The following is a 72,089-nucleotide window of genomic DNA, read 5'->3' on the forward strand; positions in this document are numbered from 1 at the left end:
AAGGTAATGTTTTCTTTTGATTGATTTTGAATTGACTTATCATCTTTGTTCTTATCAAGTAAATCATTTCTATCCTTTTTACTTATTTCTTTCTTGATACCCAGTAACATTTTCTTAGGATAGCCTCTAGAGACTAACCTATTGGTTAGTTCATTGGCCTGTGTTTCAAACATATTTTTGTCTGAGCAATTCCTAAGAGTTCTAATATATTGGCCCTTGGCAATGGCTTTAAAGACTCTGTTAGGATGATTGCTCTTGGCATGTAAGATTGTGTTTTTCGCTGTGGGTTTGCGAAAGATACTCGTGGAAATGAAACCTTTGGTTTCTGAAATAATACCTTTTAGATTAACATCCAAGTAATTGATTGTGTTAGGGTCAGTTTCAAAAGTGAAACTAAGGCCTATATTGTTACTGTTCAGGTACTGAATGAATCTGGGGATCAGATTTGTATCACCTTGCCAGATTAGAATGAGGTCGTCTATGAACCTCTTATAAAAAGTGATATGTTGTTTGTATTCATTTCTATCTCCATAGATGTGGGACTGCTCCCACCACCCCATATAGAGGTTGGCGTAAGAGGGGGCAAATTTGGCCCCCATAGCAGTCCCACATCTCTGGAGGTAGAAATTATTGTCAAAACAAAAGTAGTTATGTGTTAATAAAAAATTAGTTACCCGCAAAATAAAACTGCACTGTTCCTCCTCAAATTGTCCTGAATTTGTTAGAAAATGCCTAATAGCTTTTAGACCTTCTTTGTGGGGGATTGATGAATATAGCGCTTTTACATCTATTGTGACCCAAGTGTTTGTTGTTTTCCAACCCACATCTCTCAATAGGCCCAATAGATGTTTTGTGTCTGATAAATGGCTTGGTAAGGCCAACACATAGGGCTGCAATATTGCATCCAGCCATTGTGAAAGTTTCTCTGTCAGAGAACCAATGCCACTGATGATGGGTCTCCCATGGACTTCTGTCCCAGGTTTGTGGATTTTGGGCAAGTGGTTAAAAATTGGTCTGACTGGGAATTTAACTTGTAGATATTTGTATGTTTCTTCATCATACATTCCTATCTCCCTTCCTTCATCTAGTAAGTCTAAAAGTTCAGACTCAAAGACGTCAGTGGGGTCTTTGCTTAGCAAGATATATTGTTCAGTGTCCATTAGCTGTCGCCTTGCTTCAGTTTGGAATTGTTTTTTGCTCATAACCACTATAGAGCCGCCTTTATCCGCGGCTCTAATCACTATGTCATTGTTATTTTGGAGCCTTGTAAGGGCTTCCTTTTCTTTTAAGGAAAGATTGGATCTGCCCGAGTTAGAACTGCATTTGTTTGAGAGAGTGGTGAGATCATTCTCCACCCTCTTTTGGAAAATTTCCAAAATTTGGCCCCTGTTCTGAATAGGGTAAAAGGAGGAGTTACCTTTAAATTTGGGTAAACTTAGGGTGTCTGTAGACCCCACAGCTCCCAAAGAATGCAATTCCTCTAAGGCTATTAGGTCACAATCTTCCTCAAATGTAAGGTGTGATGTAGTGGTTGTTGTAGTGGTCCTATTTAAACCTGTGTCAGACTCATCAGTTTGTTTGTAAAATTTTCTTAGTGTCAAATTTCTAATCAACTTGTTTACATCCAAAAGAGTTGCAAACAAATTGAAATTAGAAGTAGGAACAAAACTAAGGCCTTTATTTAAGACCTTAATTTCAAGGTCAGTTAAGGTGTAGTCAGAGATGTTAATAACATTATTCATTACTGATATTTCGTGTAATGTCCCCTCTTTTGGCTCCTCTGTGGATACCTGTTGGACCTGGTCTGTTCTAGTTTGTCTTGTTCCAAAGTTGGTGTCTGGGGGTACTGGTTCTTTGTTGCCTTTTGGCCCCCCCCGTTTATACCAACTGGGCCTAGACAAAAAAACCTTCTCAAATTCATCCACATTGCCAGATTTGGGAGTTGGCACATATTTACTCGCAGTACCTGTACTCCCTATATTTTGTGTGGGTTTATGTGAAGGTTGGGGTGGTAGTTGTGGTGGGGGTGGCTGTGTAGCTGAAGTTTGGACCAAGATCGATTTAATTTTAGGTTTAACTACAGCTTCTGGTGTGTCATATATGGGTTCTAGGGAAGGTGGTGCAGACTGAGTTTTCTCTAGGTGTGACTGCTCTTCCTCACCTGAGCTTTGGAACTCATCTGTTGATTCTGCTTCACTTTCACTGAACCTCACTCTTCTATTATCATACTGGTAGTAATTTCTGCCTCTTCTTCCCCTCCCTCTACCCCTTCTACCTCTATTACCTCTGGGGTATGGTTGGTAACTTCTAGATAAAGACTTGTCCCTCCTGTGCCACACATACACTCTGTTCAAGTCATAGTCATTTTGGTCCCTAATGTACTTCCTGTGCTTAATCTCTAGTAATAGCTTTTTAGCTTCAGATATACTTTCTGATAAAATTCTATCAAATTTAAGATAATCTTCAAAATCTCTTCTTTTGTTCAATTCTGACTGTGTTAGACCTATCTGGACTAATATTTCCTTTAGTAAAATCGATTTAAATTCAACAATTAGCAATATCAGTTTCAAAGAACAGTCCGAAAGGGTCTGATTCCAGCGTGTAATAAACTCCTTATCTTCTGTGATGAAGGTCGGGAATTTGTTTAAACGAAGCCCTCTGGGTATCATTTCCATTTCATGATATTTCATGAGTATTTGTATGTCACATTTTGTCTTTAGTTCCCTTTTAAGGAGTAGCTCCATGTCGTCAAATAAAGTGCTTAATGTCAGTTGTGATTTATCTGTGGTAAATATTTTGTCCAGTTCAATATCAGTTCCCTTCCTCTCTGTCGAGGGTTTCAGCGAAAATAGTTCACATATTTCTTCTAAGTCAGTCATGTTGAAGAGATATATATCACAAAACAAAACTAAAAGTCTCTTTTTTGTTATTTATTTATATTTATATTTTGCTTAGTATGTGCAAAACATGTGCACAGCTTGGGGTACTACTGTTTAACAGTTGCTTGAAACACGCTCTTATTCTTTGTTGTGTCTTGTATGAATGTATATATATATATAGCCAAGAAAGTTCAGAAATCAAGTTACTCTCGGGAGGTAAAACACTTGTAGTCAAGTGCTGTTCACTTAAAGTCCCTGTTGTCTCATATCGAGGAGTTTAGGGGAAGCCAAAACCCCTTGGTAACAAACGTTAAATACAGTGAGATTCTCCTGTTCATATGAGATACAAGGGATGACACCTTTTGGGTTCGTATTCACTCAGTCAATAGAAAGTGGTTATGCTGCAGGACTAGGCAAACAATTCACAATTCACAATTGAAGCTTATTCATTCAAGCTCATATTCATATCGTACTCACAAGTTGGATACTTCAGCGTTCGGTCCTGGGGGAACAAGTCTCACTCGTCCACTGCGGTGTCTCCGGTCATGACCGATTGTTCCCCTGTTCGAACTCGCTGGAAACCTCTCTGCGTGTGAGTATGCGAGTGCCTGGGCAAAGAGAGAAAGTCTGCCCCCTACTAGATTCGGTCCCGGGTCGGGGGCCGCCCCTTCATGCTGTCTTGGTAGCAGCAGCGGGCTTCTTGGGTTGTTTACCCTTGTTCCAAGCCTGGTTGGGTCTCCAGATGGGCTTGGCCTGAGCAAAAGTCCCTTCCTGTTTAGCGGAAGAAGAGGATGAAGAGTTCCGAAAGGAACGAAAATGATTTTGTTTACCCCTCAGTTTAGCTGTCTTATCCTGAGGCAGGAGATGACCCTTACCTCCCGTGATGTAAGAAATGATTTCTTTCAAGTCAGGCCCGAATAGGGTTTTTCCTTTGAAAGGAATAGCCAAAATCTTTGATTTAGATGACACATCAGCAGACTAAGATTTTAACCATAACGCTCTACGTGCTAAAATGGCAAATCCGGCATTCTTAGCCGCCAATTTGGCAATCTGAAAGGCGGCATCTGTAATAAAATAATTAGCCAGCTTAAGAGCCTTAATTCTATCAAAAAAATAAAAAAAAAATAAAAAAAAATATCCTCTAAAGGAGTCTCAGTCTTAAGAGACTCTTCTAATGCAAAGTTAGAAAGTCCCCCCTCAGACAGAAGTTCCCTGACCCCCAAATCAGATCCCTGTGAGGGTACATCAGAAATAGCCAACAAAGCATCAGAGGACTCAATATTCACATTGACTTCTGTCCTGCTACGTTTGCCCTGTAACACTGGCAACTTAGATAATACCTCTGTAAGGGTAGTTGACATAACTGCAGCCACATCCTGCAGAGTAAATGAATTAGACGCGGTTGAAGAACCCGGCGTCGCTTGTGTGGGCGTTAAAGGTTGTGACGCTTGGGGAGAATTTGGCGGCATACCCTGATTCTCCTCAGACTGAGAATCATCCTTAGCCTTAAATAAAATTTGAATTTTACATTTTAGGCCCTTTCAGTATATGAGGGACAAAAAGTAAGTGGGGGTTCCACAATGGCATCTAAACACATAGAACAAGTGATTTCCTCAAGTTCAGACATGTTAAACAGACTAGTAAAGCAATAATAGTCCTTCTTAGCTTTATTTATTGACCTCTTAAGGCAAAAAAACATACACAAAAAACTTTACATAAAAGTGTACTGCGCCTTTAAATAATAAAAGCGCAACAATGTTTCTGTTATCTTTAAAACAGCATTTGTGGCAATAAAAATTGTTTTAATGTGCCCAAAATATTCTAATAATATTGCACCGGCTTGCTTAGATGTGTAAAAAGCAATAGAAAAATAATTTAACAGTTATGACAAAAAAAACTCTTTATTTCTTCAGGCCCCTGCACCCCGGAATACACTGCTGCTACTTCGGAAGCTGTGAAGACCCTTTGAATGGTCAAACGAGTTAGGCCCCACCGGAGCCCAGGACTTTGCTGTCTATGGGAAAATAGGCCCCACCCCTCGTGGGCTTAACACTAGCCGTTACAGAGACCCGCATGGGTTGCAAACCCCAAACATGTCGCTAGTAATAAAACATAAAGCCATGTGCCACTCTTACACAAGCATGTCCCAATATCAAGCCTCACTGCCTGACAACAAAAAAAACTTTACACCCTTAAGTCAGAAAAAAGTATGACGTTTTTAGCCAGCAACCGCATCTCCCAGCATTCAGCCCATACTTAAACATTATCATAAGTTATATCAGACACATTTAGCAGATAATATAAAGGGAATTCCAGGTACTCTATTACTCTACATGTAGTGCATACTGATTTACCCTCCCCCGATAGGGAATAATGTCAGCCTGTTCTGATGTATCGAATCTCCCCAAAAACAAATGACTGAACATACCTCAATGCTGCTTGTAGCATGACACGGTTCTCCACACTGAAGATGTTTCTTTACACTACCTTCAACTGCTCTGTGGGAACCAGCATGGATCTTAGATAACATTTTCTAAGATCATCAACATCAGGGCAGAAAAATAAGATGTCTCCACTCCTCTTGGGAAGTTATAGACTGACGATTTCTCCCTGAGGAAAATAGTACTCACTGGCACTATTTTAAAATAAAAAACTTCTTGATTGAAGAATCTAAAACTAACACCTCACTTTGGGAGGAGCTATATATACAGCTCTGCTGTGGTGCTCTTTGCCACTTCCTGTTAGCAGGAGGTTAAATCCCACAAGTAAGGATGAAATCCGTGGACTCGTCATATCTTGTAAAAGAAATAAAAAAACTAACATTACAATAAAATTAAAACAACAATTAGAAAAAATAATAAACACTAAAATTACAAAACATAAAAAACTACCATTACTGCCTTTTGTAGGGCATTGCCCTATATTTAACATTACAAACCCCACCCCAAACCCACCAAATAAAAAAAAACTAATCTACCCATTGCCCTGAAAAGGGCATATGTATGGGCATTGCCCTTAAAAAGGAATTCAGCTCTTTTTCAGCCCATTAAAAATAAAAAGCCCTAATCTAAAAAAAAAATCCCAAAAAATAAAAAAACTCCCATTACAAAAAATAACAAACGAAATTATCCAAAATAATAAAAATTATTCCTATTCCAATAGCCGTTTTTAAAAAAAATATCCACCCCAAAATAAAAACCCTAATCTATAATAAACTACCAATTGCCCTTAAAAGAGCCTTTTGTAGGGTATTGCCCTAAAGTTAGATAAGTATCTAACTTTTTTAAAGTTTTTTTTTAGTTAGGTTTTTTATTTTGTGGGGTTGGGGGGGTTTGTAATGTTAGGGGGTATTTGTTTTAATTTTTTGCAAAAGAGCTTTAATTTAGGTAGTTGCGGGGGAGGTTTAGAGGTTAATAGCTTTAGTTAGTGTTGGCAATGTGGGGGGCGGCAGTTTAGAGGTTAATAGGTTTAGTTAGTGTTGGCGATGTGGGGGGCGGCAGTTTAGGGGTTAATAGCTTTATTTAGTGTTGACGATGTGGGGGGCAGTGGTTTAGAGGTTAATAGGTTTAGTTATTGTTGGCGATGTGGGGGGACGGCAGTTTAGAGGTTAATAGGTTTAGTTACTGTTGACGATGTGGGGGACGCCGGTTTAGGGGTTAATAGCTTTATTTAGTTTTGGCAATGTGGGGGGCGGGGGTTTAGAGGTTAATAACTTTATTTAGTGTTGGTGATGTGGGGGGGCAGCGGTTTAGAGGTTAATAGATTTATTTAGTGTCGGCGATGTGGGGGAGGGCGGTTTAGGGGTTAATAGTTTTATTTAGTGTCAGTGATGTGGGGGGGGCAGCAGTTTAGAGCAGGGGTCAAGTCCTAAAAAAAAAAGTGTGGGAACTCACCAAGCCTTCCATCCTCCCTTAATATTGTTTTGTGTATATATATATATATATATATATATATATACATACATATATATATATATATATATACACACACACACTGTATTTATATGTATATAATCTATACACTTTGGTTAATGAAAGCAAATGAAATCCAACGAAGGGTTGAATAGTTGCCTTTGGGCCTGAGACTCCTCCTCTGTCACAGAGTCTCATCCATTTAAGGTGCAATGGTCCTATTTCTGCTGAGGGGAGATAAATAACCCCAGAGCAAGACACACAGAAATGTAAGCACCATGTGTTACACGCATGGTGGGGTGACAGTCTTACATTTAGTATATTGTAGGAAGTGTTACTGTCCATTACTAGAGGATCTCACTATCCCTCTAACCAGACTGTGCTCTAGCTCCTCCCACCATCAGCAGCAGTGTTTACTGAAGTGTTACTGTTCTCTGTCCAAAAATAGTGCAGGAACTCCGTTCCCATGCGTTCCCACTCAACTCGACCCCTGGTTTAGAGGTTAATAGGTTTATTTAGTGTCGGCGATGTGGGGGAGTGCAGCAGTTTAGGGGTTAAGAGGTTTATTTAGGGACGGCGATGTGGGGGGCGGTATAGGGGTTAATAGTTTTATTTAGTGTTGGTGATGTGGGGGGGTGGTGGTTTAGAGATTAATAGGTTTATTTAGTGTTGGCGATGTGGGTGACGGCGGTTTTTTAGATAATTTTGTTTCGGGAATCGGCATATTCCTTATGTTAAGTAAAATTGTTTTTCGGATCCATTCTTTATTTCGGATCCATTCTTTATTCATATTCATTATTCTATTCTAAACTTCAGAATAGAATAAAGAATATGAATAAAGAATGGATCCAAAATAAATTAACGGATCCGAAAAACGATTTAACTTAACATAACTAATTTGCCGAAACCATTTTCTTTTTTTTAACTTAACTAAACTAATTTACCGAAACAAAATTATTTATTTAAAGTGATGGTAATTTTTATGGTTTAAGATCACAAATTATGCTAATATAGATGATCAGTGCAATAGTCACAATTTTTTTTTTAAAATTACACCTATATATTTATATAATTGTATTCTTACTTTTTAATACCGGCATATATTAGCCCCGTCCCCCCGTTCCTTCTTTGAGTTTTTCACAGTGCGGTAGAGAGCAGTCCTACACGCTCTCTGCGTATGCATGATGCTCTGCTAATGTGGAACTGACTCACGCAATTACATACAATAGCAATGGGAGATACGTATGCGCATGGGTTGTTTGAATGATCCAAGACGTTGCTAACGCACGACCAAAACATAATTTTTTCCCCCCCAAGCAAACATGTCAAAATGCCACAATTGTGATTGGACCTCGAGAAACGTGATTAAAAAATTAAAATAAAAAAAAAGCACTTAGTGGCAGGGCTGACTGAGCTCACAATAGAATAGGAGCAGTTTTGTTTAGATTAAACAAGTAAGTTTGTTTTTAAAAATTTTAATGAATGAAACTCGTAAGTTTTGTAGTTAGATTTATTGCCGTTAAACAGCGTTGTTGACTTTACCATCACTTTAACTAATGAAAACGCAATGAAACTAAATTTTCACGTTACTTAATACAATACAAGGTAATCACAGACGTAAAAAATGTATTAATATAACAGTGTTGGTTATGCAAAGCTGGGAAATGGATAATAAAGGGATTAGCTATCTTTCTTTCCTAAAATATGGTGAATTCACGGCATCATCAATTACTAGTGATAATATCACTTCTGGCCAGCAGGAGGAGGCAAAGAGCACCACAGCCAAGCTGTTAAGTACCACTCCCCTTCCCACAATCTCCATTCCAGTCATTCTATTTGCCTTCTGTGCAAGGAGGAGGTGAAGTTTTGGTGTCTGAAAAAGATTGGATTTTTTTTCTCTTCAATCAAAGCCAGAGTAGGTTTGCTCTAATCTTTCCTCTCGAGATTGGGTCTAGCCGTACTCCACATTAGTCTCTTCAGTAGGGCAGTAGTGGCTTTTAAGCAGTTAGGAACTTGTGAAGTGGGCTTCACTGCGTTTTCCTAACATGCTGTTTTCCTAACATGTTGCTGCCCTAGTATAGAAAGCCAGAGTAGGTTTGCTCTGATCTTTCTTTTTTCTACAGGTCTCTGTGAGGAGGGGCATCCTCTCATACCTTGTAAGCTGTCCTCCTGCTGGACGGCCACACTGCAGATAAGTGCCTTTGTCTTCTGGGTTTTAAAGGGAGACAGTGCACTTCAGTGCACTTCATATGGCGAACTGCAGCTTTATATGGGACTAATGTACCCTTTACAAGGATACTGACAGGCAGGGAGCAGGCACTTAGATGTGACTGGAGACAGGGGTATTACTTTTAAAGGTATTAAAGTGTAATACTTTTATTTATTCATGGGTTCAGCTAGCAAGCTTCTAGTTTTTTAGTACATTTGTGTGATGGTGCTCCTCATAACTGCTTACTAGTCTTACGCAGTTTGGATGTTTTCCTGTACATTTGGGGAAACAATGTTTGCAGAAATAACTTCCCATACACTGTTATATTTTTTGGGCTGAGATGTTTAGGCATTAGGTGTGTCTATGATTTTGCATCAACATCACAAAACAATGTTGTTTTTGTTGTCTCTACTAACTTTCTTACCGATCCCTTGTATTTATTTTTAATTTATTTGTCCATCCGCCATGTTTCTGGGCGGTAAGAGACACTGCTGAGAGGGTAAGTGTGCGCTTGATTGCGGCACTGTTTTCTCATCAGCGGGTCACGTGACACGTTTTTCTCCGCCTTGATTTAGAGTTTATTGCGGAGTAGCGTCTCTCATGCAGTTGTTAAATTTCGATCGGTTCATTCTGCTTCCAGGGCTAAGTTAGACTGGAGAAGCGGATTAAATGAAATTTCAGAGTTTTTTTTTTTTTAAACTTTTATTTTATTCGGCAACAGGTACATAAGAGTGCAGTCCAATTTACAAAGTCACAGTAAATCAAATATACAGTTGCATGTTTGCAAGAAGCACATTTAGTTATTAAAAAGTCCCAGAAGGCATTTCCCGAAATGTAGAGTTTTTATTAAGATATACAGTATATACCTACTTCAGTCAGAACTGATGTTTAAATTGATTTGTTTTTTTTCTAGCTTATTGCTAGTATTGCTCTCAAAGCCCTACCAGTGTTGTTAAAGTACAGTACACATCATACATACAAGGTTTATATACTTGTATGGTTAAATTCAAAGTTTTTTTTTTTTACATCAAGAACATCTTTATGTTTTGTTCTTTATGTTATGTATTATAGCACATATTGTTGTCCAATTCTGTACTGCTTGCCTAGCTAAAATTTCTCATGTTGAGATAGACCTTTGAACCCAATGTCTCTCAGGTTGATGCTGTTCAGGCTATGCCACAGCTTTCTCCTTATGTGTCCCAAGCCTCAATGGCATCACATGCAGTGCCCTGTGGTTCCTCTCAATCTCCTGGAGGAGTTTATTTGCTGGCAGAAATTGCTGCACAGGTATCTTCAGTGGTATCTGCGGCATTATCTGCTTTTTCCTATACTTAAGGAAATACGCAAGAGGGGAATTAGAGATTCATATAGTAAGGTTTCTGTACCTCCTGCTGCTGCACTGGTTGCCTTCCTCATAGGTTTGATGAGGAGTATACGTTGGTGGCCTCTGAGGTTGAAAGCTCAAATTCGGACATTATAATTCCTTCATCTGATTCTGAAGTTGTATCCTTCAGATTAAGGGGCCTATTTATCAAATGTCTGTCCGACATGATCCGATCAGCGGATCATGTCCGACAGACATTGCTGAATACGGACAGCATTACGCTCTCCGCATTCAGCATTGCACCAGCAGTTCTTGTGAACTGCTGGTGCAATGCCGCCCCCTGCAGATTTGCTAGTAGGGAGTGTCAATCAACCCGATCATATTCGATCGGGTTTATTTCTGGCGATCGCTGTCCGCCTCCTCAGAGCAGGCAGACAGGTTATGGAGCAGCGGTCTTTAGACTTGTTTATTTTTGACTTGTTTATTTTTGGCGAGCCTGAAGGCTCGCCAGAAGCACATAGCTTTTCAAGCTCCATACGGAGCTTGATAAATAGACCCCTATGCTTGAACACTTTTGTGTATTGTTGAAGAAGGTTTTGGCTACTTTGGAGTGACTCCGATACACTTGTCATTGTCAACCCTATAGAATCTAGTAAACTTCGTAAGTACTAGGATTCCTTTGTGGAAGTTTTTCTTGTTCCAGACCATGCTAGGAGATTTTTCACAGGAATGGGAGAAGTTAGGATTTCCTTTTTCCCTGTCTCCTGTCTTTAAAGAGATGTTTCCTGTCGCTGTCTCCATTAAATATCAGGGCACACAGTGCCTAAAGTAGTAGGTCTTCTCTACTCTTGCTAAGAGAACTTCAATTCCTAGAGAGGATAGCTGTTCTTTTCAGAATCAATGGATTAAGCTGGAGGCTTACATGGAAGCAGCCAATGTAGCCTAGTGGTTAGCTTTGTGGCTTTGCAACTCAAAGGTTGTTGGTTCGTATCCAGCTGTTGCCGCTGGATGTCCATTGTATTGCCACTGTGTCAAGTGCGGCATCTTATTGAGGCAATGCCTTGTCTGAGACTCTTTTAGAAGACATCCAGAACAGAATTAAGGCTTTAAAGCTAGCCAATACATTTATTTCTGTTGCTACCTTGCAGTTTTTTTAGCCAGGAGCAAAAATATCAGGCTATGCTGTGCTAGCCCGCAGGGCTATATGCTTGGTCAGTGGATTTTTACTCTGAGTCCAATCTTCTGGCACTTTCTTACAAGGATAAGACCTTTTGTTCCTGATCTGACAGGAATATTTCTGATATTGCGGGTGGAAAAGGTTTTTTTCTTCCGCAAGACTAGATGTTAAGTGTGCCCCTAATCCGGGATCACCCATGTGGGGGACTTTATCTCTCTGTTTGTCTTTAAACATGGATACAAGATGTCCCAGATAGGCTACGAACATAGTATCTCAGGGTTGTTACATAGGATTCATACTTTTCCTCGTAGAGGCAGGCTCCACCTCTCATTTTATCTGTTGGCCAGATAACAGTGAGGCATTTTTGAATTGCGTTTTGGGGCCACTCTGTCCTCTGAGTGATAGCCAGTTCCTGTAAGGGAATTAGGGTCTAGGATTCTCTTCCTTTCTGTTTGTGGTTCCCGAAAAAGAGGGATTTTTTTCATCCTATGGTAGACCTAAAGTGTATCATCAAGTTGTCTCAGGGTACCATCCTTCACATGGAATCCTGTGGTTCTATTCTTCCTTTTTATACTAGGAGGATCAATTTATGGTGACTGTAGACCTGGAGGACACGTATTTTCAAGTTCCTGAATTTTTGCCTTTCAGTCAAACACTTTCAGTTTGTTGCTCTTCCCTTTGGCTTTGCCACGGCACCCAGAGGGGGCTATTTTAGCAGTGATCAGGTGTCAGGGAATTTCTGTGGTGCCCGTCCTGGATGACATAGGGATTCAGACGCCATATTTTCAACAAGCTCTTTCATTCTGAAATCTTGTTGTCTTTTCTTCATTCCCATGGATGGGAAGTGAATCTTAAAAAATGAAATTTATGCTTACCTGATAAATGTATTTCTTTCTTGACATGGTGAGTCCACAAATCATCTCTAATTACTATTGGGGAATATCACTCCTGGCCAGCAGGAGGAGGCAAAGAGCACCACAGCAAAGCTGTTAATTATCACCTCCCTTCCCTCAAACCCCAGTCATTCGACCGAAGGAAAAGGAGAGAAAGGAAGTAACACAAGGTGCAGCGGTGCCTGAGGTTTACAAATTAAAAACACTGTCTGAATAAAACAGGGCGGGCCGTGGACTCACTGTGTCAAGAAATAAATAAATGTATCAGGTAAGCATACATTTTGTTTTCTTTCTAATGACACGGTGAGTCCACGGATCATCTCTAATTACTATTGGGAACCAATACCCAAGCTAGAGGACACAGATGATAAGGGAGGGACAAGACAGGGAACCTAAACGGAAGGCACCACTGCTTGAAGAACCTTTCTCCCAAAGGAAGCCTCAGCCGAGGCAAAAGTATAAAATTTATAGAATTTCAAAAACGTGTGTAGAGCAAAAAGTGTAAGTTGCAGCCTTGCAAATCTGTTCCACAGAAGCTTCATTTTTGAATGCCCATGAAGGGGAAACAGCCCTTGTGGAATGAGCCGTGATTCTCTCAGGGGGCTGTTGTGCAGCAGTTTATAGGCCAAACGAATTATACTCCTCAGCCACAGAGAAAGAGACGTAGCCATAGCTTTCTGACCCTTGCGTTTCCCAGAGAAAACTACAAACAAGGAAGTGGACTGACGAAAATCCTTAGTCACCTGCAAATAGTACTTCAATGCATGTACCACATCTAGATTGTGCAGTAAATGCTCTTTATGAGAAGAAGGGTTAGGACACAAAGAAGGAACAATGATTTCCTGGTTAATACTCCTATCTGAAACCACTTTCGGAAGGAAACCTAACTTAGTACACAGAACTACCTCATCCGAATGAAAAACAAGGTAAGGAGATTCCCACTGCATCACCGAGAGTTCAGAAACTCTTTGAGCAGAAGAAATTGCAACAAGCAAGAAACAAAACCTTCCAAGATAACATCTTAATATCTAAGGAATGCATAGGCTCAACCGGAGCCTGCTGAAGAACTTTAAGAACAAGGTTAAGACTCCAGGGAGGAGTAACAGATTTGAACACAGGCCTGATTCTGACCAAGGCCTGACAGAAGATTGCACATCTGGCATGTCCGCCAAACGTTTATGCAACAATATAGATAAGGCAGAAATTTGACCCTTCAAGGTACTAGCAAATAATCCCTTCTCCAGACCCTCCTGGAGAAAACACAAAATCCTAGGAATCCGAGCTCTACTCCAAGTGTAGTCTCTGGATTCACACCAATACAGATATTTACGCCATATCTTATAGTACATTTTTCTGGTAACAGGCTTACAAGCCTGAATCATGGTCTCTATGGGGCCTATTTATCAAAGGTCTTGCGGACCTGATCCGACAGTGTGGATTAGGTCTGCAAGACCCTGCTGAATGCGGAGAGCAATACGCTCTCCGTATTCAGCATTGCACCAGCAGCTCACAAGAGCTGCTGGTGCAACGCCACCCCCTGCAGACTCGCGGCCAATGGGCCGCCAGCAGGGAGGTGTCAATCAACCCGATCATACTCGATCGGGTTCAATTCCGGCGATTCCTGTCTGCCTCATCAGAGCAGGCGGACAGGGTTATGGAGCAGTGGTCTTTAGACCGCTGCTTCAAAACTGCTGTTTCTGGCCCACAAGCTCAGTTCGGAGCTTGATAAATGGGCCTTAATGACTGACTCAGAAAAACCAAGCTTAGATAAAATTAAGCGTTCAATCTCCAAGCAGTCAACTTCAGAGAAACGAGATTTGGATGAAGGAAGGGCCCTTGAAGTAGAAGGTCTTTCCTCATTGGAAGTCTCCAAGGTGGGAGAGATGACATCTCCACTAGGTCTGCATACAAGATCCTGCGAGGACACACCGGTGCAATGAGGATCACCAATGCCCTCTCCTGTTTGATTCAAGCAATAACCCGAGGAAGGAGAGCGAATGGAGTAAACAGGTATGCTAGATTGAAATTCCAAGGAACCGCCAGAGCATCTATCAGTACAGCCTGAGGATCCCTTGACCTTGACCTGTACCTCGGGAGCTTGACATTCTGACAAGATGCCATGAGATCTAGCTCCGGCTGTCCCCATTTGCGGATCAGACAGGAAAATACCTTCGGATGAAGTTCCCACTCTCCCGGGTGAAAAGTCTGTCTGTTCAGAAAATCCGCTTCCCAATAGTCCACTCCTCGAATGTGGATCACAGACAGACAGCAGTTGTGGGTCTCCACCCACTGAATAATGTTGGTTACCTCTGCCATGGCTCCGAGTTCCTCCCTGATGGTTGATGAAAGCCACTGAAGTTATGTTGTCTGACTGGAACCTGATAAGCCAGGCTGAAGCTAACTGAGGCCAAGCTAAAAGAGTATTGAAGATTGCCCTTAGCTCTAGGATGTTTATGGGAAGACTTGACTCCTCCCGAGTCCATAGACCCCAGTAGGCTGACATCCGTGGTCACAATCACCCAGGAAAGTCTGCGGAAGCAGGTTCCTTGAGAAAGATGTTCCTGAGACAACCACCATGGAAGAGAATTTCTTGTCGCCTGATCCAGTTCTAATCACAGAGACAGATCCACATAATCCCCGTTCCATTGACTGAGCATGCATAACTGCAGAGGTCTGAGATGGAACCAAGCAAACGGAATGATGTCCATAGCAGACAATATCAGAGCAATTACCTCCATACATTGGGCCACTGACGGTCGAAGAGAGGAATGAAAGGCAAGACAAGAGTTGAGAATTTTTGTCTTTCTGACCTCTGTTATTATGGTTCCCAAGAACACCACCCTTGTAGCTGGAATTAAGGAACTCTTTCCCAAAATCACCTTCCATCCGTGAGAATGCAGAAAAGATAACAACATCTCCGTGTGGGAGTTAGCTTGTTAAAAGGATGGGCCTGAACCAGAATGTCGTCCAGATAAGGCGCCACTGCATTACCCCGCAATCGAAGCACCACCAACAGCACTCCCAGAACCTTTGAGAAAATCCTGGGAGCTGTAGCAAGGCCAAATGGAAGGGCCACAAACTGGAACGCGAACCTTAGAAACTTGTGATGGTCCCTGTGAATGGGAATGTGCAGGTACGCATCCTTTAAATCTACCGTTGTCATGAATTGACCCTCTTGAACCAAGGGAAGAATGGAACAAATTGTTTCCATCTTGAAGGATGGTACTCTGAGAAACTTGTTTAGACTCTTGAGGTCTAAAATTGGTCTGAAGGTTCCCTCTTTTTTTGGATCCACGAACAGATTGGAGTAGAATCCCAGGCCCTGTTCCTGCATTGGAACAGGAACTATAACTCCCAGGTTGGATAGATCTCAGACACAATATAAGAATGCTTCTCTTTTTATCTGGTTTACAGATAATCTTGAGAGAAGGAACCTGCCCCTGGGAGGAAAGGCCTTGAACACCAGTTTGTATCCCTGGGACACGATGTCCACTGCTCAGGAATCCAGAACATCCTGAACCTAGGCTTGAGCGAAGAGAGAAAGTCTGCCCCTGACAAGATCCGCTTCGGGGGGAAACCCTTCATGCTGATTTTGAGTCACTAACAGGCTTCTTGGATTGCTTCCCCTTGTTTCAAGACTGATTGGGCTTCCAGGAAGACTTGGACTGTTCCTGTTTGGAAGAGGGGGGAATGCTTACCCTTAAAGTTTCGAAAGGAACGAAAATTACTCTGACATTCTTTCTGTTTGTTCCTCTTATCCTGAGGGAGGAAGTGTCCCTTTCCTTCCATAATATCTGAAATGATTTCGGCCAACCCCGGCCCAAACAAGGTCTTACCCTTGTAGGGAATTGCCAAGAGCTTAGACTTAGACGACACATCCACAGACCAGGATTTTAAACATAAGGCTCTACAAGCCAGAATGGCAAAGCCAAAAATCTTTGCTCCCAATTTAATGACTTGTAAGGAAGCATCCGTGATAAAGGAATTGGCCAACTTAAGAGCCTTGATCCTGTCCTGGATCTCTTCAAGAGGAGTATCCATCTGAATAGATTCAGATAACGCATTGTAAACCCTGGTGTACATACATCTTTTTAAGTAACCCTTCCAACTTCTTATCCATAGGATCCTTAAAAGAACAGCTATCCTCTATGGGAATAGTGGTTCTCTTAGCCAAAGTGGAAATTGCCCCTTCTACCTTGGGGACCGTTTGCCAAGACTCCTTTATAGAGTCAGTTTTTTTTTTGTTTTTTTTTTTTGGATCTTCTTAAAAGTTTGGGATGCAGAAAAAGGGAAACCAGGTCTCTCCCATTCCCGTGCAATAATCTCTGTAGCCCGGTCTGGTACCAAAAAAACCTTCACCGCGGAAGGAACGTCAAAGTGTTTGTTTAGCTTACTAGACTTCTTAGGATTGACTACGACAGTCCTGTCGGAGTCGTCCAGGGTGTCCAAAAACTCCTTAAGTAACAACCCGAGGTGTTCTAGCTTAAACCTGAAGGATAAAACTTCAGCATCAGAAGAAGGAATTACACTGTCTAAGTCTGAGACGTCACCCTCAGATGCTACCGAAGTATCTTCCTCCTCAGACTTCTGGGAGGGAACATTCGGAATAGCCACGCCTGTATTAGAAACCTTACTCACTGATTCTTTATATTTCCTCTTGCGCTTTCCATGCAGCATGGGAAAGGCAGACAGCGCATCAGTTACTGCAGAGGATATGCAGAGGATATGTGGGTAGCAATGTCTTGCAAGGTAACTCCAACCGGAGTGTGAGAGGAAACGCAGGGCACTGCATGTGTGGACGATAAGGTTTGGGAGACTTGAGGAGAAAGCTCCAGGATATCTTGAACAGGAGACTTCTGAACAACCTCCGCCTTAGATAATGATGGCTCAGTATCAAAAAGTATATCCCTTTAATGCAATGATACATGAGGAACAAAAAGGGATTGGTAGTTCCACATTAGCATCAAAACACAAACTACAAGTAACATTTTGCAGGGCCTCTTGGTCCATCTTTAAAGGGACAGTCTAGGCCAAAATAAACTTTCATGATTCAGATAGAGCATGCAATTTTAAACAATTTTCCAATTTACTTTTAGCACCAATTTTGCTTTGTTCTCTTGGTATTCTTAGTTGAAAGCTTAACCTAGGAGGTTCATATGCTAATTTCTTAGACCTTGAAGGCCACCTCTTTTCAGAATGCATTTTAACAGTTTTTCACCACTAGAGGGTGTTAGTTCACATATTTCATATAGATAACACTGTGCTGTGTGTGAAGTTATCTGAGAGCAGACACTGATTGGCTAAACTGCAAATCTGTCAAAAGAACTGAAATAAAGGAGCAGTTTGCAGAGGCTTAGATACAAGATAATCACAGAGGTTAAAAGTATATTATTATAACTGTGTTGGTTATGCAAAACTGGGGAATGGATAATAAAGGGATTATCTATCTTTTAAAACAATAAAAATTCTGGTGTAGACTGTCCCTTTAACCAATAAGAAAACCCACAAGCAATAAAATACTTTTATTTAACTTTGAATTTTATTGTGAAAAAAACGTTACTGTTCCTTTACTTGACTCAAACCCCAGCTGCTCCAGCCGGCTATCAAGTGATCGCTGTCACTGTCCACTGAAGAGCAGAACCGCAACGGATATTCTAACATCCGGCACACACAGGAAGTGGAAAAAGCGCGCAAAAAAACACCTTTGCCGCTTCAGAGAAAGCCTGCTCATCGTGGGCGTATCTAGCTGCTTACCTCCCGGCCGCAATTAGCTTCCTTTCAAGGGAAAAGCCGCCGGGAGAATTAAGTACACAAAAACACGACCAATGTCTCCACCCTGTCCGGAACACACCGGACACCAAAACACTAACTGAGCCTTAATAAAAGATCCTCTCGTCCCCAGTGCCTGCTCAGACTGCCACACATTATCCCATTAACCCATAATAGGATGATTGTATTAAAGTCCCAAACAGAACTAACTGTTAAAATGCCAGTATTTCCCTTCTTCTTTCAGAGAATTAAATTTGGCACTTACCTCAATGTAGATCTGCCCGGCAGCAGGACAGCTCACCTGGTTTGAGAGGGCTTCCACCCTCACATGGATCTGTGGAAAGAAGAAAGACTAAATAATCTTACTCAGGCTTTCAAGTTAGGGCAGCAATAACTGATTGAGAGGCGCAGTGGGGATTATACCTGTCATGACCCAGCCTGGAATTGAACCTGGGACCTGTTTCTATCTCTGTTGCTGTTCTTTCCTAGCCTGTTGTCTTGCCTCTCTGCCACCAGATGGCTTGATCACAGGCTAAGAATATTGGGTTTTTCTGTTTGCTGCAACTTTGGCTCTCTGGCTCCACCTGCTTACCAGCTGAAACAAATAATTTAATCAACAGCCTGCTATATCTGGGAGATTTGCTGGCAGTTCTAGGCCTTGACATTGAGTTTTATACTCTGAAAGACCCTCTGTTCCTGTTTCCTGAGTGAAATACAGATTTGTTGGATTTCCTGGTTCCTGATTTCTGCTTCATTTCCTGACTACTCTTCTGGATATTTCTTGGCACTGTGTTTTGTTTTTGGACTGATTTCCTGGCAATTGATCTTGCCTAATTCTCTATTTCCTAAAGACTGATTCAGGTACTTTTGCTTGCTTGTTACCTGATCCTATAGAGTTCCAGTTTGCAGTCTATGCAAGTTTCCTGTTTGTTTTTACACAGTTCCAGTCTACAGAATATGTAAGTATCTTGCCTGTTATACAAAGCCCTGCATTCCTGCCTGTTATTACATAGTTCCAGTCTACAGCATATGCAAATATCCTGCCTGATATACAAAGCTCTGTATTCCTGCCTGTTATAACACAGTTCCAGTCTACAGCATATGCAAGTATCCTGCCTGCTATACAAAGCTCTGCATTCCTGACTGTTATTACACAGTTCCAGTCTACAGAATATGTAAGTATCTTGCCTGTTATACAAAGCCCTGCATTCCTGCCTGTTATTACACAGTTCCAGTCTACAGCATATGCAAGTATCCTGCCTGTTATTACAAAGCTCTGCATTCCAGCCTGTTATTACACAGTTCCAATCTACAGCATATGCAAGTATCCTGCCTGTTATTACAAAGATCTGTATTCCTGCCTAATACTACAGCCTATAGACATTGTCTTATCTAATTGCATATCTCTGCATTGCTAATTATCCTATAAATAAAACCATCACCTTTTATTTCCTTAAACCTTGTACCTGTTTAATTATGCCAAAAAGAAAAGACACACACAGACAAAACACAACTTCAACCCCAGAACCTGACACCTCTGCATAACAGCTCCCAACTCCTGAACCTGCTCCCTTGCAGAGTATGACAATACCCCATAAGTTCCCAATTGCTTAAAAGCCACCACTGCTCTACTGAAGAGACTGACATGGACTACAGCTAAACCCCAGAAAAGATCAGGGCAAACCTGCTCTGCATTAAAATAATAAACTCTTAAATTGAAAAAAAATTCTTTCAGACACCTAAACTTTACCACCTCCTTGCAACGCAGGCAAAGAGAATGACTGGGGTTTGAGGGAAGGGGGGTGATACTTAACAGCTTTGCTTTGGTGCTCTTTGCCTCCTCCTGCTGGCCAGGAGTGATATTCCCCAATAGAAATTAGAGATGATCCGTGGACTCACTGTGTCATTAAAAAGAAATGTGTTCCCTTGTTCCAGCCACAGGGGTAGTTTTCTAAGTGTCCATTTTAGTTTCCCTATCTCTGAAAATATTTTGCCAGAGATCGGAAAATCAAGGATTCTTTTTTCTTGCCTCTTTCTGCACTCTTCTGTTTGGCCTTAAGTGGCTCAATGTATGGAGGTAATTGGTCTGATGGTTGCTTCATGGGACATCATCCCTTTGCTTGATTCCATCTGGGAGTCTGCTGTTATGCATGTTCAGATAGGATGGTGGACCGGCGATCTTGTGGCTCTGTCTCAGAGGATAGATCTAGATCTATCACCTTGAGAATTTTCTCTGTGAATCAAAGAGGGGAATTAGTGGTAGAGTGCTCGCTTGGCCTGCGAGAGGTAGCAGGATTGTTGCCCGCATTCTCAAGGATCTTTTGGGTTTCTCAGGAGCATCTGTCTAGGGGCACACGCTTCTGAAGTCCTTCCTGAGTAATAGTAACCACGGTCGGTTGAGTTGGTAACTATGGACTTGGGATTAATGTGCTCTCCCCATAACCATCTTGGAGTTGAGAGCGATCACCAATACTCTGGTGACTTGATCTCAGTTGTCTTAACCGGTTTTTCAGGTTCTAGTAGAACAATTTCATCTCAGTGGTTTACATTAACCACCTGGGGGGAACCTGGAGTTCCTTTGACGTGATTAGTGTGGATGATTCAGTGGGCGGACGTTCACATTCATTGTTTATCCACTATTCACATTTCAGGAGTGAATACCAGGAGTGGACTTTTGGAGCATTCAGAATTTTTATCCCGGGGAGTGTGCGCTTCTCCCGGAGGTGTTCTCCAGGTTAATCCTCAAATGGGTGGTGCTGGAGTTGGAGATGGCAGTACGCCAAGCTTCCAAGTTATGTTAAAGGTCAAGAGATCAGCAGGCTGTTATGCTACATACTCTGGCGGTTCCTTGGGATTTCAGTCTGATTGTTCTCCTTCCACGAGTCATTGCTCGTATCAAAGGAGAGTGAGCTTCGGTATTTTAATAGTTCCTGCATATTCTCACAGGATCTGGTATTTAGACCTAGCAGAGATGTATTTCTTCCACCTTGGTGGTTGTTCCTGAGGAAGGACCTTATAATTCAGGATTCATTATTTCATCCAATTTTCATTTTCTCTGAAGCTTTCTGCTTGGAGATTAAATGCTTAGTTCTGTCTAAGCATGGTTTTTCTGAATTGGTCATTGAGACCATGATTCAGGCCTGCAAGCCTGTTACTGGTAACTTGTACCATAAGGTATGGTGTACATGCCCTGATTGGTGTGAATCCATGGACTACTCTTGGAAGTAGGGTCAGGATTCCTAGGGTTTTTTGTACTTCTCCGGAACGGTCTGGAGGACAGTTTGTCAGTCAGTTCTCTGAAGGGTCAGATTTCTGCGTTATCTTTATTTACACAAGTGTCTGGCGGATGTGCCAGACGTGTAACCTTTTTGTCAGATCCTGGTTGGTATCAGGCCTGTAGTTAAGTCTGTTGCTCCTCTTGGAGCTTAAACTTTGTTTTTAGGTTTTGCAGCAGACTCAGTTTGAGCCATTGCATTCCATAGATTTTAATTTGTTATCTTGGAAGTTTTTCCTTTTTTGCTATATCTTCTGCTTGGAGAGTTTAGGTACTTTTGGCTTTGCAGTGTGATTCGCTTTATCTTATTTTGGATAAGGCGGTTTGTTATCCTAAGTGGATATACTGTTTGGGAATTTGTTATTCTCGCTCTGTGTCCTCATTCTTATCTCTTGAGAAACGTGTGTGCACAATTTGGATGTTGTGCGTATTTAATATTTTTTCTCTGTAACAGAAAGCTATTGCTTCTTCTGTTTTCTCTGGTTGAGAAGTTTAATTTGTTTGTTTTTCAGACTACAGGGCTGCAGTCTCCTGAGAGAGTTATGACTCATTACACGAGGGCTGTCTGTCTCTTCTTCTTGGCCTTTCACAGATGAAGCTTCTGTGGATTGGTTTTGCATGGCTGCAACTTGGTTCTCTTTGCATACTCTTTCCAAATTTTATACTTTTGACTCGGAAGACTTGTCTTTTGGGAGAAAGATTCTTCAAGCGGTGTTGCCTTCTGTTTAGGTTACCTGTCTTGTCCTTCCCTAATCATCTGTGTCCTCTAGCTTTGGTATTGGTTCCCACCAGTAATTGATGATGCCGGGGACTCACCATTTCTTAGCAAAGAAAACATAATTTATGCTTCCTGATAAATTTATTTCCGGATATGGTGAGTCCACGGCCCCGCCCTGTATTTTAAAGACAGTTCTTTTTAACTAAACTTCAGGCACCTCTACACCTTGTGTTACTCCTTTTCTCCATTTTCCTTCTGTTGAATGACTGGTGATAAGCTGTGGTGCTCTTTGACTCCTGCTGGCCAGGAGTGATATTCCCACTAGTAATTGATGATGCCATGTACTCACCATATCTGGAAATAAATAAATTTATCAGGTAAGAATAAATTATGTTTTTTTTTTAAACAATTTTGGAGTAGACTGTTCCTGAAGTGTTTATCATAACTTTTGTCTATATTTTAGTATATATTACTTTTTCTGTTAGTTAAAATATGTGTATTGTGAATTTTGAGCAACCTTCACCTGCATACAGCTGACGAGAGAAATCAGTGAGACCAGATTGTTCTCACTGATGCTTAGAAAATGTCACGTGAGAGAGCTTCAGACATAGCCTGGGAACTCTCCTGTTCAGACCAGGGATCTGCCCCCTCCCTCCCACTTTCTGAAAGTGTCAGGTTACAATGGAGAAAATACAACATGCAATGTAATTTGTAAAAGAAACACGGAAACATACAAATTATGATCCTAATTTGTTAAATTAACACAGAAATTTTCAAAACATAATCAGAATTTGTAAAATCACCGCTGGATATAAATCGAAATGTAATAAAATATAACAGAGAAAGTGTAAATCTTAATTGCAATAAAAATGACAGGACCCAATCTGAAATGTAAAGTAAAATACAAAGCACAAAGTGTAAGTATAACAAAACTCTCATCACGCACTGCTTCATCAGTTCCTATGTTATTTTATGTAACTGATTCACTAAAGCTCCATCCTGCCTCCCCAGTTCCTAAGTTATTCTATGTAACTGATTCATTAAATCTCAATCCTGCCTCTCTATCTTCACCAGTTTCTATGTTATTTTATGTAACTGATTCACTGAAACTCCCTCCTACCTATCCAGCCTTACCAATTCCTATGTTATTCTATGTAACTGATTCACTAAAGCTTCCTCAACCCTCTCCAGCTTCACCAATTCCTATGTTATTCTATGTAACTGATTAACTAAAGCTCCCTCCTGCCTCTCCAGCTTCACCAGTTCCTATGTTATTCTATGTAACTGATTCACTAAAGCTTCCTCAACCCTCTCCAGCTTCACCAATTCCTATGTTATTCTATGTAACTGATTCACTAAAGTTCCCGCCAGCTTCCCCAGCTTCACAAGTTCCTTTGTTATTCTATGTAACTGATTAATTAAAGCTCCCTCCTGCCTCTCCAGCTTCACCAGTTCCTATGTTATTCTATGTAACTGATTCACTAAAGCTCCCTCCATAATCTCCAGCTTCACCAATTCCTATGTTATTCTATGTAACTGATTCACTAAAGCTCCCTCCATAATCTCCAGCTTCACCAGTTCCTATGTTATTCTATGTAACTGATACACTAAAGCTCTCTCTGGCCTCTCCAGCTTCACCAGTTCCTATGATATTCTATGTAACTGATTCACTAAAGCTCCCTCCAGCTTCACCAGTTCCTATGTTATTCTATGTAACTGATTCACTAAAGCTCCCTCCTGCCTCTCCAGCTTCACCAGTTCCTATGTCATTCTATGTTACTGATTCACTAAAGCTTCTCTGGCCTCTCCAGCTTCACCAATTCCTATGTTATTTTATGGAACTGATTCACTATAGCTCCCTCCAGCCTCTCCAGCTTCACCAGTTCCTACATTATTCTATGTAACTGATTCACTAAAGTTAGGAGGGGGTAGTAAGTGCGCTAAAAGGAAGCTAAAGGTATCCTAAAAAATTATCTATAGTACATATATTAAAATATATTAAAATTGTAAAAAGTATCTAAGTGCAAAAATTATCTTGTGTGATAAAGTGAATGGATATCTATCCAAGTGTTAGGTGAAAAACCATATAATATTTCTGATCCCTACACTGGGAAACTATAAAAAACTCAAAAATATGTTCTATTCTAAAAGGAAATGAATGAAAATATATGGCATTAAACAGTGGTACAATATACTAGTGGGAAATAATCTATAATCCTATGTAGTAGATTAGTGTAGTTACTTTGTAACTAAAGTGTCAGACAGAAACATTGTGTATTTACTATAGTGCCACAAAATATTGTTAAATCAAATATACGCTAATAATATATACTATATATCCAAAAGTGAATGCTTGAATAATAATCTAAAAATACTTAAGACCTTGTTATGATATAAAAAGATATTTTTATTTTTAACACCAAAAAATCAGAGTTTAATTTAAACTAAAAGTAAGGGGACGTCTCCCCAAAGATAAAATGTTAAAATCAATATTGAGCAGGTTGATATTCCACAGCAGATATGATATACACAAAAATGCTTAGCTGAAAAATGTATTTGTAATCCACTCTGTTTATACAGGGAAAGTCAGTCTCTTTATATTGTATCAAGTATTTGTGAAATGCTGTTGCCTTGTAAATAGGCTTTGCTGACCTGACCAGACTCGAAGGTGAACGATAGAACAATGGTAAGACTTCTTATAACACGATACAGTCAGTGTACCTTATTAATCTTAGTATTTTAAGGTTCTTTTTACTCACTTCACCTCTCGTGTAAGACCGATGCCGTCTGTTAGGATCCAAATTCCAAGCCGAATCAGTGCGCCGCGTGTGTCTTGGCGTCTGACGTCATCGGTATACTTGACAGCTTTCAATGCTGGTTATCGGCTTTCTGGATATTCAAATCTTTAGATGTTATAGAGATAGTTACCTCTTCTATTGTAGCCAGATATGATTCCCTGCACTTAGTGCTTGATGCACGAAGGAAAAAAAGAAGATATAAGAGGTTGTTAGATACGTGGATAACCCGGGTTATAATGAAATGCTCTGGAGAAACTTCAGAAATGAAATGTCCTCATTCAAGTGATATTTTAGCAAATAACACAGCCACTCAGATCAACGCGTTTCGCTCACCAGGGAGCTTTTTCCCTGGTGAGCGAAACGCGTTGATCTGAGTGGCTGTGTTATTTGCTAAAATATCACTTGAATGAGGACATTTCATTTCTGAAGTTTCTCCAGAGCATTTCATTATAGCCGGGTTATCCACGTATCTAACAACCTCTTATATCTTCTTTTTTTCCTGCGTGCATCAAGCACTAAGTGCAGGGAATCATATCTGGCTACAATAGAAGAGGTAACTATCTCTATAACATCTAAAGATTTGAATATCCAGAAAGCCGATAACCAGCATTGAAAGCTGTCAAGTATACCGATGACGTCAGACGCCAAGACACACGCGGCGCACTGATTCGGCTTGGAATTTGGATCCTAACAGACGGCATCGGTCTTATACGAGAGGTGAAGTGAGTAAAAAGAACCTTAAAATACTAAGATTAATAAGGTACACTGACTGTATCGTGTTATAAGAAGTCTTACCATTGTTCTATCGTTCACCTTCGAGTCTGGTCAGCAAAGCCTATTTACAAGGCAACGGCATTTCACAAATACTTGATACAATATAAAGAGACTGACTTTCCCTGTATAAACAGAGTGGATTACAAATACATTTTTCAGCTAAGCATTTTTGTGTATATCATATCTGCTGTGGAATATCAACCTGCTCAATATTGATTTTAACATTTTATCTTTGGGGAGACGTCCCCTTACTTTTAGTTTAAATTAAACTCTGATTTTTTGGTGTTAAAAATAAAAATATCTTTTTATATCATAACAAGGTCTTAAGTATTTTTAGATTATTATTCAAGCATTCACTTTTGGATATATAGTATATATTATTAGCGTATATTTGTTTTTAACAATATTTTGTGGCACTATAGTAAATACACATTGTTTCTGTCTGACACTTTAGTTACAAAGTAACTACACTAATCTACTACATAGGATTATAGATTATTTCCCACTAGTATATTGTACCACTGTTTAATGCCATATATTTTCATTAATTTCCTTTTAGAATAGAACATATTTTTGAGTTTTTTATAGTTTCCCAGTGTAGGGATCAGAAATATTATATGGTTTTTCACCTAACACTTGGATAGATATCCATTCACTTTATCACACAAGATAATTTTTGCACTTAGATACTTTTTACAATTTTAATATATTTTAATATATGTACTATAGATAATTTTTTAGGATACCTTTAGCTTCCTTTTAGCGCACTTACTACCCCCTCCTAACTTCATTCTATTTGGAAAGATAGAAGGATCTTTCCTCTTTGTAAGTTGTGTGGTATCCTCCCTCTAACCAGCGCTCTGCTTAAACACTTACAATACTATGATTCACTAAAGCTCCCTCCTTCCTCTCCAGTTTCACTAATTCATATGATATTCTATGTAACTGATTCACTAAAGCTTCCTCCAGCCTCTTCAGCTTCACCAATTCCTATGCTATTCTATGTAACTGATTCACTAAAGCTCCCGCCAGCCTCCCCAGCTTCACAAGTTCCTTTGTTATTCTATGTAACTGATTCACTAAAGCTCCCTCCATCCTCTCCAGTTTCACTAATGTGTATGTTATTCTATATAACTGATTCACTAAAGCTTCCTCTAGCCTCTCCAGCTTCACCAGTTCCTATGTTATTCTATGTAACTGATTCTCTAAAGCTCCCTCCAGCCTCTCCAGCTTCACCAGTTCCTATGTTATTCTATGTAACTGATTCACTAAAGCTCCCTCCAGCCTCTCCAGCTTCACCAGTTCCTATGTTATTCTATGTAACTGATTCACTAAAGCTCCTTCCAGCCTCTCCAGCTTCACCAGTTCCTGTTATTCTATGCAACTGATTCACTTAAGCTCCCTCCAGCCTCTCCAGCTTCACCAGTTCCTATGTTATTCTATGTAACTGATTCACTAAAGCTCCTTCCAGCCTCTCCAGCTTCAATAGTTCCTATGTTATTTTATGTCACTGATTCACTTAAGCTCCCTCCTGCCTCTCCAGCATCACCTGTTCCTATGTTATTTTATGTAACTGATTCACTAAAGCTCCTTCCAGCCTCTCCAGCTTCACCAGTTCCTGTTATTCTATGCAACTGATTCACTTAAGCTCCCTCCAGCCTCTCCAGCTTCACCAGTTCCTATGTTATTCTATGTAACTGATTCACTAAAGCTCCTTCCAGCCTCTCCAGCTTCACCAGTTCCTGTTATTCTATGCAACTTATTCACTTAAGCTCCCTCCAGCCTCTCCAGCTTCACCAGTTCCTATGTTATTCTATGTAACTGATTCACTAAAGCTCCTTCCAGCCTCTCTAGCATCACCAGTTCCTATGTTATTCTATGTAACTGATTCACTTAAGCTCCCTCCAGCCTCTCTAGCATCACCAGTTCCTATGTTATTCTATGTAACTGATTCACTAAAGCTCCCTCCAGCCTCTCCAGCTTCACTAGTTCCTATGGTATTCTATGTAACTGATTCAATAAAGCTCCTTCCAGCCTCTCCAGCTTCACCAGTTCCTATGTTATTCTATGTAACTGATTCACTAAAGCTCCTTCCAGCCTCTCCAGCTTCACCAGTTCCTATGTTATTCTATGTAACTGATTCACTAAAGCTCCTTCCAGCCTCTCCAGCTTCACCAGTTCCTGTTATTCTATGCAACTGATTCACTTAAGCTCCCTCCAGCCTCTCCAGCTTCACCAGTTCCTATGTTATTCTATGTAACTGATTCACTAAAGCTCCTTCCAGCCTCTCCAGCTTCACCAGTACCTATGTTATTCTATGTCACTGATTCACTAAAGCTCCCTCCAGCCTCTCTAGCATCACCAGTTCCTATGTTATTATATGTAACTGATTCACTAAAGCTCCTTCCAGCCTCTCCAGCTTCACTAGTTCCTATGTTATTCTATACAGCTGATTCACTGAAGCTCCCTCCAACCTCTCCAGCTTCACCAGTACCTATGTTATTCTATGTCACTGATTCACTAAAGTTCCCTCCTGCCTCTCCAGCTTCACCAGTTTCTATGTAATTGATTCACTAAAGTTCTCTCCTGCTTCACCAGTTCCTATGTTATTCTAAATAGCTGATCCATTAAAGCTGCAACCCCTTCAACCTCATCAGTTTCTATGTGATGAATTTTACTCATTACTTTCTCTTGCAGATGACCCATAAAGATCAAGTATCTTAGGATATTTCACTTTTAGCAATTTTTTTACTTTGTTTTCCCTTTCCAGATAGTGTTATTTACACGCAGTCAGCATCTCTGCTGATATGTCAGGATAAGTAGTCTGGCACATGTGCTGAGCGCACCGTCTTCTCTGTATTATGTGAGCTGATAATGTTGCAGGGAAGGGTGTCTGCTGGTGACAAGTTATCTGCAGGACAGATAAGGTGCATTATCATGTTGAGGAATGAGAGTAATGGTCTCTGGCTCTCGTGTAGGATCACTCATTGCCAGGTAATCTCAGCTTTTAGTGCAGTGGTGTATTTAGGTTTTGTGCTGCCCTAGGCACTTACAATTCTGTAAATACATATGTACACTTATATAGACATTTGTATACACTTACATATACATATTTAGACATGTATATGTATGTATCTCACAGTGTTAAAGCCCTTTGCAGCCCTTTTTCTCTAACATCTGAGAACTCAATATCTTTGAGCCCTTATAACTTTTTTTTTATGCAATATTTTTTAAATATTTTTTTTTTAGATAGTGTTATTGTGAGTGTACTTGTAATGTATTTTTTATGTGTTTTGTGACACTTTTTTGTTTCACGGAACAGTTAACCAGAGTTCTGAGGACACGATAACTATTCTAGCATAGCACGTGTTTGCGTTTACTTTCAACTTGTAATACGAGCGCTAAACCCAATGCCTGTTATTTAGCCTCTTTCACTAACAGCATCAGGGTTCCTTGCTGTGGGTCTGGGCATTTTACAGAGATGCCCATTATCAGCCTCTTTCACTAGCAGCATCAAGGTCCCTTGCTGTGAGTCTGAGTATGGTACAGAGATGCCCATTATCAGCCTCTTTCACTAGCAGCATCAAGGTCCCTTGTTGTGGGTCTGAGTATGGTACAGAGATGCCCATTATCAGCCTCTTTCACTAGCAGCATCAAGGTCCCTTGCTGTGGGTCTGAGTATGGTACAGAGATGCCCATTATCAGCCTCTTTCACTAGCAGCATCAGGGTTCCTTGCTGTGGGTCTGAGTATGGTACATAGATGCCCATTATCAGCCTCTTTCACTAGCAGCATCAAGGTCCCTTGCTGTGGGTCTGAGTATGGTACAGAGATGCCCATTATCAGCATCTTTCACTAGCAGCATCAAGGTCCCTTGCTGTGGGTCTTTTTGCGGTACAGAGATGCCCATTATCAGCCTCTTTCACTAGCAGCATCAAGGTCCCTTGCTGTGGGTCTGAGTATGGAACAGAGATGCCCATTATCAGCATCTTTCACTAGCAGCATCAGGGTTCCTTGCTGTGGGTCTGAGTATGGTACAGAGATGCCCATTATCAGCCTCTTTCACTAGCAGCATCAAGGTCCCTTGCTGTGGGTCTGAGTATGGTACAGAGATGCCCATTATCAGCCTCTTTCACTAGCAACATCAGGGTTCCTTGCTGTGGGTCTTTTTGCGGTACAGAGATGCCCATTATCAGCCTCTTCACTAGCAGCATCAAGGTCCCTTGCTGTGAGTCTGAGTATGGTACAGAGATGCCCATTATCAGCCTCTTTCACTAGCAGCATCAAGGTCCCTTGCTGTGAGTCTGAGTATGGTACAGAGATGCCCATTATCAGCCTCTTTCACTAGCAGCATCAAGGTCCCTTGCTGTGGGTCTGAGTATGGTACAGAGATGCCCATTATCAGCATCTTTCACTAGCAGCATCAAGGTCCCTTGCTGTGAGTCTGAGTATGGTACAGAGATGCCCATTATCAGCCTCTTTCACTAGCATCATCAAGGTCCCTTGCTGTGGGTCTGAGTATGGTACAGAGATGCCCATTATCAGCCTCTTTCACTAGCAACATCAGGGTTCCTTGCTGTGGGTCTTTGCGCGGTACAGAGATGCCCATTATCAGCATCTTTCACTAGCAGCATTAAGGTCCCTTGCTGTGGGTCTTTGCGCGGTACAGAGATGCCCATTATCAGCCTCTTTCACTAGCAGCATTAAGGTCCCTTGCTGTGGGTCTTTGCGCGGTACAGAGATGCCCATTATCAGCCTCTTTCACTAGCAGCATCAAGGTCCCTTGCTGTGGGTCTGAGTATGGTACAGAGATGCCCATTATCAGCCTCTTTCACTAGCAACATCAGGGTTCCTTGCTGTGGGTCTTTTTGCGGTACAGAGATGCCCATTATCAGCCTCTTTCACTAGCAGCATCAAGGTCCGTTGCTGTGAGTCTGAGTATGGTACAGAGATGCCCATTATCAGCCTCTTTCACTAGCAACATCAGGGTTCCTTGCTGTGGGTCTGAGTATGGTACAGAGATGCCCATTATCAGCCTCTTTCACTAGCAGCATCAAGGTCCCTTGCTGTGAGTCTGAGTATGGTACAGAGATGCCCATTATCAGCATCTTTCACTAGCAGCATCAGGGTTCCTTGCTGTGGGTCTTTGCGTGGTACAGAGATGCCCATTATCAGCCTCTTTCACTAGCAGCATCAAAGTCCCTTGCTGTGGGTCTGAGTATGGTACAGAGATGCCCATTATCAGCCTCTTTCACTAGCAACATCAGGGTTCCTTGCTGTGGGTCTTTTTGCGGTACAGAGATGCCCATTATCAGCCTCTTTCACTAGCAGCATCAAGGTCCGTTGCTGTGAGTCTGAGTATGGTACAGAGATGCCCATTATCAGCCTCTTTCACTAGCAGCATTAAGGTCCCTTGCTGTGAGTCTGAGTATGGTACAGAGATGCCCATTATCAGCCTCTTTCACTAGCAGCATCAAGGTCCCTTGCTGTGGGTCTGAGTATGGTACAGAGATGCCCATTATCAGCCTCTTTCACTAGCAACATCAGGGTTCCTTGCTGTGGGTCTTTGCGCGGTACAGAGATGCCCATTATCAGCCTCTTTCACTAGCAGCATTAAGGTCCCTTGCTGTGGGTCTTTGCGCGGTACAGAGATGCCCATTATCAGCCTCTTTCACTAGCAGCATCAAGGTCCCTTGCTGTGAGTCTGAGTATGGTACAGAGATGCCCATTATCAGCCTCTTTCACTAGCAGCATCAAGGTCCCTTGTTGTGGGTCTGAGTATGGTACAGAGATGCCCATTATCAGCCTCTTTCACTAGCAGCATCAAGGTCCCTTGCTGTGGGTCTGAGTATGGTACAGAGATGCCCATTATCAGCCTCTTTCACTAGCAGCATCAGGGTTCCTTGCTGTGGGTCTGAGTATGGTACATAGATGCCCATTATCAGCCTCTTTCACTAGCAGCATCAAGGTCCCTTGCTGTGGGTCTGAGTATGGTACAGAGATGCCCATTATCAGCCTCTTTCACTAGCAGCATCAAGGTCCCTTGCTGTGGGTCTGAGTATGGTACAGAGATGCCCATTATCAGCCTCTTTCACTAGCAGCATCAAGGTCCCTTGCTGTGGGTCTGAGTATGGTACAGAGATGCCCATTATCAGCATCTTTCACTAGCAGCATCAAGGTCCCTTGCTGTGGGTCTTTTTGCGGTACAGAGATGCCCATTATCAGCCTCTTTCACTAGCAGCATCAAGGTCCCTTGCTGTGGGTCTGAGTATGGAACAGAGATGCCCATTATCAGCATCTTTCACTAGCAGCATCAGGGTTCCTTGCTGTGGGTCTGAGTATGGTACAGAGATGCCCATTATCAGCCTCTTTCACTAGCAGCATCAAGGTCCCTTGCTGTGGGTCTGAGTATGGAACAGAGATGCCCATTATCAGCATCTTTCACTAGCAGCATCAGGGTCCCTTGCTGTGGGTCTGAGTATGGTACAGAGATGCCCATTATCAGCCTCTTTCACTAGCAACATCAGGGTTCCTTGCTGTGGGTCTTTTTGCGGTACAGAGATGCCCATTATCAGCCTCTTCACTAGCAGCATCAAGGTCCCTTGCTGTGAGTCTGAGTATGGTACAGAGATGCCCATTATCAGCCTCTTTCACTAGCAGCATCAAGGTCCCTTGCTGTGAGTCTGAGTATGGTACAGAGATGCCCATTATCAGCCTCTTTCACTAGCAGCATCAAGGTCCCTTGCTGTGGGTCTGAGTATGGTACAGAGATGCCCATTATCAGCCTCTTTCACTAGCAGCATCAAGGTCCCTTGCTGTGAGTCTGAGTATGGTACAGAGATGCCCATTATCAGCCTCTTTCACTAGCATCATCAAGGTCCCTTGCTGTGGGTCTGAGTATGGTACAGAGATGCCCATTATCAGCCTCTTTCACTAGCAACATCAGGGTTCCTTGCTGTGGGTCTTTGCGCGGTACAGAGATGCCCATTATCAGCCTCTTTCACTAGCAGCATTAAGGTCCCTTGCTGTGGGTCTTTGCGCGGTACAGAGATGCCCATTATCAGCCTCTTTCACTAGCAGCATTAAGGTCCCTTGCTGTGGGTCTTTGCGCGGTACAGAGATGCCCATTATCAGCCTCTTTCACTAGCAGCATCAAGGTCCCTTGCTGTGGGTCTGAGTATGGTACAGAGATGCCCATTATCAGCATCTTTCACTAGCAGCATCAGGGTTCCTTGCTGTGGGTCTTTGCGTGGTACAGAGATGCCCATTATCAGCCTCTTTCACTAGCAGCATCAAGGTCCCTTGCTGTGGGTCTGAGTATGGTACAGAGATGCCCATTATCAGCCTCTTTCACTAGCAACATCAGGGTTCCTTGCTGTGGGTCTTTTTGCGGTACAGAGATGCCCATTATCAGCCTCTTTCACTAGCAGCATCAAGGTCCGTTGCTGTGAGTCTGAGTATGGTACAGAGATGCCCATTATCAGCCTCTTTCACTAGCAACATCAGGGTTCCTTGCTGTGGGTCTGAGTATGGTACAGAGATGCCCATTATCAGCCTCTTTCACTAGCAGCATCAAGGTCCCTTGCTGTGAGTCTGAGTATGGTACAGAGATGCCCATTATCAGCATCTTTCACTAGCAGCATCAGGGTTCCTTGCTGTGGGTCTTTGCGTGGTACAGAGATGCCCATTATCAGCCTCTTTCACTAGCAGCATCAAAGTCCCTTGCTGTGGGTCTGAGTATGGTACAGAGATGCCCATTATCAGCCTCTTTCACTAGCAACATCAGGGTTCCTTGCTGTGGGTCTTTTTGCGGTACAGAGATGCCCATTATCAGCCTCTTTCACTAGCAGCATCAAGGTCCGTTGCTGTGAGTCTGAGTATGGTACAGAGATGCCCATTATCAGCCTCTTTCACTAGCAGCATTAAGGTCCCTTGCTGTGGGTCTGAGTATGGTACAGAGATGCCCATTATCAGCCTCTTTCACTAGCAACATCAGGGTTCCTTGCTGCCTTCAGATAGAGCATGCAAGTTTAAGCAACTTTCTATTTTACTCCTATTATCAATTTTTCTTTGTTCTCTTGCTATCTTTATTTGAAAAAGAAGGCATCTAAACTTTTTTCTTGGTTCAGTACTCTGGACAGCACTTTTTTATTGGTGGATGAATTTATCCACCAATCAGCAAGGACAACCCAGGTTGTTCACAAAAAATAGGCCGGCATCTAAACTTACATTGTTGCATTTCAAATAAAGATACCAAGAGATTAAATAGAGAAAAAATAAAGAAAATTTGATAATAGGAGTAAATTAGAAAGTTGCTTAAAATTTCATGCTCTATCTAAATCACGAAATAAAAAAATTGGGTTCAGTGTCCCTTTAAGAGGGCTAAAAAGGCATTGTTGTTTTTTTTTTATATTAGGGCTTTTTTTTATTTTTTTTTATGGGTTGAAAAAGAGCTGAATGCCTTTACAAATGCCCTTTTTTCGGGCAATGGGTAGATTCGTTTTTTTATTTTGGGGGGTTGAGGGTGTGTAATGTTAGGGGATATTTGGGTTTTTTTTATTGGAAAAAGAGCTGCTAACTTTAGGGCAATGCCCTAAAAAGGCCCTTTTAAGGGCTATTGGTAGTTTATAGATTAGGGTTTTTTTTTATTTTGGGTTGGGCTTTTTTTTTAACAGGGGTATTAGAATAGGAATTTTTTATTTTGGATAATTTTGTTTGTTATTTTGTGTAATGTTATTTTTTTTTATTTTTTTGTAAATTTTATTTTTTATTTTGTGTAATGTTAGTTGTTTTTTAGTAATTTCGTCTTTTTATTTTCTGTAATGGTAGTTTTTTTTAATGTAATGTTAGGGTTTTATGTAAATTAGGTTTTTATTTTTTGTAACTTTTTTATTATTTTTAATGTAGTTAATATATTTTTAATTTTATTTCAGTGTATTTTAATTGGGGTTAAGTTAGGGGGTGTTAGGTTTGGGGGGCTTAGTTTTTAGTTTAATATTTTGCATCGTGGGGGGATGGTAGTTTAGGGATTAATAGGTTAATTAGGTAGTTTGGGATGTGGGGGGATGGCGGTTGAGGTGTTAATAGATTAATTAGGTGTTTGCATTGTGGGGGGTTGGCGGATTAGTGGTTAATAGGTAAATTAGGTAGTTTGCGATGTGGGGGGATGGCAGTTAAGGTGTTAATAGGTTAATTAGGTGTTTGTGTTGTGGGGGTTGGCAGATTAGGGGTTAAAATGCTTATTAGGTAGTGTGCTACGTGGGGGGATGGCGATTTGGGGGTTAATATTGCGCATGCGTTAGGTGTTTGTTAAGGCTTCCAGGGAGTTACAGTACTTTTTTACTAAGCGTAAGGCTTGCTGCGCCTGCCTATGTGTGGCGAGGTGAAAATGGAGTCCTTGTGCTGCATATGTGATACCGACTGGCGACGCCAGTTCTATGCTAGTTTATGGAAATAAAACCTTCGTCCAACATGTAAAATATACGTGTGTAACTTGTCTGCTGCGCATATGTGATCGCTCGATTAGACAAAAAATTGGCGATGTTGGGTTTTGCCCCTGTCGCCAAATATGTGATCGCGCCCTAAGTGTTTCACAACTTTAAAGAGACAGTAAAATTCAAATACAGCATGCATTTTTAAACATCTTTTCAATTTAAAGAGTAGGTTCAGGAGCAGCAATGCACTACTGGGAGTTAGCTGACCATATCAGGTGAGGCACATATGTGCAGCTACCACTAAACAGATAGCACCCAGTAGTACATTTCTGCTTTTCCACAAAGGATACCAAGAGAACAAAACAAATTAAATTGGAAAGTTGTTTAAAATTAAATGTTGTGTCTGAATTCTGAAAGCTTAATTTTTACTTTACTGTCCCTTAAACAGCCCGTGGGTGACATCAATCCGCACACGGTTTTGTTTAGAACTTTATTTACTCTTAGAGCCTTGGTTGGGTGCAGCAGCTTGTTATGTTAATGCTGTACAAGGTCTGAGAAAGGCTGTCATATGCTTCCGTGTGACCCCAGAGAGATTCTGTGTGAGAAATAGCTTTACCCGTAGGGTCTGACTGTAGTGACATCTGATAATGTTTAGAACAAGGACTGAATAAAGCAAGGATGGCTCTACCATTTTATAATGAGCACTGCAGCCCATACAAAAAAAAATAGTTTTGGTTGTATGTGAAGGTGCTGAAAGAGTTAATATAACAGATTCTTTTCGTGTGAGGTCCACACCCAGCCTAAATTATCATCGCAGCACAGTCACAGGCAGTACAGCCTCACCCTGGCTGCAAGAGTTGAGATAACCTCAGCATAACAGAGGTTCCCAGGTACCACAGGCAAGGTGACATGGTGCCCACAGTTACAGCACGCAGTGTGGCATGATGCAAACAGGTAATGCACACAGGGTGACATGGTGCCCACAGTTACAGCACGCAGTGTGGCATGATGCCAACAGGTAATGCACACAGGGTGACATGGTGCCCACAGTTACAGCATGCAGTGTGGCATGATGCCAACAGGTAATGCAGACAGGGTGACATGGTGCCAACAGGTAATGCACAGAGGGTGACATGGTGCCCACAGTTACAGCACGCAGTGTGGCATGATGCCAACAGGTAATGCACACAGGGTGACATGGTGCAAACAGGTAATGCACACAGGGTGACATGGTGCCCACAGTTACAGCACGCAGTGTGGCATGATGCCAACAGGTAATGCACACAGGGTGACATGGTGCAAGCAGGTAATGCACACAGGGTGACATGGTGCAAACAGGTAATGCACACAGGGTGACATGGTGCCCACAGTTACAGCACGCAGTGTGGCATGATGCCAACACGTAATGCACACAGGGTGACATGGTGCCCACAGTTATATCAGGCAGAGTGGCATGATGCCAACAGGTAATGCAGACCGGGTGACATGGTTCCCACAGTAACTGCAGGCAGTGTGGCATGATGACAACAGCTAATGCAGACAGGGTCACATGGTGCCCACAGTTACAGCAGGCAGTGTGGCATGATGACAACAGGTAATGCAGACAGGGGGACATGGTACCCACAGTTACAGCAGGCAGTGTGGCATGATGACAACAGCTAATGCAGACAGGGGGACATGGTACCCACAGTTACAGCAGGCAGTGTGGCATGATGACAACAGCTAATGCAGACAGGTTCACATGGTGCCCACAGTTACAGCAGGCAGTGTGGCATGATGACAACAGGTAATGCAGACAGGGGGACATGGTACCCACAGTTACAGCAGGCAGTGTGGCATGATGACAACAGGTAATGCAGACAGGGTGACATGGTGCCCACAGTTACAGCAGGCAGTGTGGCATGATGCCAACAGGTAATGCAGACAGGGTGACACGGTACCCACAGTTACAGCAGGCAGTGTGGCATGATGCCAACAGGTAATGCGGACAGGGTGACATGGTGCCCACAGTTACAGCAGGCAGTGTGGCATGATGCCAACAGGTAATGCAGACAGGGTGACACGGTACCCACAGTTACAGCAGGCAGTGTGGCATGATGCCAACAGGTAATGCAGACAGGGTGACATGGTGCCCACAGTTACAGCAGGCAGTGTGGCATGATTCCAACAGGTAATGCAGACAGGGTGACATGGTGCCCACAGTTACAGCAGGCAGTGTGGCATGATGACAACAGGTAATGCAGACAGGGTGACATGGTGCCCACAGTTACAGCAAGCAGTGGGGCATGATGACAACAGGTAATGCAGACAGGGTGACATGGTGCCCACAGTTACAGCAGGCAGTGTGGCATGATTCCAACAGGTAATGCAGACAGGGTGACATGGTGCCTAGAGTTACAGCATGCAGGATGGCATGATGCCCTCAGTACCACAGGCAGGGTGGCATGGTACCTGCAGTTAGAGCAGGCAGTGTAGCATGATTCCAACAGGTAATGCAGGCAAGGTGACATGGTGCCCACAGTTACAGGAAGCAGTGTGGCATGATGCCCCAAGGTACCATAGACAGGGTTACACGGTGCCCACAGTTATAGCAGACAGGGTGGCATACCCCAAGGTACCACAGGCAAGGTGACATTGTGCCCACAATGATAGCAAGCTGGGTGAGATGCCACCTGCAGGCACACCAGGCAGGGTGACAATGTGCCTTCAAGTATCACAGGTAGGCTGACATGGTTCCTCCAGTTACCTCTGGCAAGATTGCATGATGCCCCCCAGGCAATGCAGACAGAGGTACCCCCAGGTAACACAGAAAGGGCAACAGATTTCTGGGATACAGTGAAACTGGGCACTTCAGTGTAGGGCATGTGGAAGGAATGCTCTTTATTAATGAATATTGTATAATTCTATTTATATATATTTTTTCAAGTACTGTGAGTATGCACATATGTACATTAGATAGTAAGCTCTTGTGGTAACTTCAGTGTAGGGCATGTGGAAGGAATGCTCTTTATTAATGAATATTGTATAATTCTATTTATATATATTTTTTCAAGTACTGTGAGTATGCACATATGTACATTAGATAGTAAGCTCTTGTGGTAAGAGAGAGAGAGAGAGAGAGAGAGCTCTTCAGCTGAGCTGCCGGGTCCTCGCGCGCCTCTGTGTTTCAGCTGAGCTGCCGGGTCCTCGCGCGCCTCTGTGTTTCAGCTGAGCTGCCGGGTCCTCGCGCGCCTCTGTGTTTCAGCTGAGCTGCCGGGTCCTCGCGCGCCTCTGTGTTTCAGCTGAGCTGCCGGGTCCTCGCGCTGCTGCCGGGTGGGTGCGCGTGCGATCAGCAAGAGTTTGTCTGAACTGCGCATGACGGCTTCAGACAAACTCTTGTCTTTTATTATATAGGATGTGCTGATGAATTCAGATTACAATCCAGTAAAAATGAGAGTGTAAGCCCTTGTGGCGAGCAGACCTGCTTGAGAGTGAGGTTAGATATTTATTTTGTGACATCTGACTGATCATACTAACAAGTTTATTCTCCTCTCACATTGTCTCTACTCACTGATGGCAGATGTTTAACCCCTGGGCTTATGGAGGCACTTATTGCTCAGAATTTGCAGTGCAAGAGTTAATGAGATTGTTGTAATCCCAGTGCCCTGCAGGGGGGAGTGACAGTCCCTTTAAGTGTGATTTCCTTCCATTGTATTTGAATAGTGATCAGGAAAAAGGAAATGAAAGCAGAGAGAGAGGGGCAGAGCTAGGAACAGTGTGGTCTATATAAGTGACAGTGACACAGGCTCTGCTCAGTAATGGAGGGGAACGCAGGGAGCAGGGGGGGCTCTGGTAACTGACGGACACAGGGGACACGAGGAGGACACAAAGGAGCTGCAAATGTCTACAGCCATTGAGAGGAAGAGCTTGGACCCTGCTGAGTGAGTATTACCTGGGGGGAGCGTGAGGGGGAGAGACATATATGTGTGATGGCTAAGTCATGGGGGCACCCAGGTGAGAGTGCAGGTTACACAGACAAGGGGCAGAAGCAGAGGTCTGCGTGTGAGACAGGGAGGTGAGAGAGGTCTTCCAGTGAGACGGGGTGAGAGGTCTGCCTGTGAGTCAGGGAGGTGAGAGAGGTCTTCCAGTGAGACAGGGAGGTGAGAGAGGTCTTCCAGTGAGACAGGGGGTGAGAGGTCTGCCTGTGAGTCAGGGAGGTGAGAGAGGTCTTCCAGTGAGACAGGGGGGTGAGAGAGGTCTTCCAGTGAGACAGGGGGATGAGAGGTCTGACTGTGAGACAGGGGGTGAGATTTCTGCCTGTGAGACAGGGAGGTGAGATTTCTGCCTGTGAGGCAGGGAGGTGAGATTTCTGCCTGTGAGACAGGGGGTGAGAGGTCTGCCTGTGAGACAGGGGGTGAGAGGTCTGCCTGTGAGACAGGGGGTGAGAGGTCTGCCTGTGAGACAGGGGGTGAGAGGTCTGCCTGTGAGACAGAGAGTGAGAGGTCTGCCTGTAAAACAGGGGGTCCTGTTAGACGGGGTGAAAGGTCTGCCTGTGAGACGGGGTGAGAGGCAGAGGTAAGGGGAGACAATGAGGCAGGCAGAAGGAGATATGATGCTTTAAGGGCGGTGACTAGCTATAGTTAGGGCTCAGACATATACAGCACAATGTGACAAGAAACATGTGGGCAAAAGGGACAATACAGTAGCTGACATGAAAAGGAGGTGCTGTACCTAGTTAGGGAGTTATACGTGAGTAGGGACTGGGGAAAAGGTATCAGCTAGTGCAGATCTTAGTAGTTCACTCATAGTGGGCAAAGTACTGAGGGGAACAGTGCTGGTGGAGAGAGCAGAGTACTGAGGGGTACAGTGCTGGGGGAGAGAGCAGAGTACTGAGGGGTACAGTGCTGGGTTAGAGCAGAGTACTAAGGGGTACAGTGCTGGGGGAGAGAGCAGAGTACTGAGGGGTACAGTACTGGGGGAGAGAGCATAGTACTGAGGGGTACAGCGCTAGGTTAGAGCAAAGTACTAAGGGGTACAATGCTGGGGAGAGCAGCGTACTGAGGGTTACAGTGCTGGGGGAGAGAGCAGAGTACTTAGGGGTACAGTGCTTGGGGGCAGAGAGCAGAGTACTAAGGGGCACAGTGCTGGGGGATAGAGCAGAGTACTGAGGGGTACAATGCTGGTGGAGAGAGCAGAGTAATGAGGGGTACAGTGCTGGGGAGAGCAGAGTTCCTAGGGGTACAGTGCTGCGGAAGAGAGCAGAGTACTGAGGGGTACAGCGCTGGGGAGAGCAGAGTACTGAGGGGTACAGTGCTAGGGAAGAGAGCAGGGAGTACTGAGGGGTACAGTGCTGAGGGAGAGAGCAAAGTACTGAGGGGTACAGCGCTGGGGAGAGCAGAGTACTGAGGGGTGCAGTGCTACTGAAGAGAGCAGGGAGTACTGAGGGGTACAGTGCTGAGGGAGAGAGCAGAGTACTGAGGGTTACAGTGCTGGGGGAGAGAGCAGAGTACTGAGGGTTACAGTGCTGGGGGAGAGAGCAGAGTACTGAGGGGTACAGTGCTGGGGGAGAGAGCAGAGTACTGAGGGTACAGTGTTGGGGGGAGAGAGCAAAGTACTAAGGGGCACAGTGCTCGGGGAGAGAGCAGAGTACTGAGGGGTACAGCGCTGGGGAGAGAGCAGAGTACTGAGGGTTACAGTGCTGGGGGAGAGCAGAGTACTGAGGGGTACAGTGCTAGGGAAGAGAGCAGGGAGTACTGAGGGGTACAGTGCTGAGGGAGAGAGCAGAGTACTGAGGGGTACAGTGCTGGGGGAGAGAGCAGAGTACTGAGGGGTACAGTGCTGGGGGAGAGAGCAGAGTACTGAGGGGTACAGTGCTGGGGGAGAGAGCAGAGTACTGAGGGGTACAGTGCTGGGGGGAGAGAGCAAAGTACTAAGGGGCACAGTACTGGCGGAGAGAGCAGAGTACTGAGGGGTACAGCGCTGAAGGAGAGAGCAGAGTATCGAATGGTACAGTGGTTGTGGAGAGAGCAGAGGGGTACATTGCTGGGTAGAGCAGAGTAATGAGGGGTAGAGTGCTGCGGCAGAGAGCAAAGTACTGATGGGTACAGCGCTGGGGAAGAGAGCAGGGAGTACTGAGGGGTACAGAGCTGGGGAGTGCAGAATACTGAGGGGTACAGTGCTGGGGAGAGCAGAGTACTGAGAGGTACAGTGCTGAGGGAGAGAGCAGAGCACTGAGGGGTACAGCGTTGGGGAGAGCAGAGTACTGAGGGGTACAGTGCTAGGGAAGAGAGCAGGGAGTACTGAGGGGTACAGTGCTGAGGGAGAGAGCAGAGTACTGAGGGGTACAGTGCTGGGGGAGAGAGCAGAGTACTGAGGGGTACAGTGCTGGGGGAGAGAGCAGAGTACTGAGGGGTACAGTGCTGGGGGAGAGAGCAGAGTACTGAGGGGTACAGTGCTGGGGGGAGAGAGCAAAGTACTAAGGGGCACAGTACTGGCGGAGAGAGCAGAGTACTGAGGGGTACAGCGCTGAAGGAGAGAGCAGAGTATCGAATGGTACAGTGGTTGTGGAGAGAGCAGAGGGGTACATTGCTGGGGAGAGCAGCGTAATGAGGGGTAGAGTGCTGCGGCAGAGAGCAAAGTACTGATGGGTACAGCGCTGGGGAAGAGAGCAGGGAGTACTGAGGGGTACAGAGCTGGGGAGAGCAGAATACTGAGGGGTACAGTGCTGGGGAGAGCAGAGTACTGAGAGGTACAGTGCTGGGGGAGAGCAGAGTACTGAGGGGCACAGTGCTGGGTTAGAGTAGATTACTGAGGGGTACAGTGCTGGGTTAGAGCAGTGTACTGAGGGGTACAAAGCTGGGTTTGAGCAGAGTATTGATGGGTACAGTGCTGGGGAGAGCAGAGTACTGAGGGGTACAGTGCTGGGGGAGAGAACAGAGTTCTGAGGGTTACAGAGCTGGGTTAGAGCAGGGGTACAGAGCTCAGGAGAGAGCAGAGTACTGAGGGGTAAAGCGCTGGGAGAGAGCAGAGTACTGAGGGGTACAGTGCTAGGGGAGAGAGCAGAGTACTGAGGGGGACAGTGCTGGGGGATAGAGCAGAGTACTGAGGGGGACAGTGCTGGGGGATAGAGCAGAGTACTGAGAGGTACAGCGCTGGGGGAGAGAGCAGAGTACTGAGGGGTACAGTGCTGGTGGAGAGAGCAGAGTACTGAGGAGTACAGTGCTGGTGGAGAGAGCAGAGTACTGAGGGGTACAGTGCTGGTGGAGAGAGCAGAGTACTGAGGGGTACAGTGCTGGTGGAGAGAGCAGAGTACTGAGGGGTACAGTGCTGGGGGAGAGAGCAGAGTACTGAGGGGTACAGTGCTGGTGGAGAGAGCAGAGTACTGAGGGGTACAGTGCTGGTGGAGAGAGCAGAGTACTGAGGGGTACAGTGCTGGTGGAGAGAGCAGAGTACTGAGGGGTACAGTGCTGGGGAGAGCAGAGTACTGAGGGGTAGAGTGCTGCGGGAGAGCAGAGTACTGAGGGTTATAGCGCTGGGGAAGAGAGCAGGGAGTACTGAGGGGTAAAGAGCTGGGGAGAGCAGAGTACTGAGGGGTACAGTGTTGGGGAGAGCAGAGTACTGAGGGGTACAGTGCTGGGTTACAGCAGTGTACTGAGGGGTACAAAGCTGGGTTTGAGCAGAGTACTGAGGGGTACAGTGCTGGGGAAAGCAGAGTACTGAGGGGTACAGTGCTGGGGGAGAGAGCAGAGTACTGAGGGGTACAGTGCTGGGTTAGAGTAGTGTACTTAGGGGTACAGTGCTGGGTTAGAGTAGAGTACTGAGGGGTACAGTGCTGGGTTAGAGTAGTGTACTTAGGGGTACAGTGCTGGGTTAGAGTAGTGTACTTAGGGGTACAGTGCTGGGGGAGGGCAGAGTACTAAGGGGTACAGTGCTGGGGGAGAGCAGAGTACTGAGGGGTACAGAGCTGGGGGAGAGAGCAGAGTACTGAGGGGTACAGTGCTGAGTTAGAGCAGTGTACTGAAGGGTACAAAGCTGGGTTTGAGCAGAGTACTGAAGGGTACAGTGCTGGGGGAGAGAACAGAGTTCTTAGGGGTACAGAGCTGGGTTAGAGCAAGGGTACAGAGCTCAGGAGAGAGCAGAGTACTGAGGGGTACAGAGCTGGGAGAGAGCAGAGTACGGAGGGGTACAGTGCTAGGGGAGAGAGCAGAGTACTGAGGGGTACAGTGCTGGGGGATAGAGCAGAGTACTGAGGGGTACAGTGCTGGGGGGGAGAGAGCAAAGTACTAAGGGGCACAGTGCTGGGGGAGAGAGCAGAGTACTGAGGGGTACAGTGGTTGTGGAGAGAGCAGAGTACTGAGAGGTAAAGTGGTTGTGGAGAGAGCAGAGTACTGAGGGGTACAGTGCTGGTGGAGAGAGCAGAGTACTGAGGGGTACAGTGCTGGTGGAGGGAGCAGAGTACTGAGGGGTACAGTGCTGGTGGAGGGAGCAGAGTACTGAGGGGTACAGTGCTGCTGGGTTTGAGCAGAGTACTGAGGGATACAGTGCTGGGGAGAGCAAAGTACTGAGGAGTACAGCGGGAGAGAGCAGGGAGTACTGAGGGGTACAGAGCTGGGGAGAGCAGAGTACTGAGGGGTACAGTGATGGGGGAGAGATCAGAGTACTGAGGGGTACAGTGCTGGGGAGAGCAGAGTACTGAGGGGTACAAAGCTGGGTTTGAGCAAAGTATTGAGGGGTACAGTGCTGGGGAGAGATCAGAGTACTGAGGGGTACAGTGCTGGGGAGAGCAGAGTACTGAGGGGTACAAAGCTGGGTTTGAGCAAAGTATTGAGGGGTACAGTGCTGGGGAGAGCAGAGTACTGATGGGTACAGTGCTGGGGGAGAGAGCAGAGTACTGAGGGGTACAGTGCTGGGTTAGAGTAGCGTACTTAGGGGTACAGTGCTAGGGGAGAGCAGAGTACTAAGGGGTACAGTGCTGGGGGAGAGCAGAGTACTGAGGGGTACAGAGCTGGGGGAGATAACTGTGTAGGGGGAGCTGAGGCTCATGTGCCCCTCACACAGACCTGCAGAGCTGGGGTGTAATGTTATCTGATGTCTGCACTAGACAACTTCCTGTGTTACTCTGGGACCTGACACATCTCTCTGGGTGGTGAATTATAGGAAGTTGTCTCATGTTGTCCCTGCAGATACAGACGGGTGTGTGACAGGCTGTGCAGCCTTCTGTCTGTATTTACTGTATGATGGTTTGTGCACAGTTATTTACATATCATTTACCTACATGCCATGTGTGCCAGATACTTGCTAAAGCCTCTAAATGACTAAACAAATGATCTAACCTTACAAGGTTTTTTGGGGGTAAAACCTCTGCAGTGTTACGGGATGGGCAGCTGGTTTTTGTGTGAAACTGAAGGACATTGGGAATAGATAGCTGTAGAATATATAACCCCTCAGCTGCCAGAAGGGGCTGCAGAACTGGCATACCAATGCCCTGGTGCCCATACTGACAGTGAATCTGTTAATATGTTGTGTATCCCAGTCAGTAGCTGGAAATGTGACTGTTAAGAGCTACAAATCACAAAACAAACAGATCAGCAAATAACCAGAAAGCCTATTAATCTGCCCTTATCCTGCTGAAGTGTACTGGGGCAGCGTCATACTGGTGTTTGTCTTTACCACCTCTACGGGACAGCTGCTCTATGCAACAAGCACCCTTGGTGTACATGATCCGGTGCCGAGCTCTATCATAAGTCCCTTAATAAACACAATGATTAGATCTTGTTCCTGTTCCACATCACTTAGTCCCATAGTTATAAGATTAATCTAACTGCCCAGGTATGTATTATTTTGAGTCTGTGCCAACCTGCTAGTTAAAGGCACATGAAACCCAAATTTTTTTTTACAACATGCAATTTAAGCAAAAATTTACTTCTATTTACTAATTTGCTTCATTCTCTTGGTATCCTTTGTTGAAGGAGCAACAATGCACTACCGGGAGCTAGCTAAGCACATCAGGTGAGCCAATGACAAGAGGCATATATGTGTAGCCACCAATCAGCAGCTTGCGTCCAGTACAGGTACAAATCCCCAAATTCAGACTTCCAGAATTATTATTTTCAACCTGCATCTGTGGAGTTGTTTTTTTGTGTTCTAAAGTGCTAGTCTGTACTATCTATCTGATGGTACTATGTATACAACAGTATATAAATGATATAAAACAACCTATGCGTGTATTATGACAGGTAAATATTGTGTAAATGACTTAAGATATTGTTGTTAAAGGACCTGTAAATACAGCAGATTTGCATAATTAACACATGCACAATAAAAAGACAATGCAATAGCACTTAGTATGACCTTCAAATGAGTAGTAGATTTTTTTCTGACAAATTTCAAAGTTATTTCTATGTCCACTCCCCCTGTATCATGTGACAGCCATTAGCCAATCACAAATGCATATACGTATATTCTGTGAATTCTTGCACATGCTCAGTAGGAGGAGCTGGTGACTCAAAAAGTGTAAATATAAAAAGACTGTGCACATTTTTTTAATGGAAGTAAATTGGAAAGTTGTTTAAAATTGCTGCACTATCTGAACCATGAGAGTTTAATTTTGACTTGAGTGTCTCATCCCCAATTCAAGCTGCCTCATTTTATGGGTACAAATACAGATAGCCTGAAGGAACAGCTGTAAACAAAAGAATCAGTGTAAAATGAACCCAGTTATATAAGGTAAATCAATGTCCCCTGTGTATAAACAGATCCGGAATGTTAGAGATACTTTAGGTGGCGTTTAAAGGCTGTGACACACTGCAAGCGGAGTGGGGCGCAGCGTGTAGATGCGGATGTGCGCGCTCAATGTGTCCTGACTTTTCATCTCTGAGCACTTTGCGGCGTCAGGTCGCGTAGCTGAGCGCTCAGATTAAATATTAAAACTTCAGAAGTGATGCAGCCAATGTGTGAGTGCTGTAAAGCTAGATTGGAGAACAATGAAAACCGTTAGCTCACAAAAAAATGAGTGAGTGCTGAACACAGTATCACATGTGCTGTACACGGTATCACGTTGCTGTACACAGTATCACATGTGCTGTACACAGTATCACATGTGCTGTACACAGTATCACATGAGCTGTATACAGTATCACATGAGCTGTACACAATATCACATGTGCTGTACACAGTATCACATGAGCTGTACACAGTATCACATGTGCTGTACAATGTATCACATGTGCTGTACATAGTATCACATGAGCTGTACACAGTATCACATGACCTGTACACAGTATCACATGAGCTGTACACAATATCACATGTGCTGTACACAGTATCACATGTGCTGTACACAGTATCACATGTGCTGTACACAGTATCACATGTGCTGTACACAGTATCACATGTGCTGTACACGGTATCACATGTGCTGTACACAGTATCACGTTGCTGTACACAGTATCACATTGCTGTACACAGTATCACCTTACTGTACACAGTATCACCTTACTGTACACAGTATCACATGTGCTGTACACGGTATCACGTTGCTGTTCACAGTATCACATGTGCTGTACACAGTATCACCTTACTGTACACAGTATCACCTTGCTGTACACAGTATCACGGTGCTGTACACAGTATCACATGTGCTGTACACAGTATCAGTTTTAATCTGTCCGACGGCGCTAACTACCAAGACCAAAGCTCCTATAACAATTGGGTCTCTAGATACCCAAAAAAGACCAGAGAGAAGGGGTGTGTGTTAGGAGCGCCTAATACAAGGCTAGGTCCAATTACAAGGTTTGGACTAAAAATGTAGTACCCTTTAGGAATCCTACAGTGGTATAATAATGGGATCTAATAAGTACAATTTAACAAATGTAATATCACATATAATAACAGCAGAAAATCACAGGTTTAAAAAAGCATAAAAGTATATGGATCCATGATACTTATTAAAAACAACTACAATATAAATAATCCAACAATGGCATTAATAATGATGCAAGGACAAATAGAAAAATAAAAACAGTCAAGCAATAAAGCAATATAAATAAAATACAATAATGGGTGGCTATGTGCAATATCTAGTAAAACTCAATGAGATATGCGGTGGAAATTATATATAAAAAACATGTATAAGAAGCATGTGTAGAAAACATATATAAAAATATAGAAATTTATAATGGATAAAAAGTCCTGTGAAAAATACAATAAGATATATGGTCGCGAATCCGGTGAAAAAAGTTAATCAGGCCCATTTATCAAGCTCCGTATGGAGCTTGAAGGGCCGTGTTTCTGGCGAGTCTTCAGACTCGCCAGAAACACAACTTATGAATCAGCGGTCTAAAGACCGCTGCTCCATAACCCTGTCCGCCTGCTCTGAACAGGCGGACAGGAATCGCCGGAAATCAACCCGATCGAATACGATCGGGTTGATTGACAGCTCCCTGCTGGCGGCCGATTGGCCGCGAGTCAGCAGGGGGCGGCGTTGCACCAGCAGCTCACAAGAGCTGCTGGTGCAATGTTAAATGCGGAGAGCGTATTGCTCTCCGCATTTAGCGAGGTCTTGCGGACCTGATCCGCAGTGTCGGATCAGGTCCGCAAGCCCTTTGATAAATGGGCCTGTATGTGAAGATGTCAAAAAAAATAAAAATAAAAAAATATGTGTCAGAAATCCAAAAAAACAATATAAATAATCTGATTAGAATATCCTCGTAATCCAAATGTCAATCCAAAGGCATGTATATAAATCCAATATTGTGATAATAATAAAAAGTGTTCCACAGTGAAAAATCAAACTAAAAAACAAAGCAGAAATGTCATATATCAGAAAGTCAAATCTTCATTAAAAGTAGGCTTCATAAAAATATAAAAAACAAAAAAACAAAAAACAAATCCTGTGAAAAAGTAGAAAATCCAATCCCTGTGAAAAAAGAAAAAATACAACATAGAGCAGTATACTGTATCACATGTGCTGTACACAGTATCACATGTGCTGTACACAGTATCACATGTGCTGTACACAGTATCACATGTGCTGTACACAGTATCACGTTGCTGTACACAGTATCACGTTGCTGTACACAGTATCACGTTGCTGTACACAGTATCACATGTGCTGTACACAGTATCACGTTGCTGTACACAGTATCACCTTACTGTACACAGTATCACCTTACTGTACACCGTATCACCTTACTGTACACTGTATCACCTTACTGTACACAGTATCACATGTGCTGTAAACAGTATCACCTTACTGTACACAGTATCACGTTGCTGTACACAGTATAACCTTACTGTACACAGTTTCACGTTGCTGTACACAGTTTCACGTTGCTGTACACAGTATCACGTTGCTGTACACAGTATCACGTTGCTGTACACAGTATCACATGTGCTGTACACAGTATCACGTTGCTGTACACAGTATCACCTTACTGTACACAGTATCACCTTACTGTACACCGTATCACCTTACTGTACACTGTATCACCTTACTGTACACAGTATCACATGTGCTGTAAACAGTATCACCTTACTGTACACAGTATCACGTTGCTGTACACAGTATAACCTTACTGTACACAGTTTCACGTTGCTGTACACAGTTTCACGTTGCTGTACACAGTATCACGTTGCTGTACACAGTATCACATGTGCTGTACACAGTATCACATGTGCTGTACACAGTATCACATGTGTTGTACACAGTATCACATGTGCTGTACACGGTATCACGTTGCTGTACACAGTATCACGTTGTTGTACACAGTATCACATGTGCTGTACACAGTATCACCTTACTGTACACAGTATCACATGTGCTGTACACAGTATCACATGTGCTGTACACAGTATCACGTTGCTGTACACAGTATCACGTTGCTGTACACAGTATCACGTTGCTGTACACAGTATCACCTTACTGTACACAGTATCACATGTGCTGTACACAGTATCACATGTGCTGTACACAGTATCACGTTGCTGTACACAGTATCACATGTGCTATACACAGCCTCACGTTGCTGTACACAGTATCACATGTGCTGTACAGTACACAGTATCACATGGGCTATACACAGTATTACAGTGTTGTACACAGTATCACGTTGCTGTACACAGTATCACATTGCTGTACACAGTATCACGTTGCTGTACACAGTATCACATTGCTGTACACAGTATCACAGTTGCTGTACACAGTATCACAGTTGCTGTACACAGTATCACAGTTGCTGTACACAGTATTACATGTGCTGTACACAGTATCACATGGGCTATACACAGTATTACAGTGTTGTACACAGTATCACATGAGCTGTGCACAGTAATACATGTGCTGTACTATTAATGCAGGTGGCAAAAACGTTTCTGTAAATCTTTTGTTTTCAGCAAAGGAGCCAGTGAAACAACTTCCTCTTTAGTGGTAACGTGATCACTAGCAGCAGGCGCTATTACGAAATGACACAAAACTAGGGCTACCTGTATACAAATATTCTGAAATCCAAACCTTTTCTGGTCCCAGCAGTCTGGATAAAGACTTTGTACCAGTAGTGCACTGCTGCTCCTCCAACAAAGGATAACAAGAGAATGAAGTACATTTGACAATATAAATAAATTGGGAAGTTGTTTAGAACTGTATGTTCTATATAATACATGCCCCTTTAATGGAACTTGCTCAAGGAAATCTATTTGCATGAAACATTCTATTCTAAAGTAGCGGTTGCTACTCACCTGTACCTGCAGCTCTCATTACAAAATCCAACTGGTAACGCTCTGCATTTTCTACTGGGCGCCGCCATCTTGTAGCATCCTGTGACGGGGCAGTACACTTTATCTCATTACAGAATCCAGCTTGTAACATACATACACCTGACCTTAAACCTGCAATAAGGAAATATATTTATGATGATACAGGTGATAATGCAGAGACTCTGTGGGTTGAAATAAAGAGTGGGGGAAGAGAATCCTAAAAAAATATTACTAGTAAAAAGCCCTGCAACATTAGTGACTTGGAGGAAACTCAACTACTAATGCAAATAGGAAAGACTGCTAATAATACCAGTGCTGTAAGTATGGGACATTTTAACTACACCGACAGAACTGGCCAAATGAAACTAATAATAAAGTTAAGGGAAATAGATTTTTAAATGTTCAAGGATAACTTCTTGTCACAATTAAAGGGATATGAAACCGAATTTTTTAATTTCATGATTCAGATAGAGCAGCAATTTTAATCAACTTTCTAATTTACTCCTATTATCAATTTTTCTTTGTTCTCTTGGTATCTTTATTTGAATAAGCAGGAATGTAAGCTTAGGAGCAGTCCCATTTTTGGTTCAGAACCTGGGTAGTGCTTGCTGATTGGTGGCTAAAAGTAGCTACCAATCAGAAAGCACTACCCTAGCGTTTACTTTCAACTTGTAATACCGGCGGTAAACTCGACGAACACCCGCAAAAAAACCCACCTTATCACTTACTGTTATCGATCCACTCGTAATCTGGCCCCAAAAAAGCAAAATTCAATGATTTAGGGAAATAGTTAAATAACATAAATTGGGACAATGTATTCACTAATAAAAATACAGAGGATAAATGGATAACATTTAAAACTTTGTTAAAATACACATAGCACATACCACATAGTTAAAAAAAAAAAGTAAAATAAATAAATCCAAGCCAATGTGGCTAAATAAACATTTTTTAAGAGAAATTAGGAAAAACAATAGAGCATTAAAAAAATTATTCAAAGAAAATAGTACAGACTCGACATACCAAATATATAAGGAATGTAACAAAGTATGCAAAAAAGCAATCAAATTAGTCAAAAATTAAAAATGAAAGATTAATTGCAAAGGATTCTAAATCAAACCCTAAAGGCTTTTTAAAGTACACAAATGTCAAAAAATCTAAGAAGGAAAATATAGGTACATTAAAATGTGTGAAGGGTAGCAGGATTAACAGTGACAGGAAGAATGCAGAGGTACTAAACCAGTTGTTTTCTTCAGTATACATAGGAGGAACCAATGGGAGATACTTTGAAACAAACTAGGACGTACTCTAGAGGATATCAGGATAATGTTAAAGTAAATAAAACTCCAGGCCTAGATGGAATACACCCAAGAGTTTTACTTGAACTTAGCACTGTATTAGCCAAACCTCTACTCTAATTTTTCAAGACTCATTATCCTCAGGCATAGTACCCCAGGACTGGCATAAAGCTGATGTGGTGCCACTCTTTAAAAAGGGAAGCAGGACTGATCCAGGAAGCTATAGACCAGTCTTACATCAATAGTGGGGAAGATACTTGAAGGGATTATATTGATGAGTATATTTGTTTAAACAATATTGTGAGTTCAAATCAGCATGGTTTTATGAGAAATAAATAATGTCAAACTAATCTAATTAGATTCTATGAGGTAAAAATATAGATAAAGGGGGAATAAGTTGATGTTATATACTTGGATTTTGCAAAGGAGTTTGATACAGTGCCACATGAGAGATTAATGTACAAAATGAAGGGACTGGGAATAGCTGAAAATGTTAGCTCATGGATAAATAACTGGATAAAAGACATGGAGCAACAAGTAGTAGTAAACAGACAATACTCAGATTGTACAAAGGTAATCAGTGGAGTCCCCCAGGGATTAGTACTGGGCCCTGTTATTTTAATATTTTTATTAATGACTTGGAGCAAGAAATAAATAGCAACATCTCTATTTTTACAGATGATACAATGTTGTATAAGATCATTAGGTCAGTGTAGGATGAACATGCTTTACAAGGCGATCTGCAAAAATTAGAAGAATGGGCAGGTAAATGGCAAATGAGATTTAACACTGGAAAATGCAAAGTTCTACATTTTGGAAGTAAAAATAAGCAATTCATTATTTAAATGGAACAAGGCTTAGCAAAACAGAGGAGGAAAGGGATTTGGGAGTAGTAATAGATAACAATCTAAAGATGGTTGCACAATGCAGGGCAGTGGCTTCTAAGGCTAATAAGATACAAGAGTGTATTAAAAGAGTCATTGATGCAAGGGAGGAAAGCATAATTATGTCACTATATAAATCCCTGGTAAGACCTCACCTTGAGTATGAAGTGCAGTTCTGGGCACCAATCTAAAAAAAAATACATTGCAGTTAAGAGAAGGGCCACAAAATTAATAAGGGAAATGGATCATTTAAGCTTTGAGGAGAGGTTAGCCAAACTGGGTCTGTTTTCTCTAGAGAAAAAGGCACTCGAGAGGTGACATGGTTACTTTATATAAATATATTCAAGGCCCATATACAGAGATGGCAGAAACTCTGTATATTCCAAGAAAATTGTTTGTGACAAGAGGTCAGAATTTAAGGCTGTAGGAAAGAAGATTTAATTTCCTGCAACGTAAACATTTTTTCACTGTAAGAGTAATAAAATTGTGGAACTCATTACCAAAGGAGGTAGTAAATGCCAATACCTTAGATACATTTAAAAATAGTTTAGATACATTTCTATCTAGAAACAGAAGTCAAGGATATAATTGCTTGTGTTAAATGGATCACCTTTTTAAATGGGATTAATTTAAGCTCAAATTGAGCTCTTTTGTAAGTATACTAAGAGGTTGAACTTGATTGACTTCTGTCTTGTTTTCAACCTCATCTACTATGTTAGTATGTTACTATATACACACAAGCAAATATAGATATACACACATATATAATTTTTTATATATATATATATATATATATATATATATATATATATATATATATATATATATATAATGTATATATACATAGCGCAGCATTGCTAGAATCAACTAAATGTTATGTTTTATGCATTTTCTGCAATCCTGGTACATATCCAGAGCAGCGGGGAATGAACTGGGCTCCTGTTAGAAATACACAAACCTCAGTATTTCACAAGGTTTGTATAAGTGGTCAGATAGGCTTATTTCCTTCATTCATTTGGTTAAAAATAAAATAAAAATACACGCACCACCAAGCTGTGATAACAAACATGTTTTCCAGTGAATTGAATGAAATAAAAAAAAGTTTGTGCTTCTTGCATTACTCTGTGCCAGGGAACAGGACGTGTGTAACCACAGATCAGATCATGCAGACAATAGAGGTGTGCACCCTATGCCAGGGAACAGCACATGTATAACCGCAGATCAGAACATGCAGACAATAGAGGTGTGCACCCTATGCCAGGGAACAGCACATGTGTAACTGCAGTTAAGATCAGGGAACACAAGTTCTAGTAGTGTATAGCGGTTATCACATGAGTCAGGCAACACTAGTTCCAGTAGTGTATAGCGGTTATCACATGAGTCAGGGAACACAAGTTCCAGTAGTGTATAGCGGTTATCACATGAGTCAAGGAACACAAGTTCCAGTAGTATATAGCGGTTATCACATGAGTGAGGGAACACAAGTTCCAGTAGTGTATAGTGGTTATCACATGAGTAAGGGAACACTAGTTCTAGTAGTGTATAGCGGTTATCACATGAGTCAGGGAACACAAGTTCTAGCAGTGTATAGCGGTTATCACATGAGTCAGGGAACACTAGTTCCAGTAGTGTATAGCGGTTATCACATGAGTCAGGGAACACAAGTTCTAGCAGTGTATAGCGGTTATCACATGAGTCAGGGAACACTAGTTCCAGTAGTGTATAGCGGTTATCACATGAGTCAGGGAACACAAGTTCCAGTAGTGTATAGCGGTTATCACATGAGTCAAGGAACACAAGTTCCAGTAGTATATAGCGGTTATCACATGAGTGAGGGAACACAAGTTCCAGTAGTGTATAGTGGTTATCACATGAGTAAGGGAACACTAGTTCTAGTAGTGTATAGCGGTTATCACATGAGTCAGGGAACACAAGTTCTAGCAGTGTATAGCGGTTATCACATGAGTCAGGGAACACAAGTTCCAGTAGTGTATAGTGGTTATCACATGAGTAAGGGAACACTAGTTCTAGTAGTGTATAGCGGTTATCACATGAGTCAGGGAACACAAGTTCTAGCAGTGTATAGCGGTTATCACATGAGTCAGGGAACACAAGTTCCAGTAGTGTATAGTGGTTATCACATGAGTAAGGGAACACTAGTTCTAGTAGTGTATAGCGGTTATCACATGAGTCAGGGAACACAAGTTACAGTGTGTTATTTATAGCTAACCAGGCTAATAATATGTATATACTAGTGGGGGCCCTGAGGTTAGTTTACTCTTGCCTTTTTGCTGTTCACAACCTAAGCAGATCCCCTGTTTTCCCCAGAGAGCCGGTGGACGAGGTCCTGCAGATTCCACCTGCACTGCTTACATGTGGGGGCTGCCAGCAGAGCATTGGTGACCGCTACTTTCTAAAGGCTATAGACCAGTACTGGCATGAGGACTGTTTGAGCTGTGACCTTTGTGGCTGCCGTCTGGGGGAGGTTGGAAGGAGGCTCTACTACAAGCTGGGGCGCAAGCTGTGCCGGAGAGACTACCTCAGGTAATTTGTGGGCACCTGGGATATTCTGGCTCTGCAAACTAGCCACTTATCTTTTATTCAGCCATATTAACCCTTTGGCTTCTAAAGAGCAGACCAAGCTGGCTGCAATATCAGCCTTATGCTTGTCTCATGAGCAGGGAGGTTAGGCTACTTATCAAGCACTTTTGTATTGTGGTCCTCACATTTACATTGCCTGAAGTGTTTTTCTTCTATACAGTGTGTGTTTTACTTATAATAGGCCATAGGCTCTGGGTACTTGAGGATCAGATGACTAATGACAAACTGTCCCTATTCGAGAAGGACAGTCCCTGATTCTAAGCTCTGTCCTGCTGTCCCTATTTGCAGAATTTACCTTAGCCCCACACATGAAGCACCCAGACATGCCACATATTACCCAGGCACACACCAATTGACCTCCCAGGCACACCTATAAACTACCCAGACACACCCCTTGACCACCCAGACACACACATAATTCCACCCACTAACCACCCATTATCCCACTCCTCTCAACACAGTGCCACCCACAAAATGGTGACGGGCCCCCAACAACCTCATAAGTCCCAAATACCCAGCCACAAATGTTGGGAGGTATGATAAATGACATTTCCAGATGAGGTTACATAAATATAGTCGTCCTAACTCGACACCTCCCTGGGAAAAAGCACAGGGGAGAAAAAACAGCCTTAATGGTGTAGTATTACCAAACCACTGGCTTTATTGCATTTCCATACAAGGAAGAGGTTAGAGTACATCACATGCTCTACTGCTTACCCCAATTTTTTGGCATCTGGCATCTCTAGAAATCACGTTGGCAAATTCCACATGTTCCACAGCTCTGTCTGTCTATAGGCTAAACTCAGAAATAAATGTTCCTCTACACATATCAGGAGATTTCTGTTCTTTTACTGAAGAGCAACTAAATACAACCTATTATTATACAGCCCATATTTAATTTATTATGATGTAAGTGAATACAACTTTTCCAATCACACATTGGCAGTAAACGGTTTCACACATATATCAGTTTCCCTAAAAACCATATAGAGAGTTAAATAGTCCTAGTCTCTCCCCAGCATACAGACCTATAGTGTTGAGGGTCACTTGTCACTTCCTAGTGAGACTTCTGAAAACGTTAGATTGTGGCAAGAGGACGACATAGGATACAGACTGATGTGCTCCAATACATTTTCTGCCAGTACTAAAGTGACGTGTGGACAGCACCATGGTGCTGATATTCTTTTGTCTGTTCTCTTCTAGACTGAACAGTAGTTTTATCTTTGTGGACACTTTACACAAGGGTCAGAGCAAGGTCTGAACAAAGGTGTCTCTGCAATCCTGTAGATAATATCCCTTTCCTGTACTGACCCCTGTTAATAAAGCCCAGTACATTTGCTTAGCTTGTGGGTTCATTGTAGAAGCTGCCAAGTCAATAGTTATAACCTGTCGCTTTTATGCCTTTTATTTTATAAAGCATATTCCACAAAGCAAATGATGAACGAGGGCTCTATAACTACAGCAATATATGTCCTGTACAAAATGTGTTATTATGCAGACAACAAATTAATTCAGCCTGGAACCCTGACAAAACCTCAAGCCGGGAAACCCTGACAAAACCTCAAATCCCAAAAAAACTCACATTAGTCAGCATATCTCAGCTATCAGTTTCCCAGTAATATATAAATTAACTTGTCTCATGAACAGAACCTCCCCATTGTGGATTGTAATTTATTCTTGGGTTTTGCTCCTCAGGCTTTTTGGCCAGGATGGCCTCTGTGCTTCTTGTGATAAGCGGATCAGAGCATACGAGATGACCATGCGGGTGAAGGACAAAGTGTACCATCTAGAGTGCTTCAAGTGCGCCGCCTGCCAGAAACACTTCTGTGTGGGGGACAGGTACCTGCTTATAAATTCGGACATTGTGTGTGAGCAGGACATTTTTGAGTGGACCAAAATTAATGGGATGATGTAGCACTGTGGGTCTTTACCAATCTTCTGATGGCTGTGGATACTGGGATTTTGACTTATGGGACAATGACAGCCTGTGGTTGTATTTTTGTTAAGGAACATTGTCTACTGCTCATAAACTATCTACATCCCAAACTGGGCCGATGCCAGACAAAATAAAATATACTACACAATAACATCAACTGGACTGCAGCCGTGAATAGGACCAAATGTCTGGCCATAACACTAAATTACTACAAATGGATACATATAACCAAGTAACGTTGCCTGGACTTTTTTTCCCAGAGCTCTCCTTGCTACAATACTAAAGTATATTGAGATAATACTGTATAGCTTTCAGATCAGTGTGATGTAATATATCTCTGTGGCTCTACAGGATACCAGGGGGCACATACCAACTCATTCTTGAAATATAAAGACACATCATCAACAGGATAAAACAACTAAGTGGTTTAAATTCCATAAACACATGACTTGTTTGGTTATGTCCTAGCCTTGCAGCAGTAGTGTAAACTTTTGTACAGTGTATATACAACACAACTTGCTCACTATTCAGTAGTTGCAAATCTATGCAAAAAACAGCATATTGTTTGTATCAGGAACCTATCTGCTCTTAATAAAGAGATCATTGGATAATATTCCAGCTGCACATAAGGATGAGTATGTCAAACACCAAGGTGGTGCTATGTCCTCCACTTTAGTACCTTACCCCCAGCCCAGTACTTATAGGTGCCAGCCGCTGTTAATGTATAAGCTAGTGTGTTATTTATGCTTCTGCCCTTTGTAAAGCAAGGAGAAGGGGAAGGCTCTGTGTAAAGCAAGGGGAGGGAGAAGGGCGAGACTCTGTGTAAAGCAAGGAAAGGGGAAGGCTCTGTGTAAAGCAAGGGGAGGGAGAAGGGTGAGACTCTGTGTAAAGCAAGGAAAGGGGGAAGGGGGAGGCTCTGTGAAAAGCAAGGAAAGGGGGTAGGGTGAGGCTCTGTGTAAAGCAAGGAGATGGGGAAGTTCCAAAGGGGGAGGTTTTGTGTAAAGCAAGGAGAAGGAGAAGGGGGAGGTCCAGTGTAAAACAAGGAGAGGGGGAAGGGGGAGGCTCTCTGTAAAGCAATGAGAGGGGTTTAGTGGGGAGGCTCTATGTAAAGCAAGGAGAGACAGAGAAGGGGGAGGCTCTGTGTAAATTAAGGGCAAGGGGGAGGATCTGTGTAAAGCAAGGAGAGGCAAAAGGAGGGAGGCTCTGTGTAAACAAGAAGGGGGGGGGGGGTGTATATAAAGCGCCTATCCAAGGAGGCTTAAAGGGACAGTTTACTCAAAAATTTTCTCCCCTTTAATTTGTTCCCAATGTTCCACTTTACCTGCTGGAGTGTATTAAATTGTTTAAGTATTTCATTGCCCTTATATTGGCTTTTGAAATAGCTTATGTAGCCAGTGGTATCCTCATCTATCCTTAAAGGGACACTGTACCCAAAAATTTAATTTTGTGATTCAGATTGAGCATGAAATTTTATGCAAATTTCGAATTTATTGCTATTATCAAATTATCTTCATTCTCTTGGTATCTTTATTTGAAATGCAAGAATGTAAGTTTAGATGCCGGCCCATTTTTGGTGTTCAACCTGGGTTGTCCTTGCTGATTGGTGGATAAATTCATCCACCAATAAAAAAGTGCTGTCCAGAGTACTGAAACCAAAAAAAAAGCTTAGATGCCTTCTTTTTCAAATAATGATAGCAAGAGAACGAAGAAAAATTGATAATAGGAGTAAATTAGAAAGTTGCTTAAAATTGCATGCTCTTTCTGAATTACAAATGAACAAATTTGGGTTCAGTGTCCCTTTAAAGTTTTTGGACTCGAGGCCATGCTGTGTTAACACAGCCAGTAGAAGAAATTACACTCCCAGTGGGTTATAGAAGAGATAAGGTAATAAAATGTTAATTTTCCATTGTTCTCTACAAGTATTGGTGATTGGTTTATGGACAGATATAAGATAAAGACACATGTATATGTACACAATGTGATAAAGTAATAAGATCTGATTATACCTACATATATAAGATAAAGACACATGTATATGTACACAGTGTGATAAAGTAATGAGATCTGATTATACCTACAGATATAAGATAAAGACACATGTATATGTACACAATGTGATAAAGTAATAAGATCTGATTATACCTACAAGCTCAACCCATTTTATTAGGTTGTGGCTTCAAAACACAAAATCAGATAATTCATATACACAAATAAGCCTTAAAAAGCAAATCTCATACATTTTATACTCTGCTGCTGGTAAATAAAGTAATTGGAAACGCATTAAGGGAAAAACAATTTTATAGTATACTGTCCCTTTAAGTGACTAAGCGATATAGTAAAATGTGGTCTAATATGTAATAGAAATATAGAGATCAAGCATACAAATAATTGCATAACAAATACAATAAAAATATGGATCCATGCATCAACAGGATGACATTAAAATGACAGTTGTTAAAACCAACATCAGTGCAAAGCGTGGCTACCTAATGGTAATGTGTTAAAAAGCTATATCGTTAAAATATAGGAGAACTGTTCCTCTGATCGGTCAGGAGCTACAGCGCTCTATGGGTGTCAGATATACATACAAATGCTAATAGAATACTCATAGAATACACATCAGAAATGCGCATAGGATATACATAAACAATATGTCCAAAGGTGATCCTAAGTTATACTGTGATAAAAGTTCAGTGTCCAAAGTGCAAGTGTAAACATTGTTCCAAAATTGATTACATCAAAAGAGGTGGAGCCATATGGTGAAAAAAATTTGTCCAAAAAATGTGTACACAAAGAAAAAATAAAGAAAATTTTAAATGCAGTAAAAGACTATGGCCTAGATTTGGAGTTTGGCGGTAGCCGTGAAAACCAGCGTTATAGGCTCCTAACGCTGGTTTTAGGCTACCGCCGGTATTTGGAGTCAGTCAAAAAAGGGTCTAACGCTCACTTTTCAGCCGCGACATTTCCATACCGCAGATCCCCTTAAGTCAATTGCGTATCCTATCTTTTCAATGGGATCTTTCTAACTCCGGTATTTAGAGTCGTGGCTGAAGTGAGCGTTAGAAATCTAACGACAAAACTCCAGCCACAGAAAAAAGTCAGTAGTTAAGAGCTTTCTGAGCTGACGCCGGTTTATAAAGCTCTTAACTACTGTGCCCTAAAGTACACTAACACCCATAAACTACCTATTACCCCTAAACCGAGGCCCCCCCACATCGCTGACACTCGATTAAATTTTTTTAACCCCTAATCTGCCGACCGCCACCTACGTTATACTTATGTTCCCCTAATCTGCTGCCCCTAACACCGCTGACCCCTATATTATATTTATTAACCCCTAATCTGCCCCCACAACGTCGCTGCCAGCTACCTACACTTATTAACCCCTAATCTGCCGTCCGCATGCCGCCGCCAGCTACATTATAGCTATGTACCCCTAATCTGCTGCCCCTAACACCGCCGACCCCTATATTATATTTATTAACCCCTAACCTGCCCCCCTCAACGTCGCCTCCACCTGCCTACACTTATTAACCCCTAATCTGCCGACCGGACCGCACCGCTATTATAATAAAGTTATTAACCCCTAATCCGCCTCACTAACCCTATAATAAATAGTATTAACCCCTAATCTGCCCTCCCTAACATCGCCGACACCTAACTTCAAACATTAACCCCTAATCTGCCGACTGGAGCTCACCGCTATTCCAATAAATGTATTAACCCCTAAAGCTAAGTCTAACCCTAACACTAACACCCCCCTAACTTAAATATAATTTAAATCTAACGAAATAAATTAACTCTTATTAAATAAATTATTCCTATTTAAAGCTAAATACTTACCTGTAAAATAAACCCTAATATAGCTACAATATAAATTATAATTATATTATAGCTATTTTAGGATTAATATTTATTTTACAGGTAACTTTGTATTTATTTTAACCAGGTACAATAGCTATTAAATAGTTAAGAACTATTTAATAGCTAAAATAGTTAAAATAATTACAAAATTACCTGTAAAATAAATCCTAACCTAAGTTACAATTAAACCTAACACTACACTATCAATAAATTAATTAAATAAAATACCTACAATTACTTACAATTAAACCTAACACTACACTATCAATAAATTAATTAAATACAATACCTACAAATAACTACAATGAAATAAACTAACTAAAGTACAAAAAATAAAAAAGAACTAAGTTACAAAAAATAAAAAAATATTTACAAACATAAGAAAAATATTACAACAATTTTAAACTAATTACACCTACTCTAAGCCCCCTAATAAAATAACAAAGCCCCCCAAAATAAAAAAATGCCCTACCCTATTCTAAATTACAAAAGTTCAAAGCTCTTTTACCTTACCAGCCCTGAACAGGGCCCTTTGCGGGGCATGCCCCAAGAAATTCAGCTCTTTTGCCTGTAAAAAAAAACATACAATACCCCCCCCAACATTACAACCCACCACCCACATACCCCTAATCTAACCCAAAACCCCCTTAAATAAACCTAACACTAAGCCCCTGAAGATCTTCCTACCTTGTCTTCACCTCACCGGGTATCACACCGATCTGTCCTGGCTCCGATATCTTCATCCAACCCAAGAGGGGGCTAGACATCCATCATCCGACGGCTGAAGAAGTCCAGAAGAGGGTCCAAAGTCTTCATCCTATCCGGGAAGAAGAGTAGATCCGGACCGGCAACCATCTTCTTCCAAGCGGCATCTTCTATCTTCATCCGATGAGGACCGGCTCCATCTTGAAGACCTCCACCGCGGACCCATCTTCTTCCGACGAAGACTTCCCGACGAATGACGGTTCCTTTAAGGGACGTCATCCAAGATGGCGTCCCTCGAATTCCGATTGGCTGATAGGATTCTATCAGCCAATCGGAATTAAGGTAGGATCAAGTTCAATCCGATTGGCTGATTCAATCAGCCAATCAGATTGAGCTCGCATTCTATTGGCTGATCGGAACAGCCAATAGAATGCGAGCTCAATCTGATTGGCTGATTGAATCAGCCAATCGGATTGAACTTGATTCTGATTGGCTGATTCCATCAGCCGATCAGAATATTCCTACCTTAATTCCGATTGGCTGATAGAATCCTATCAGCCAATCAGAATTCGAGGGACGCCATCTTGGATGACGTCATTTAAAGGAACCGTCATTCGTCGTCTAGTCGTCGGTTGAAGAGGATGTTCCGCGTTGGCTTGGAAGAAGATGGTTCCGCTCCGCTCCAGAAGAAAGAAGATTGAAGATGCGGCTTGATAGAAGACTTCATCCAGATGATGGACTTCCGACTTCAGCCCGAGGATGGATTTCTTCAGTCGCCGCTTGGATCCAGACTTCAGCCCGAGGATGGACATCACTCTTCAGCCCCCCACTTGGGCTTGGATCAACACTTCCGAGGCTTGGATCAAGACTTCCGAGGACGGATCGGTGAACCTGGTATGGTGAAGATAAGGTAGGAAGATCTTCAGGGGCTTAGTGTTAGGTTTATTTAAGGGGGGTTTGGGTTAGATTAGGGGTATGTGGGTGGTGGGTTGTAATGTTGGGGGGGGGGTATTGTATGTTTTGTTTTACAGGCAAAAGAGCTGAATTCTTTGGGGCATGCCCCGCAAAGGGCCCTGTTCAGGGCTGGTAAGGTAAAAGAGCTTTGAACTTTTGTAATTTAGAATAGGGTAGGGCATTTTTTTATTTTGGGGGGCTTTGTTATTTTATTAGGGGGCTTAGAGTAGGTGTAATTAGTTTAAAATTGTTGTAATATTTTTCCAATGTTTGTAAATATTTTTTTATTTTTTGTAACTTAGTTCTTTTTTATTTTTTGTACTTTAGTTAGTTTATTTCATTGTATTTATTTGTAGATATTGTATTTAAATAATTTATTGATAATGTAGTGTTAGGTTTAATTGTAGGTAATTGTTGGTATTTTATTTAATAAATTTATTGATAGTGTAGTGTTAGGTTTAATTGTAACTTAGGTTAGGATTTATTTTACAGGTAATTTTGTAATTATTTTAACTATTTTAGCTATTAAATAGTTCTTAACTATTTAATAGCTATTGTACCTGGTTAAAATAAATACAAAGTTACCTGTAAAATAAATATAAATCCTAAAATAGCTATAATATAATTATAATTTATATTGTAGCTATATTAGGATTTATTTTACAGGTAAGTATTTAGCTTTAAATAGGAATAATTTATTTAATAAGAGTTAATTTATTTCGTTAGATTAAAATTATATTTAACTTAGGGGGGTGTTAGTGTTAGGGTTAGACTTAGCTTTAGGGGTTAATACATTTATTAGAATAGCGGTGATCTCCAGTCGGCAGATTAGGGGTTAATGTTTGAAGTTAGGTGTCAGCGATGTTAGGGAGGGCAGATTAGGGGTTAATACTATTTATTATAGGGTTAGTGAGGCGGATTAGGGGTTAATAACTTTATTATAATAGCGGTGCGGTCCGGTCGGCAGATAAAGTAATGAGATCTGATTATACCTACAGATATAAGATAAAGACACATGTATATGTACACAATGTGATAAAGTAATAAGATCTGATTATACCTACAAGCTCAACCCATTTTATTAGGTTGTGGCTTCAAAACACAAAATCAGATAATTCATATACACAAATAAGCCTTAAAAAGCAAATCTCATACATTTTATACTCTGCTGCTGGTAAATAAAGTAATTGGAAACGCATTAAGGGAAAAACAATTTTATAGTATACTGTCCCTTTAAGTGACTAAGCGATATAGTAAAATGTGGTCTAATATGTAATAGAAATATAGAGATCAAGCATACAAATAATTGCATAACAAATACAATAAAAATATGGATCCATGCATCAACAGGATGACATTAAAATGACAGTTGTTAAAACCAACATCAGTGCAAAGCGTGGCTACCTAATGGTAATGTGTTAAAAAGCTATATCGTTAAAATATAGGAGAACTGTTCCTCTGATCGGTCAGGAGCTACAGCGCTCTATGGGTGTCAGATATACATACAAATGCTAATAGAATACTCATAGAATACACATCAGAAATGCGCATAGGATATACATAAACAATATGTCCAAAGGTGATCCTAAGTTATACTGTGATAAAAGTTCAGTGTCCAAAGTGCAAGTGTAAACATTGTTCCAAAATTGATTACATCAAAAGAGGTGGAGCCATATGGTGAAAAAAATTTGTCCAAAAAATGTGTACACAAAGAAAAAATAAAGAAAATTTTAAATGCAGTAAAAGACTATGGCCTAGATTTGGAGTTTGGCGGTAGCCGTGAAAACCAGCGTTATAGGCTCCTAACGCTGGTTTTAGGCTACCGCCGGTATTTGGAGTCAGTCAAAAAAGGGTCTAACGCTCACTTTTCAGCCGCGACATTTCCATACCGCAGATCCCCTTAAGTCAATTGCGTATCCTATCTTTTCAATGGGATCTTTCTAACTCCGGTATTTAGAGTCGTGGCTGAAGTGAGCGTTAGAAATCTAACGACAAAACTCCAGCCACAGAAAAAAGTCAGTAGTTAAGAGCTTTCTGAGCTGACGCCGGTTTATAAAGCTCTTAACTACTGTGCCCTAAAGTACACTAACACCCATAAACTACCTATTACCCCTAAACCGAGGCCCCCCCACATCGCTGACACTCGATTAAATTTTTTTAACCCCTAATCTGCCGACCGCCACCTACGTTATACTTATGTTCCCCTAATCTGCTGCCCCTAACACCGCTGACCCCTATATTATATTTATTAACCCCTAATCTGCCCCCACAACGTCGCTGCCAGCTACCTACACTTATTAACCCCTAATCTGCCGTCCGCATGCCGCCGCCAGCTACATTATAGCTATGTACCCCTAATCTGCTGCCCCTAACACCGCCGACCCCTATATTATATTTATTAACCCCTAACCTGCCCCCCTCAACGTCGCCTCCACCTGCCTACACTTATTAACCCCTAATCTGCCGACCGGACCGCACCGCTATTATAATAAAGTTATTAACCCCTAATCCGCCTCACTAACCCTATAATAAATAGTATTAACCCCTAATCTGCCCTCCCTAACATCGCCGACACCTAACTTCAAACATTAACCCCTAATCTGCCGACTGGAGCTCACCGCTATTCCAATAAATGTATTAACCCCTAAAGCTAAGTCTAACCCTAACACTAACACCCCCCTAACTTAAATATAATTTAAATCTAACGAAATAAATTAACTCTTATTAAATAAATTATTCCTATTTAAAGCTAAATACTTACCTGTAAAATAAACCCTAATATAGCTACAATATAAATTATAATTATATTATAGCTATTTTAGGATTAATATTTATTTTACAGGTAACTTTGTATTTATTTTAACCAGGTACAATAGCTATTAAATAGTTAAGAACTATTTAATAGCTAAAATAGTTAAAATAATTACAAAATTACCTGTAAAATAAATCCTAACCTAAGTTACAATTAAACCTAACACTACACTATCAATAAATTAATTAAATAAAATACCTACAATTACTTACAATTAAACCTAACACTACACTATCAATAAATTAATTAAATACAATACCTACAAATAACTACAATGAAATAAACTAACTAAAGTACAAAAAATAAAAAAGAACTAAGTTACAAAAAATAAAAAAATATTTACAAACATAAGAAAAATATTACAACAATTTTAAACTAATTACACCTACTCTAAGCCCCCTAATAAAATAACAAAGCCCCCCAAAATAAAAAAATGCCCTACCCTATTCTAAATTACAAAAGTTCAAAGCTCTTTTACCTTACCAGCCCTGAACAGGGCCCTTTGCGGGGCATGCCCCAAGAAATTCAGCTCTTTTGCCTGTAAAAAAAAACATACAATACCCCCCCCAACATTACAACCCACCACCCACATACCCCTAATCTAACCCAAAACCCCCTTAAATAAACCTAACACTAAGCCCCTGAAGATCTTCCTACCTTGTCTTCACCTCACCGGGTATCACACCGATCTGTCCTGGCTCCGATATCTTCATCCAACCCAAGAGGGGGCTAGACATCCATCATCCGACGGCTGAAGAAGTCCAGAAGAGGGTCCAAAGTCTTCATCCTATCCGGGAAGAAGAGTAGATCCGGACCGGCAACCATCTTCTTCCAAGCGGCATCTTCTATCTTCATCCGATGAGGACCGGCTCCATCTTGAAGACCTCCACCGCGGACCCATCTTCTTCCGACGAAGACTTCCCGACGAATGACGGTTCCTTTAAGGGACGTCATCCAAGATGGCGTCCCTCGAATTCCGATTGGCTGATAGGATTCTATCAGCCAATCGGAATTAAGGTAGGATCAAGTTCAATCCGATTGGCTGATTCAATCAGCCAATCAGATTGAGCTCGCATTCTATTGGCTGATCGGAACAGCCAATAGAATGCGAGCTCAATCTGATTGGCTGATTGAATCAGCCAATCGGATTGAACTTGATTCTGATTGGCTGATTCCATCAGCCGATCAGAATATTCCTACCTTAATTCCGATTGGCTGATAGAATCCTATCAGCCAATCAGAATTCGAGGGACGCCATCTTGGATGACGTCATTTAAAGGAACCGTCATTCGTCGTCTAGTCGTCGGTTGAAGAGGATGTTCCGCGTTGGCTTGGAAGAAGATGGTTCCGCTCCGCTCCAGAAGAAAGAAGATTGAAGATGCGGCTTGATAGAAGACTTCATCCAGATGATGGACTTCCGACTTCAGCCCGAGGATGGATTTCTTCAGTCGCCGCTTGGATCCAGACTTCAGCCCGAGGATGGACATCACTCTTCAGCCCCCCACTTGGGCTTGGATCAACACTTCCGAGGCTTGGATCAAGACTTCCGAGGACGGATCGGTGAACCTGGTATGGTGAAGATAAGGTAGGAAGATCTTCAGGGGCTTAGTGTTAGGTTTATTTAAGGGGGGTTTGGGTTAGATTAGGGGTATGTGGGTGGTGGGTTGTAATGTTGGGGGGGGGGTATTGTATGTTTTGTTTTACAGGCAAAAGAGCTGAATTCTTTGGGGCATGCCCCGCAAAGGGCCCTGTTCAGGGCTGGTAAGGTAAAAGAGCTTTGAACTTTTGTAATTTAGAATAGGGTAGGGCATTTTTTTATTTTGGGGGGCTTTGTTATTTTATTAGGGGGCTTAGAGTAGGTGTAATTAGTTTAAAATTGTTGTAATATTTTTCCAATGTTTGTAAATATTTTTTTATTTTTTGTAACTTAGTTCTTTTTTATTTTTTGTACTTTAGTTAGTTTATTTCATTGTATTTATTTGTAGATATTGTATTTAAATAATTTATTGATAATGTAGTGTTAGGTTTAATTGTAGGTAATTGTTGGTATTTTATTTAATAAATTTATTGATAGTGTAGTGTTAGGTTTAATTGTAACTTAGGTTAGGATTTATTTTACAGGTAATTTTGTAATTATTTTAACTATTTTAGCTATTAAATAGTTCTTAACTATTTAATAGCTATTGTACCTGGTTAAAATAAATACAAAGTTACCTGTAAAATAAATATAAATCCTAAAATAGCTATAATATAATTATAATTTATATTGTAGCTATATTAGGATTTATTTTACAGGTAAGTATTTAGCTTTAAATAGGAATAATTTATTTAATAAGAGTTAATTTATTTCGTTAGATTAAAATTATATTTAACTTAGGGGGGTGTTAGTGTTAGGGTTAGACTTAGCTTTAGGGGTTAATACATTTATTAGAATAGCGGTGATCTCCAGTCGGCAGATTAGGGGTTAATGTTTGAAGTTAGGTGTCAGCGATGTTAGGGAGGGCAGATTAGGGGTTAATACTATTTATTATAGGGTTAGTGAGGCGGATTAGGGGTTAATAACTTTATTATAATAGCGGTGCGGTCCGGTCGGCAGATTAGGGGTTAATAAGTGTAGGCAGGTGGAGGCGACGTTGTGGGCGGCAGATTAGGGGTTAATAAATATAATATCGGGGTCGGCGGTGTTAGGGACAGTAGATTAGGGGTTAATAATAATATGCATGGGGTCAGCGATAGCGGGGGCGGCAGATTAGGGGTTAATAAGTGTAAGGTTAGGGGTGTTTAGACTTGGGGTACATGTTAGAGTGTTAGGTGCAGACGTAGGAAGTGTTTCCCCATAGCAAACAATGGGGCTGCGTTAGGAGCTGAACGCGGCTTTTTTGCAGGTGTTAGGTTTTTTTTTCAGCTCAAACAGCCCCATTGTTTTCTATGGGGGAATCGTGCACGAACACGTTTTTGAGGCTGGCCGCGTCCGTAAGCAACTCTGGTATCGAGAGTTGAAGTTGCGTTAAATATGCTCTACGCTCCTTTTTTGGAGCCTAACGCAGCCATTCTGTGGACTCTCAATACCAGAGTTATTTTAAAGGTGCGGCCAGAAAAAAGCCAGCGTTAGCTACGCGGGTCGTTACCGACAAAACTCTAAATCTAGCCGTATAAGACTTGCTGTGTCCAAGTGATCTCAGTGTATCCAAAAGTGGATTTCTAGTGTCCAATCCGTCCTGGATAAAATCCTGTGGTTCCTAAGGAAATAAATTAACCCCTAAACCTCTGGCCTCCCACATTACCGCCACTAAATAAACCTATTAACTCCTAATCCGCTAGCCCCCCACATCGCAAAAACCTAAATTAAACTATTAACCCCTCAACCTAGCAACCTACTAACTTAATATTAAAATTACAATATCCCTATCTTAAAATAAATAAAAACTTACCTGTGGAATTAAAAAACCCTAAGTTTAAACTAACAATTATCCTAACATACCTATTATACTAAACTATTATACTAAAATTAAAATAAACCTCTGGCCTCCCACATCACCGCCACTAAATAAACCTATTAACTCCTAAACCGCCAGCCCCCCACATCGCAAAAACCTAAATTAAACTATTAACCCCTAAACCTAGCAACTTTCAGTAGCTCTCATCCTATTGGCTGATTTGAACAGCCAATAGGATTTCAGTAGCTCTCATCCTATTGGCTGATTTAAATTTCAAAAATCAAATCAGCCAATAGGAATGCAAGGGACGCCATTTTGAAAAGGCTCCCTTGCATTGAAGATCCAGTGTACGGGGGTGACTGTATGAAGGGGAAGCTCTGCACTGGATGTCTTCAAGGATGGACCTGCTCCGCGCCGCCGGGATGAAGATAGAAGACGCCACCTGGATGGATGAAGACCTCGCCGCCTGGATGAAGACTTCTTGCCGCCTGGATGTCCGGACTTCAGACACTGTGAGTGGATCTTCGGGGGTTAGTGTTAGTTTTTTAAAAATCATTTTGGGTTTTTTTTTTTTTTAGATTAGGGTTCGGGCTTTATGTAAAAGAGCTGAATGCCCTTTTCAGGGTAATGTAAAAGAGCTTAATGCCCTTTTAAGGACAATGCCCATACAAATGGCCTTTTCAGGGCTATGGATAGCTTTGGTTTTTGTTAGTTAGGTTTTTTATTTTGGGGGTTGATTGGGTGGGGGGTTTACTGTTGGGGGGTCTTTGTATTTTTTTCCCAGGTAAAAGAACTGATTTTGTTTAGGGCAGTGATTTTTAACCTTTTTTTTGCTGTGGCACACTTTTTTACATTAAAAAATCCTGTGGCACACCACCATCCCAAAATTTTTAAAATATCACACATTGTAGCCTAATACAGTATATATATATATGTATATATATATATATATATATATATATATATATATATATATATATATATACACACACACACAAACACATACTGTATGTATTGTGCTGTTATGCCATGCCTCCTACAAACTACCCCTGCACTGGGAGTAAAAAACAAGCAAAGTTTAAAAAATATGTCACACTGTTGTCAGTCTGCCGTGGCACACCTGAGGATCTCTCACGGCACACTAGTGTGCCACGGCACACTGGTTGAAAAACACTGCTTTAGGGCAATGCCCTACAAAGAGCCCTTTTAAGGGGGTTGTTAGGTTTAGGGGTTAATAGTTTAATTTAGTTTTTTGCGAAGTGGGGGGCTGGCGGTTTATGGGGTTAATAGGTTCATTTAGTGGCGGTGATGTGGGAGGCCAGAGATTTAAGGGTTAATAACTTTATTTAGTGGCGCAATGTCGGGGAGCAGCGGAATAGGGGTTAATAGCTTTAATAGCTTTATTATAGTGTTGGCGATGTTGGGGTGCAGGGGAATAGGGGTTAATAACTTTATTATAGTGGGGGCGATGTCAGGGAGCGGCGGAATAGAGGTTAATAGCTTTTATTAGTGGCGACGATGTCAGGAGTGGCAGATTAGGGGTTAATAACTTTATTTAGGTGTCGGCGATGTCGGAGGCGGCAGATTAGGGGTGTTTAGATTTTGGGTTTATGTTAGGGTGTTTAAACGTAACTTTTTTCCCCCATAGACATCAATGGGGTTGCATTATGGAGCTTTTCATTCCGCGATTGCAGGTGTATAACACTCTCTCCCCATTGATGTCTATAGGGAAAGTGTGCACGAGCACTTCAAAGCAGCTCTTGGATTTTGTGCGGTATGGAGCTTATCGCAACCATATCGCACGCACAAGGAGGCTTTTCAGAAACTTGTAATGGCAGCGCTATGGAGGGTGAAATAACGCAACTTTTGTTAAGTTCGTTTCGCACCCTCTATAGCGCAAAACTCGTATTCTAGGCGATAGTCTTTTTATTGCATTTAAAATTTTCTATATTTTTTCTTTGTGTACACATATTGTTTGGAACAATTTTTACACTTGCACTTTGGACACTGCACTTTTATCACAGTATAACTTAGGATCACCTTTGGACATATTGTTTATGTATATCCTATGTGCATTTCTGATGTGTATTCTATGAGTAATTTATTAGCATTTGTATGTATATCTGACACCCAAGGGGGCCTACTTATCAAGTTGTCAACTGTGCTGCATTCGCCGGCACCGATACGTTTGTCTGACATCACCTAACTTCGCTGCCGCGGACCTGAATACGTTCTCCATATTTAACAAAAAAGCCGTCAAAAAGCCGCGCACCAAGTACAGGGCGATGAGTAGCGGACTGTTGTTAACTAACAGTCATCAATCTCGCTGCTATTCAGCTTTTTCCCAGCTTTATTTGTTTACTGTCACTAAGCACCGCCACTATACTAAACTGTTTAACCCCTATCCCGCCGCTCCCGGACCTTGCCACAACTAAATAAAGTTATTAACCCCTAAACCGCCACTCCCGGACCGCGCCGCCACTCTAATAAAGTTATTAACCCCTATTCCTCCGCTCCCGGAGCCCACCGCCACCTACATTATGTTAATACCCCCTAATCTGCTGCCCCCTACACTGCCGCCACCTACAATATACTTATTAACCTCTAATCTGCCACCTCCTATACCGCCGCCACCTACATAAAGTTATTAACCCCTATTCCTCTGCTCCCGGAGCCCACCGCAACTAAATAAAGTTATTAACCCCTAAACCGCCAGCCCCCCACATCGCCATAAACTAAATTAACCTATTAACCCCTAAACCTAACAACCCGCTAAGTTTTTATATTAAATTTTAACTCATCCCTATCTTATAATAAATTTAAATTTACCTTTAAAATTACATTAAACTATATTAAATTAATAATTAACCTACCCTAACTATTATAATAAAATTACATTAAACTATATTAAAATAAAAATTAATCTAACCTAACTTTTAAACTAAAATTACATTAAACTACAAAATAAATTAACTATATTACATAGTTAAAAACCTAACCCTACTCAAATAATTTAAATCTACACTAAAAAATTACAAAGTTACAATAAACTAACAACTAAGTTACAAAAAATAACAAACACAAAATTACACAAAAAAATAAACACTAAGTTACAAAAAATAAAAAAGAAATTATCAAAGATTTAAACTAATTACACCTATTCTAAGGGCCCTATGAAAATAAAAAGCCCCCCCAAAATAAAATAAAAACCCTAACCTACAATAAACTACAAATAGCCCTTAAAAGGGCCTTTTGCATAGCATTGCCCCAAAGAAATCAGCTCTTTTACCTGTAAAAAAAAAAAAAAAAAAATACACCCCAACAGAAAAACCCACCACCCACACAACCAACCCCCCAAATAAAAACCTAATCTAAAAAAAACCTAAGCTCCCCATTGCCCTGAAAAGGGCATTTGGATGGGCATTGCCCTTAAAAGGGCATTTAGTTCTATTGCAGCCCAAACCCTAACCTAAACATAAAACCTACCCAATACACCCTTAAAAATCCTAACACTAATCCCAGAAGATTCACTTACAGTTTTGAAGATCCGACATCCATCCCCCAAGAAGTCGGCAGAAGTCTTCATCCAAGCCCGCAGAAGTCTTCAACCAGACGGCATCTTCTATCTTCATCCATCCGGCGCCAATAGGATTGAGCTGGCATTCTATTGGCTGATTAGAACAGCCAATAGAATGCAAGCTCAATCCTA

The 72,089-nt window shown here is 41.9% G+C and overlaps 1 protein-coding gene across 3 annotated transcripts; it reads left to right on the plus strand.

The window, feature by feature from the left end:
* Nucleotides 1-38,893: 38,893 nt before the first annotated feature.
* On the plus strand, nt 38,894-57,221 carry LMO2 (LIM domain only 2). 3 transcript variants are annotated; one of them, XM_053720541.1, is made up of 4 exons: nt 38,925-39,079; nt 45,107-45,146; nt 54,400-54,615; nt 56,368-57,221. In XM_053720541.1, exons 2-4 carry the CDS (start codon nt 45,115-45,117, stop codon nt 56,585-56,587), a joined length of 468 nt encoding a protein of 155 aa, XP_053576516.1. In that variant the 5' UTR covers nt 38,925-39,079; nt 45,107-45,114; the 3' UTR covers nt 56,588-57,221. The 3 variants fall into 3 exon arrangements, with proteins under 3 accessions (XP_053576514.1, XP_053576516.1, XP_053576515.1); XM_053720540.1 differs by having other exon boundaries at nt 39,063-39,079; nt 45,107-45,208; XM_053720539.1 differs by lacking the exon at nt 45,107-45,146 and having other exon boundaries at nt 38,894-39,079.
* Nucleotides 57,222-72,089: the final 14,868 nt, after the last annotated feature.

The sequence above is a fragment of the Bombina bombina genome, chromosome 7 (assembly GCF_027579735.1).
Source record: "Bombina bombina isolate aBomBom1 chromosome 7, aBomBom1.pri, whole genome shotgun sequence".
In the NCBI taxonomy this organism is placed as follows: Eukaryota; Metazoa; Chordata; class Amphibia; order Anura; family Bombinatoridae; genus Bombina; species Bombina bombina.

Excerpts from the sequence above, each read along its gene's own strand:
- LMO2 (XM_053720539.1), top strand. The coding sequence starts at position 39,039 with ATGTCTACAGCCATTGAGAGGAAGAGCTTGGACCCTGCTGA. Across the intron at positions 39,080-54,399 it reads AAGAGCTTGGACCCTGCTGA|AGAGCCGGTGGACGAGGTCC; the intron begins GTGAGTATTACC and ends TGTTTTCCCCAG. Across the intron at positions 54,616-56,367 it reads TGCCGGAGAGACTACCTCAG|GCTTTTTGGCCAGGATGGCC; the intron begins GTAATTTGTGGG and ends TTTGCTCCTCAG.